Source organism: Nothobranchius furzeri, chromosome 11 (genome assembly GCF_043380555.1).
Source record: "Nothobranchius furzeri strain GRZ-AD chromosome 11, NfurGRZ-RIMD1, whole genome shotgun sequence".
Taxonomy (NCBI): domain Eukaryota; kingdom Metazoa; phylum Chordata; class Actinopteri; order Cyprinodontiformes; family Nothobranchiidae; genus Nothobranchius; species Nothobranchius furzeri.
This window is the reverse complement of record NC_091751.1, coordinates 45335286-45405517: the sequence shown is the minus strand read 5'-3', so window position 1 is coordinate 45405517 and position 70232 is coordinate 45335286. Positions and strand designations below refer to the sequence as shown.

General features: G+C 40.3%; 5 protein-coding genes and 1 long non-coding RNA gene across 10 annotated transcripts; 4 read left to right on the top strand and 2 right to left on the bottom strand.

Annotated features, from left to right (window-relative positions):
* Nucleotides 1-16951: 16951 nt before the first annotated feature.
* LOC107383594 (excitatory amino acid transporter 1) lies at nt 16952-27395 on the top strand. Its single transcript, XM_070541879.1, has 10 exons — nt 16952-17085; nt 17243-17380; nt 18716-18923; nt 19002-19053; nt 19174-19234; nt 19323-19488; nt 25990-26223; nt 26306-26500; nt 26723-26857; nt 27113-27395. The coding sequence occupies exons 1-10, from the start codon at nt 17010-17012 to the stop codon at nt 27249-27251; spliced, it is 1404 nt and encodes a 467-aa protein (XP_070397980.1). The 5' UTR covers nt 16952-17009; the 3' UTR covers nt 27252-27395.
* A 949-nt stretch (nt 27396-28344) lies between these two features.
* Nucleotides 28345-36931, top strand: atcayb (ATCAY kinesin light chain interacting caytaxin b). The gene is made up of 13 exons (XM_015956349.3): nt 28345-28511; nt 31154-31260; nt 33070-33125; nt 33197-33424; nt 33638-33796; nt 34045-34147; nt 34387-34518; nt 34594-34680; nt 34797-34895; nt 35458-35493; nt 35577-35624; nt 35753-35798; nt 36765-36931. The coding sequence occupies exons 2-12, from the start codon at nt 31184-31186 to the stop codon at nt 35796-35798; spliced, it is 1071 nt and encodes a 356-aa protein (XP_015811835.1). The 5' UTR covers nt 28345-28511; nt 31154-31183; the 3' UTR covers nt 36765-36931.
* Nucleotides 36932-39921: 2990 nt separating this feature from the next.
* nmrk2 (nicotinamide riboside kinase 2) lies at nt 39922-42310 on the top strand. Of its 4 annotated transcripts, none has more exons than XM_015956352.3 (8): nt 39922-40101; nt 40196-40286; nt 40939-40987; nt 41220-41397; nt 41475-41546; nt 41633-41739; nt 41843-41928; nt 42018-42310. In XM_015956352.3, exons 1-7 carry the CDS (start codon nt 40076-40078, stop codon nt 41926-41928), a joined length of 609 nt encoding a protein of 202 aa, XP_015811838.1. In that variant the 5' UTR covers nt 39922-40075; the 3' UTR covers nt 42018-42310. The 4 variants fall into 4 exon arrangements, with proteins under 4 accessions (XP_015811838.1, XP_015811837.1, XP_070397721.1 ...); XM_015956351.3 differs by having other exon boundaries at nt 42015-42310; XM_070541620.1 differs by lacking the exon at nt 40939-40987 and having other exon boundaries at nt 39945-40101.
* A 2879-nt stretch (nt 42311-45189) lies between these two features.
* Nucleotides 45190-45866, bottom strand: LOC107383599 (uncharacterized). The gene is made up of 2 exons (XR_001572758.3): nt 45661-45866; nt 45190-45462 (listed from the first exon to the last, which is right to left on the bottom strand). It is a non-coding gene; the product is annotated as an uncharacterized lncRNA (long non-coding RNA).
* An 877-nt stretch (nt 45867-46743) lies between these two features.
* On the top strand, nt 46744-53243 carry loxl5b (lysyl oxidase-like 5b). Its single transcript, XM_015956347.3, has 7 exons — nt 46744-47877; nt 49955-50063; nt 50438-50575; nt 50733-50889; nt 52533-52628; nt 52736-52851; nt 53058-53243. The coding sequence occupies exons 1-7, from the start codon at nt 47133-47135 to the stop codon at nt 53062-53064; spliced, it is 1368 nt and encodes a 455-aa protein (XP_015811833.1). The 5' UTR covers nt 46744-47132; the 3' UTR covers nt 53065-53243.
* Nucleotides 53244-57587: 4344 nt separating this feature from the next.
* Nucleotides 57588-67565, bottom strand: LOC107383592 (uncharacterized). Of its 2 annotated transcripts, none has more exons than XM_054742152.2 (3): nt 66091-67565; nt 62263-62893; nt 57588-59152 (listed from the first exon to the last, which is right to left on the bottom strand). In XM_054742152.2, the coding sequence occupies exons 1-2, from the start codon at nt 67087-67089 to the stop codon at nt 62351-62353; spliced, it is 1542 nt and encodes a 513-aa protein (XP_054598127.1). In that variant the 5' UTR covers nt 67090-67565; the 3' UTR covers nt 57588-59152; nt 62263-62350. The 2 variants fall into 2 exon arrangements, with proteins under 2 accessions (XP_054598127.1, XP_054598130.1); XM_054742155.2 differs by having other exon boundaries at nt 57588-59149.
* Nucleotides 67566-70232: the final 2667 nt, after the last annotated feature.

The window sequence follows — 70232 nt, the reverse complement described above, 5'->3', positions numbered from 1 at the left end:
TCGTGTGGATGACAGGCCAAAACGTAGAAAAATATCTACGTTTTGGCAGATCCCCGGCTACGTGTGGACAAGGCCTAAGCCAAAGGAGGCTGTTGAAACAAACTTCCTGATTTAGCTCCATTCTAAGGCCAAGAATAAAGGAAACCACTTTGGCTGACTTGATTAGTGATATTTAAATCTAATTTAACACACACACACACACACACACACACACACACACACACACACACACACACACACACACACACACACACACACACACACACACACACACACACACACACACACACACACCTAACCCAAATTTTTTACTTTGCTCCCTAAGTTAAACATTAGTCTTTTCACACTTGTTGTGATCTGTTTTCCCTGTACTCATTGTCAGCTTTTCTCTCAGAAACATTGTTCAGTAAAGTAAGTGTAAAGATGGTATTGCCCCTTTGCACCTTCTTCACCTGATCACGTGGGTGGGTCCACCATAAACGATGGCAACAGTGGATTACGAGAGAATTGAGCAGAGAAAAACAGTAGCGACTAGTTCAAGCCCAGGTCACTTGTGGGAGGATTTAGCACACCTAGGTGGGGCTCAGAGAGAGCAATATTTTTATATTAAGAGTTAACAAGCTTACAAGCTGACTCTTATGTTTTCCCTGCTGCTGTTCACCGATGTAAACAAGTAGCAGATTTTGCCAGAATTCACCTCACTGGATTAATAAACAGCGTTTACTTTGCAACAGGTTTAAAAAACCTCGAAAAGTCTGGATCCCTATCAGTTTTTTCACGCTGGTTGGGTGACCAGAACCAGCTGCTATTCTTACGTCGGGGCACATGGATATCTCATAATGACACTCATAATGCTGTATAAAACCATAATTTTCACACACATAATCCTACATTGGAACAATATTGTATAATAGACGATAACGCACATCCTCCATAGTGAAATAGGATTATCAACACCAAATAACTAATATGAACGTATCACGTTTATCATTTCAGGTCCATAAAATCCTGTCAGTCCCTGTCTTCCTCATGAGATATATGAATGTTAATATTACCTGGTAAAATGTGTTTGCTGCAGATCTGAAAATACTTTGAGAACTGCTAGTTTGTTGCAGCTGTTCATCCTCCTCTTCTGTCTCCATCAAAGTTATTAGACAAAAAGACGAGCTGAGTTTATATCTTTTTCTGTTACTGCAGCCAATCATGCAGCAAACTGTTTTCATTTTACTCTGAAAACAACAAAAGAAAAACAAAAAAAGGCTACAAACGGGCTTGTTTAGGACAAGCTTAACATAGTTTGATGTAGATGTGTAGTTCTTCTGACTTCCATTATGGCGAAAGAGACATTACTATGAGTACAATGATGTCAGGTGCAAAGGATCAATATTACTGCCATTTTATATGAATCTGTTAGAAAGAAATTCTGCTTACTGCAACTGATTAGTCTGAAACTGGGCATGAATATTTAAATGTGCAGGAGATTTATAAACTTCATTTAATTGAACTAAACTAAATTTTTTGCCTCGCAGCAAGAAGGTTGCTATGAATCTTGTCTGTGCTGCCTTTCTGAATGGAGTTAGTATGTTGTCTCAATGCATGTGTGGGTTTTCCCTGGGACCCCTGGCTTCCCCCCACAGACTAAAATTATGCATATCAGGTTAAAGGTTGAAAATGAAACACAATCCCTATAGCGACACCTGTTTGTGGAGGTTGTAGTTGCAACAGTAAAACATGTCCATGTCCAGTGACTTATTGTTCATTACTTTTACTTTTTAAATTGTGTATATGTTTGTTAAATTACATATGTAAGCGAGTTACAACCCGCTAGCCACCGAAGATGCAACTACTAAGCAACTAACCAACCACAGATAACTTCTTTGGATCTAAAAAAATAATTTTTTAATTAGTTGACTTACTTTTAAACTTGAAATTTGCTCCCGAAGTAGCTGCCGGCTTCTGATACAGGGGCGGATTAAAGACGGAAGAAGATCCGGGGCTTAACACACACGCGCGCACGCACACACACTCACACGTGACACGCACTAGTCAACATCATATATGTCTTGTACCACATAATTTTTAATCTGAAGCTACATATTAAGCATATTCAGGGCAGAGTGTTGTTCCTGTTAGTGTTTAGTGTGAGATGATAGTAAATATTCCCTTTCTTTCTCCATCAACGTTACCTGATAGTAAGCTAACTTTAGGCAAACCAGCAGCACAACAAATATTTTCAAATAAGACTCACAAACCTGAGTCAACACCAGTATCATCAAAGCTGGGGTTCTGTTGCCGTACTTTTGGTCTAAAAAACATCCTTATGTCCATCTTCACTCATGCATTTCAGGGAGAGTGTAGAAGAAACCAGGCACTGCAGAAGAAGCCAGCTGCTGAAGGGCTTCTTCTTCAGTGGTGGAGGCTCAGGCAGGCTGTATACAAACTACTGCTAGCTGCTCCCTCTCTGTTGGACTTTGGTACTGCATGTTACTTCCACGTTTGAGATCCGGGGCTTTTCATTAAAGATTCGGGGCTTGAGCCCAAGTAGCCGGGCCTAACACCGCCCCTGTTCTGATCTGCCATCCTTTTGAAAATACTGTGGTGTATTCTGGGTAATTTTTGACCAAGGATAGGCTACAAGACACCTCCCGTGTATCCTTCCTCATCTAGCTAAACGGCTAACAAACGGAGAACACACGCCGCGGTAGAACATGAACATTGGAACACGTCTTGGCAGTTCCTGATGATGTATCTCCTAGGCAACCGGGACAGGGCCAAGACATCAAGGCGAGGTTCCTTGGCACTGAGAAACACCCACTCTCCGCTCTCTCTCCTCTGTACAAAAAAAGAAAGCCTTATGTGGGCGGGAGTGAGCCAAGATGGGCGAGGCCATGAATGCAAATTCACAGTGTGACATACTTTTGGGAGCATTTCACCATCTATTTTCTATCAGAAGCTAACGCACAAGATAGGGAGACTTTTTTCATGTTCAGCCTCCATGCAAAATTCAGAGTGGCCAATTATAATCAGAAATAATCATTAAAATTGTTTTTTCAGTTAACCGCACCTTTAATGGATTTAAATTTGATCTTCTTTTGAAAAGGTGACTTATTGGTGGCAGTGTTTATTTAAAAAATACATGAATTGTGTTTTGGATATCTATAAAAACACCTTTTATGTCACAGCAAACCAGTGTTTTGATCTAAACGTACACAGTCACGTGAAAGGGTTTTCATGAGTAAACAAAATAATATCAATGAGCCAGACAACCACATTAAACTCTGCCTGACTAACTTAATTTTATTATTATTATTGCAGTCTAATCGGATGTTCTAAAAGTAAAATGTAGGGCTGACAGAGGCATATTGCCCAGCGCAGACCCGATCTATTTATCCATCTACATCCCTGTTAATGTTGGTCATGTTTGTTTTTCAATCATCAGGGACACCCATTCCATCTTGTTAAATTGACAAACACAATATTTATTATAATAATTGTAGGCAGACAGGAGACAGAACTGGATGGTGATTCTCAGTCATCGAAGGATGGCTGAAGGCTTTCCAGGAACAGGAGATATGGTGTTGTCTCTTCTCTCTCTATTCTGCCAGATAAACTGATAGGTTACAGGTGTGTGAGGACATCCTCATGCTGTCATAACCAGATGACAGGAGTTATCAGGTAATCAGCCAGGCTAATGATGAGATGGAGAAAGAAAACAAATCCAGAACAGTGTACAATAATAAGAACAATAATAATCTGTGGTGTTGCTCACCTTATGTGCTCTTATAGAGTATTAACGTGTGCCTGCCTCATGGTGTAGAGTCCATATTTTGCTGAGTGTCATGCAATAATGCAGGTTATTAGTTAATTTACTTTTGATAGCAAAGAACAAAACATTTAATGTAAAAGTTGTTTACCGTTTGAATCAGCTCACACCTCTCCACCAAGTGCCACATGACCAGAATCAGTCGCCTCCTTCATGATGTCATGATGTAATCTAGCTCCAAGCTCAAAGCAGCAAGACATGTGTAGCAATAAGCTATGAAACAAAAACATAGATGATGTTGTAGGGTTTAGGAAATTGAGTGCTTTAAGAGCTCAATCTATATGTTACCTCTACTTATGACCAATAAGCTACGATACTCTATCTGCATATAGAACATCAACCCTGCTTGGTCTTTACTGTGTTTATCAGAAGATTCTAGGATTCTTTGTATATTAAGGGATTGTACACACTTCGTTTTGATTCAGAAAAGAGTCAGGTTTATAAATGTAAGAATTTATTTTACCAACAATTAAAACATGACATGTTAACTGACATTTTACTGTGATGGATGGAACTAGATATGATGTATGAAACCTATGTAACCTTCTGGATGTAAAAGAATTTGGTTTACGTTAAGCTATGAAGTTGATTATTATCAAAAGCACATCAGATGCTATCTGTGTGTCTACTTCACCTGTTTCGGAGACCCTCTTGGTGGATCTTAAGGTCAGAGAGGTCGGATGACCTCTGGCACCGGAGGGCTGTAGAATACCGTGGCACCGACTCTTCAGTCCAGAGATGTCTCGGGTCACGACAGATGGATGGAACCGCACATCTCTGGTGGACTCTTAAGGAGTCTAAACAATATCAGCTCGTTCTGCAGGAACTGTTTGCTGTATCAGCTTTTATTTAGCAATTACTGAAATGACTTATTATGCTTGGGTATAATAATAATTATTGGTGATAATCCTAATGTGTGTTCAGCAAACCAGAAGGTCATCTTGCACGTTAACCAGCCTCATTCAGAGGGTATCCAGGGTAAAGGGTAAAATCATCTCACATGTCGTTACCTCATGACCAAGCTTTCTGACGCTGAGAGGGCGTGTTCTGAGGGATTTGTTAAAACCGAATCCCGCAGCAAAAAGACCAATTCTTGAACCTGTTACAACCCTTGAGAAATTAGCAGTCCAGGAGGTTAGGGTGTAACACAAAAAATAATGGACGTACCAGAACCCACCAGAGGAAGAGGGTCGGCCGCCCCAGCCTCACTAATCCTTCTGTCACGCCGATAGAATTGCTTCGAATAAACGCACATGTTTCCAGCTGACGCAAAACTCCTTCAGAGTTATTGATTTTGAGATGCTAATAGTTCCACCAGTCGAGTGACCCACGGAGACATCTCAGGACCGATGTGGTCGCACTAAGGTCCTTCTACCAACCTCGTGCCTGGAGGAAACCATCTCCACCTGACATCTCGGATCCAGAAGAAGGTCTCCTGATCTGGGTGAGGTAGACACTTTTGACAGATTGCGTCTGCATGCTGTTTCTTCTAACAAACATCAGTTAGCTGCAAAACAACTTTCCACCCAGAACGATTCTCTTGCTGAAAGAAACCTTCTGATTAATTCACGCATCCAAAAACTTGCATTTTCATTTTAGCTTCCATTCAGTCACAGGTTTGCTTTTTAAAACAAGTTTTAATATCAAATTATCTGTTCAAAAATTGTCATTTCAAATTGTCATTTTCAAAAGTGTTAGTAATAAATTCTTAACTTTAAAAACCTGACTCTTCATTGAAATTAAACACAGAATGGTGTATATTTTTGGTTATTGAAAATGCAAAGATTCCTTTAAACTTCTGATTAAATAAATAAACTTTGTCGTCGTCGTCGTCTTCCTCCGCTTATCCGGGTCTGGGTCGCGGGGACAGCATCCCAACTAGGGAGCTCCAGACTGTCCTCTCCCCGGCCTTCTCCACCAGCTCCTCCAGCAGGACCCCAAGGCGTTCCCGGACCAGATTGGAGATGTAACCTCTCCAACATGTCCTGGGTCGACCCGGGGGCCTCCTGCCGGCAGGACATGCCCGAAACACCTCCCTGGGGAGTTGTCGAGGAGGCATCCTGACCAGATGCCCAAACCACCTCAACTGGCTCCTTTCGATCTGGAGGAGCAGCAGGTTCTACTCCGAGTCCCTCCCGAATGTCCGAGCTCCTCACCCTATCTCTAAGGCTGAGCCCGGCCACCCTACGGAGGAAACTCATTTCGGCCGCTTGTATCCGCAATCTCGTTCTTTCGGTCATTATCCAAAGCTCATGACCATAGGTGAGGATTGGGACGTAGATCGACCGGTAAATTGAGAGCCTGGCTTTCTGGCTCAGCTCCATCTTCACCACGACAGATCGGCTCAGCGTCCGCATCACTGCAGATGCTGAACCAATCCGCCTGTCGATCTCCTGATCCCTCCTACCCTCACTCGTGAACAAGGCCCTGAGATAAACTTTTGCTATTAAATTGAATTTTCTTAAATTAAACATTAATCTTTGGATTAAAAATAGACCAAGCTCGTTGGCATATGAACTTCTATCGAATATATAATATCCTATATATTTATGTGTGATAGAAGCTTCATTGTCAACTTGTTTGATATTTTCTCAGAATCTAACAAAGTTTATAGCAAACAGTGTTGATTCTAGTATGTAGTTAACTACGCTACACTGGTAACACCAAGAACACCTCTGGGAAGCTGGCTAAGAAACTTTTGCCGAAGTGGTCAGGCCCATACCTGATAACTGATAAGCTCTCTCCAGTCATGTATCAGATCAAGATTACCCAAACAAACAAGGAGCCCGTCTATAAATGGGTCCACAGGGACCAAATCAAACCGCACAAGGGTTCCACTAATTTGGTCAATGCTACCACCAACAACTTACCGACTTCGAAAGGGGGGTGATTTCGCGCATCTTCATTTCCATAGCTCTCTATCTCTAGTTACACAAGTTTATCTATGTTTGTGTGTGTGCATGGTTGTTTTTCCTGTTTTTACATGACGTGCAGACTTGGGTGATTTGAGATTAACATGCTGTGGGTTCCTGAAGTCAGGTAATCAGTTAGTTAACAGTGGATGGGTTTAGTCCACATATTACTGTTATCCCAAAATTTTTTTTTAAATTATTTTCACTAATCGTAATTCCTTATGGGTACATTCACATGTAGGTTGATTACTAACTTCACTGATTTACATTTTAGTGCTCTTTGGCACTCATATATCTATCTTTTTATAGAACTTTACTACAGTGATTAAGTTTTGAAAACTTTATGATTAACTGTTAATTTACCATAACGGGCTACAACCATTTTTGCCCTTCAGTTTGAAGATATTTTTACTTAGTGCAGTGATTTTTCCCATACGCAGTAAAGGGTTTTATTAATTTTATTCTTTTTGCACCACTATTTCCAGTACACGTAGTGTATTGCATCCATTTCTTCACTTAAAATGCTAATTCACATAATTGCTTCACATAGTACATGCAGGTACTCACAGTGCTAGGTTTCTTTTTGTTTATTAATTTGCATTAGACGCCATTTTGTTGTGTCTACATTGAAGTGCCCTGTGCTGTGCTCTCTCTCCTCTGCTGAGTTTCGTCGATGATCCTCGCTTCTTGGGGGTGGACCTATGATTCGTCATCGGATTCTGCTCCTCCTGATGGGTGTTCCGGCTCGTAGGACCTGGACGTTCGTGGATTCCGGCATGGGATACTTTGCTCGCTGGGACCTGACCTACCTGCTGCTCTTTCCTGCACTGGATCACGATAAGTGCAATTACAAAGATCAATGTACTATTTTGGAAGTATTCCCTACCCGTGGATATATAAAGTAGCTCCTGCTTCAAATTATTACCTCCACGTGGATATCTTAATAATATGCTGACTTGTGTGCTTCCAAAGGGATCATGCAAGACTGTTGAAACCATGTACTGTTCTTCGGAGTGGGGTTCGTAACTCACCCCTTTTGGCCTCTTCCGGGGGAACTGCACCTTCCCCTGTCATCGGAGTCCCTTTAGGACTCTGGTTTGTTCAACGCCAGGTGGTCTCTGTACGGACCACCGTACCATTGAAAAGGGGGGATATGTAACGGAATGACTGTTTTCCACCTAAAAGTCATTCCCCCCTCTCCTCAGCAAGAACTAATCTGCATGAGATATTGCCTCAAGGTCTCATGCATCTGCTCCTAAACTGTTTTGCTTTCCAGCCCAAGAGAAGAATGAAGACAAAGGACTCTTCCTCTTTAATAAATCAAAGAACTCTATTTTAATAAGCTAATCAAGCAAAGTGTTAGTCAATAATAAAATATGAACCAATTTGTGAAATGAAAATATTAATTACTTTATTATAATCCTATTCAATATAAGTAATATAACTTTAAAGGTTTCCACTAGAGACTGATCTCACGTAGCATTAAGACATGACACATTGCTTTTACTGATCCAATCAGAATCTGCCAGATCTGACGGAGGCGTGGTTTTGGTGGTCCTTGGTAAATCTGTCATCTTTTCATTCGACCATAAACCAAAACATCCAAAGTATAAAATTATGCCCACGTCATCTTTAACACCAGTTCAAAGCGTTCTAGAGAAGTTGACGGAGTGGCCAATCCGTAACTTTCCTCTTCAGCCGAAAGAACCAACGACAAGCTGGATAACACCTGTTGCCGTTCCACCTGCTGCAACAGTTCCTTTCAGAATAACAGCTGAACCATCACGACCCTGTTTTGGGTCTTGTTAGATGCCGATAATCTGTTGTGACCCGGAAGTATCTCAAAGACTGGACTGGTTGGCTGCCGCGGCAGTTCTACAAGCTTCGGCTCCAGAAAGGTCCAAGCTGGACCCCTACACCACCTGATCTAGACGGGGACTTCCGCCAAGGGTACGTAGACCGACAGACTGGCGTCTTATGTGTTTATGAATCTCAGAATCAAAGCTTAGCGTGAAGACATCATCTTCACTCCTGTCAGAACTAATCGTTTCATCGGATTTGCTGGTTCTGAACAACATTCCACACTACACCATTCTTTGTCTCACTTCACCTTAGTTACACAATACATTGTGTTTAAAGTTAGTCTAGTTTTAATTTGTTTAGTAATAAATCTTTAAACTTTTAAAACCTTACTCTCTCTTCTGTTGTCTCTGAGTTAATACGAAGTTGTTACATAATCCCTGCAATAAAAAGTTCCAATCTTCTGGTTAAAAATACCCAAAGATCCATAAGACTGATTCCTATTGGATTAGATTTGTGTCAATAGGATCAAGAAAAACACTTTGAAGATAAAACAAATATTAAGACATTGAGAGAAAAAAAATCGTTTCAAACGAAAAACCTTACGATCTGAATCAGATTCTTTAAATGATCAAGAAAAACACTTTGATGGTCAAACAAAAATTAAGAAATCGACAGAACAAAAATATTGACTAAAGGAAAAAAAAGTTTCAAAAGTAAAACTTAACTATCTGAATCAACTTCTTAAAATGAGTAACAAAGTATGTTTCCTTTTTCTGTTTGCCTCTATGTGTTTTTGTTATCAGTTTCCTTAGTTTCGTTCTCGCTGCTCACAGCTTTGCTCTCACTATCAGATTTGCACTTACACTGTCTGGCTTTCTCCTTTGCAATCCTTGAGTTTTTGGTTGCAATTCTGACACAACCCTTTCAGGTGGGTGGGACTTCTGAGAAGTCCTCTCCCATAGGACAGTGGTTTCTCTTGAGTGACAGTTCAGTGACCCAGAAGTGATGTAGCCTCCAAGACTTTTTTTTTCCACTTCGGTCAACAACATGAACTTTGAGCCCCAAACACGTTATTTCTGCTGTCTGTGGTATCTACTAAGGATCTAAAGTGAGTATTGATAATATATTTTATCTTTTCTTAGTTAATCTGTAAGTTAAGTCACTTTTTAAGTTGGTTGTAACCAGACATTAGCTCACTAGCTAGCTGCTAAGCAAGCCATTGTGCTAGCCTCAGGACAATGGTCTATTGTTCCAGAAAGACGTATTTATTGGGATCTTTTATTTATTCATTTATTGGGGATTGGGATCAGGATACATTTTTTGCGTAGCGGGAAGAGGACTCGGCGCCGATCCAGGATTTCCTTGGAAAACTGGTCATTCACGCTGTAAGATTTTCCTTTGAGCTCTCTTCCGTGGCTTTTAACAAGATCCTTCTGCTTAAAATGTTCATATTTAGCCACAGTGAGACGAGGTATTCTGCTGTCCACTCTTTTAGCTCCAAGGCGATGCACCCGGTGAAAGGCGATGTTTTTTACCGTTTCTTCGGGTATCTTAATTTCGGTCTAGAGAAAGTTCTTGATTGTTTGCTCGCAGTTCTTCCCCCCTCCCGTCCGCTCCGACAGGCCTGCGAACAACAAATTATCCCTCATGCTACGGGCTTGAAGGTCCAAAACCGTCTCCTTCAGAATCTTGTTGTCCTGGGTGATCCGCTTCACTCCCTCTTCCATGGAAAAAATGGACTACGGCAGAGACGTGTTCTCAGCAGCGAGCCGCTCAACCTGCTCCTGGCTGAACTCCAGCAATGTTTTGAGGTTCTGGAACTCCTGATGTAGAACCTCAACAGGTTGAGTCACCCCTCAAATCCCAGAAGCCGTTTTATCTACAGAATCCAATAGTTCTAATATGTCCTTACAGGGAGATGAGGCCTCAGGTGAGTCCTGAAGAAGGCTCCTCTTGGTCCCAGGTGTTTCAGTCTCAGCTGCTGATTTATTCGGACCCATAACAAAAATACTAAAAAACTTTGTCAATATAATTTTGTAAACTTTCTAAATTTTCTCCACTTACCTCCAGGTCGAGTGAGGTACAGTATACTTACCAGATTATATTTTGCATTGTCAGTAAATAAATTAGGCGAAAATGCATCTTAATTGTTGGTGGATGTTTGTTAACGAGCTGCCATCAGCTTCAAACGCTGCTGTGTCCAGTGATCGGCCGTCAGCGCCTACGCATCTCACCCTCTCTCTCAGCCTCAGCCAATATTACCAGTAACATTGTTTTTCAATGTAAACATCAAAAGGAAGCAGAAAGGAAAGACTATGAAAAATGTTTAAAGGGAGGAAAACATGGACCAAAATGGAAAATAGAGAACAAAAAAAAAGAAAGGCAAAAGCGCAGGAGCACTCAAAGGGAGAGAAAGACAGGAAAAAAGAGGAGGACTAATAAAAAGGGAAATAACTCATCTCAGAACAGGGGAGTTTCTAAAATCCAGTTAAAGGAAAGATTGTTGAAAATTTAGTGTAAGGGGGCCCCATGTCTGTGATTGCCTTGGGCCCCCAAATAGCTAAATCCGCCACTGGGTGTCTACACTCATTTATACAGGTTATCAGCCAACAGATAAAGATTTCTGGGTCACTTGGTTTTATGAAGAAACCTGGCTACTCACTACCTAGCTTCACATATTTATTTTAACAGCTTACCAAACCCAAGACCTTCGCCTTGCTGTCACTAGAACCAATGATTGATTGTTCACACATTAAGTAACTGTGTCAGCACAAAATGCATATGCTGAAAACAAAATTTGAACCAGATCCAATTTTGTAGAATTTTTGCTGTGTTGTTTGCTGAACTAGATTCTTGTGAGTTCAAAGAACAAAAATGTAAAATAAAAAGTAAAATATTTGTAATTTCTTTTTATTGCTGGTGAAAAATATTTTGTTTTCTCCTAATCAAAACAAGAAAGATGTTGCAAAAATCTCTAAATTGATCACATGATGAAATAAATTCTTATTCTGGGTTGAAATAAAATGATAAAATCCACATTAAGGCCCCTTTATTTTCTATCTTCAATTTCTCACATAATATAGTTTCCTCTTCCTGTTTTTGAGGTGAATGGACACGTTTTCTTCTCTCCAACTCTGTCCTGCCTGTCGCCTTCTGTCATGTCCTGTTTATCTGGAGCACCTCTCTGCTTTCTTTTGTGGATTTTTTTAATTCATGGACCTGGTTAGCTGGTCTCTGAATGCAATTGATAAAATTTGTTCCACATTATGAACAGAGAAGGGAGCTCCTTCCTGCCCTGGTGGAACGCACTTGGTTGGATATGTAATGGATTCCTGGAAGGAGTGGAAGATTATGCATCTGTTGCTGTTGTCTACTGAGGACGTTGAAGATATTCATATCATTGGATTCATTTCATTGGATTCATGATAACCAGGTTCCTGCTGTTTGCAGGGGTGCCACTAGAAAATTTTGGTGGCGAATTTTGGAGGTGAAAAGGGTGGCAAGATGGGGCCAAAGGAAATTTTGGGTTGGCACAGGTAACTGGTCCTTGTGGTAACTCTGGGAAAATTCAGCCTGTGGAATGCCTTCCGTTACTCCGTTACTAATTTCTATTATTAAAAAAAAACTATGAATCTAAAACACTTTACTCAAATTTGAGAAACACAAACATTTCAGAAATATGCTTTTCAGTTATTTGAAATGTAATTTCAAAAATTATTTTTTAGAATTTTATTTTTTAGTTAAAATCATCTGTTGCTGTCTTCCCCAAAAACTCTGGAGATAGAAACTTTTTTTTTAATGGGAGTCAGCAATTTTCTAGGGGTGGCCATGGCCACCCATAACCACCACTTGGGGGCGCCACTGGCTATTTGGAGCTGGTGGGTTCCAGGTATATTGGAAAATTTGGCGGCTGACGCAAGCAATTGGCATGCTTCTTTAGCTTAGAGAAGGGCTGTGCCGTGCTGCAAGCTCTCAGACTCATGCATTACACCAGATGACCTGAAAACTGGATTCTCTGAGCAGCAGTCTGCTTTGGAACTTGCATGTGAAATGGGAAACAGCATGGAGAAGATCTCAGCTTGGCTCAGTGGAAACTTACATCCTTTAGAGGGTTGTTTGGCCTTACAACCGCAGAAGGACCGAAGACAGAGAGGACAATTAATCTATCCATTGCAAAACAATTACTGTTAACTGATTTTGGCTGATTCCCTCAGAGACGGACACAGATGGCATCCCCCACTTCCCGTTCCTCATAGTCTTGTGAACTCCTTGGATCAGCTCACAAGGAATTACGTCCTAGATTAGAGACACTGATTGATCTGGGAGATAAGTCACAGACTCACTTACTACTGACACAACAAACATGCACAATCAACTTCACAGAAATGCAAACATCGTCCCAAGGATTCAGTCTTCTTTTCCTCTCTTGACTCTTCTTTCCTCCCCCTTGTAACATTTTTCTCTTATCACATAGGAGTGCTGTGCATGGACGTAATTTGGGGGGGGGGGGGCACATGTCCCCCCCACTTTTTCCAAAGTCAAGTTTTGACCGCTGCACTTTTTACCATCCAAAAACAATATTACGCTATATTAAATTGACACTGGTTGAGCTCTAGGACTAAGCGAAAAACAACCATTTGTGTTGAAATCTGTTTCCCATTAAAGCATACTGTAAAGATACCCCCACCCCCACCCCCCGTGTCCCCCCACTTCTAAAGCAAAAATGACGTCCATGGTGCTGTGAATGGCTGCATGCCCACAGACAGCCTGTTCCTGTCCACATACTGTACTTTTTGTTCCAAATACCTGCCCTTGGAAAGGCTGTACTAAAATTGACACTGTTGTACCGAGATGCTGGTTCAATGACAAATAAAGTGAGAAAAATATTTCCCATGAACAGGGGAATAGCTGAATTGCTGTGAATCCTGGCTTTAGAGATGTAGCATCGCGCAAAGATACACTCAATCTGCTGCAACATATATACAGAACATTAAACAGTTGCTGGTTGTGATGCTCATCAGTTTTCCTTAATTGAAAGAAATATTATATCAAGTTGACTTTACATAATTAAAACCTTTCTCAGAGCTTTTAGCTCTGCTCATTTATCACTTTCTCAACTTAAAGTTTTGGTGCCAAATCCAGGGGAACCAACCTATTTTAGAGGTTTTCTGCGTCAACACACCTTTTTTTAATTAACCAACTTCCTCATTATATATTGTTTAAGCTCAGCAGAAGCTCATTAACAGCTCGTTAATTCAAATCTCATTCAGAAATTCACCATATTAAAGTAATTCATACAAAAATTTTCATGTTGGCATTTTAAAAGAGCTATGTCATGAAAAATTAACACGTAAAATTACAACTTAAAAATTCTGAAGATGCTTTCATAAAGTCAGGACTTTTAGGTTGAAAAGAATATTTTAACTATTAACTTTATTTAGCTGAAAAGGATTTTTTAAATGTGATCTTTGAACTTTGTAATAATTCCTGCTGATCTGATATTAGCTGGTATTTTTGAGTCAAGTGTGTTTGACCAGTTCAAACGATCATGAATTAGTCATGGCCTGTCACACTTTGTTTAGTTTCACCTCGTTTTCTGTCTCTACCTCACAGATCAAACGCAGCTGGGGTCTCATTTATCAAACATTGCGTAGAATCCTTACTAAAACCGTACTTAAGCTCAGCAAAAAAAAGTACTTACGCCAAGTAGGTTTGTGATCTATCAAACATGGAGTACGCACAGCTGCACGCAATCTCCGCTTCATAAGTCGGAAACTAACGAGAATGTTTCTCATCTGCATTTTAGTCACATCCCACCCTCACCATGCTCACTTACTGCCATAAATAGTCAATGCAAAGTGCCTTGTGGATCTCATGCATATACATGAGTCGGCTGTTTCAGCGCTCCGCCAATGACGATGGCGACCGTAAATCAAGGCAGATCAAGGAAGCGCAATTTCACAGAAGCAGAAATTGAGGTACCTGTGGGTGAGGTGGAGAAATGAAAGGAAGTGCTTTTGAAAAAAAATAAGAGAAAATCCACGGAGTGGCACAGCGTTGCTGAAGCCATCAATGTTGTGAATTCTTCAGAGAGATCTGTGGCAGATATAAAATAAATGGTCCAATTCGGATTTGATCCCCAGACTCCCAGGTGAAAGTCACACGCACTAACCAATCAGCCAAACAGAAATCTCCCTGTCCAAGTAGCCAGGGCACATGATCAATTGGGTCACAGTGACAGGACACACACTGTCACAGATGCATGACATTCTGTCTCAATCTGTCCCCCTGCTGATATTCTGCATTCCGTATTCTGCGCTTCAGGCTGTGTGTGTGTGTGTGTGTGTGTGTGTGTGTGTGTTTGTGTGTGTGTGTGAGAGAGAGTGTGCACGCATGTGTGTGTACATGCGCGTGTGCGTGTGAGGGGTCTTGTTCTGTGTGAAAACGAAGCAGTACAAGTGATAATGCTGCAGGATTTCATAATTTTATTCTCAGCAGCAGCACTGCAGGTGCTCTCCATGTCCAAAGTGTGTGTAAGCCAGGTCCTTAGTCAACTTAAAGTTGTGCACATTTTCCCACAAAGTTTTCTTTCATAAATCGCAAAGTTTGCGTGGAAAGTTGCTTACGCAGTTTTACGACCCCGTTTTGTGCGTAAGCAAGCTTGATAAATGAGGCCCCTGGACATTAGCAAACAACTGGGACAGCAGAATCTCAGGAGGGTTGTCCAGTAATCGGAAGGTTGCAGGTTCGATCTCGGCTTTGACCAGAGAATGCTGCTGTTGTGTCCTGGAGCAAAACACTTTACCCACCTTGCCTGCTGGTGGTGATCAGAGAGACCGGTGGCGCCAGTATTTGGCAAGCCTCACCTCTGTCAGTGCGCACCAGGGCAGTGGTGGCTGCAGCTCATCATCACCAGCATGTGAATAGGGGGATGAATGACTGTGTTGTGAAGCGCCTTGGGGGTTGTAGAATCCTAACAGGGATTTGAACACAAAAACAGGATCTTAAACTCTATCCAGAGATAGATGGGGGAGCCAGTGGAGATTTTCCAAAACCGGTGTGATGTGTTCTCGCTGCCTGGTGACAGTCAGGAATCGAGCTGCTGCGTTCTGCACAAGCTGAAGGCAGGCGAGAGTGGAGGAGGAGATACCATATAGCACTGAGTTAGAGTAGTCGAGACGGGAGGTAATGAAGGCATGGACAACTGAATGGAGATGACGCCTTTTTAAAATGGGCTTAACTTAGGAGAGACGCCTCAGGTGGTAAAAACAGGTTTTAACTACCTGGTTGACATGAATGTCCATTTTTAGGTTGGCATCCATCACGACCCCTAAGTTTGTGACACGGGTTTTCAACCCACTTGAAATAAAAGGAAGGGTCAGTTGGGGGCTTGGAGAAGTCTTAGGGCTGAAAATGATAGCCTCTGTCTTGGCATCATTCTGCAGGAGAAAGTTTTCAGACAGCCAGCTCTCAATCACCTTTCCCTGACTCATATATGGACAAGTTGCCCCAGCAACGCAGCATTTTATTGTCTCACAGCTGTTTGCCTGCTTCCTGACTGCCTCAGCCTTCTTGGTGTTGTTGTTTAACTTTTTTCTTTTTATTATCGACTCTTCTGAGACTTTAACCTGGATTATTATTTGGAGGATGCACAAATACATTAGAGATATGTTAACTTCGTCACTAACCGGCTAAAGGGAATTAAACTGAACTAAGACCAAAACCAAAACAAAGCAGCTGTTTAAATGTTTCAAATCTTCCTGATCTGTTCCACTGTTTACGGAGATTAACATTTAAGGTTTTCACATGAGTGACAGTTTGATTCAAGCACTTCATTTGTCTCCAACATCTGCACTGAACAAGAAACTAATGCAGAGAAAATTATCCATAAATGACACAAGGAATTTGTAGTAGAAAATAATTTCTGTGTTTAACAGCCAAACTCTTGGTTATAGTTTCTGTTAACAGCATCATAATAACAAAAATGTGTCTTTTTATGTTTTCCATGTTAGAAAATAAAAATGTAATTTGATCACATTGTTTTAGCACAGTGATCAGTATCGGTATCAGTACATGTAAATATAAAAAATAATGTGGTGCATATCACATTTTTGTGGGGTTTATGTCTGTTCATTCAAAGAAATGCGAATGTGAAGCTAATTATTAATGCTGTGAAGTTATTGGGTTGCAAAACATGTCAATCTGTCAAGAATAATGTACTGAATGTTCAACCAAGTACACATTATATTCTTTTATATTTGAAGATCAGAAGTAGCTGACAAGACTGTTAACAAAATTGCTTTTGGAAGGGATTTTACATCTCACTGGGGATGTCTTTCATACCAAGTCTGGGAGTATTTATAAACGAGGAACCACAGAGTTCTCAGAACGTGTCTGAGATGGAGTCCGGAGAGGCTGTCCAAGCTGTAGGGACAGGATATTCTGAACCTTCAGGTGAAGCAACTTCCATCATGAAGAGATCTAAGATCTGGGATTTTACCAAGAAACACGCATTTGTCATCCTAACAATGATCGGCGTTGGGATAGGTATGAGACCTTAAGAAAAAAAGTTTTTATACCGTTTAAAAAAATTGCTCTCATCTGTCTAGCTTACGGCCTTTGTTAGCCTGTCTCAGAATGTGCGTGCATGCGTGCATTTTCCTCTACAAACTTACTGATTATTGTTTTGTTTCTTGATTCCGAGGACTTGGCCTGGGTTTCGTTCTGCGACACCTTAACATGTCACCCAGAGAAATCCAATATTTAACTTTTCCTGGTGAGCTGCTGTTAAGGATTCTGCAGATGTTGGTGCTTCCCCTCATCATTTCCAGTCTGATTTCAGGTCAGCTCCAAATTTAGGCTTTTGAAATCTTGATTATGGTTTGTTAACAATTAGTATAGTATTAATATGACTGACCACCTGATACAGCTTGCCAATGTGCTGCAACCACTGAACAGCTGCAGAAATGCGCTGTGTAATATTTATTACATCTTTCTGGTTTCCAAAGGAAGGGTTTAAACAGCTCTTGAAACCCAACCTTAACAGTCAAGTAAAGTAAAAGTGCCAAGAATGTCAGCTCCAATTTAAGTGTAAAAATGATTTTGCAAGGCACTGAGAAACAAAGGAGAAACAACTGAACCCATTGTAAGTATCAAAAATGGCTACCCTTTAAAGATTCTACTTCCTACATCAACAAGTTACAGCTGTGGCCAAAACGTTCGAAAAGGGCAAAAATATTCATTGCCAAACTTTTCTGCTTCAGTTGTAATGCAACGTCCTTTGTAACTAGGAAATATCGCTTTCATCCACAAAGACTCTTACAGAGCTTGCTTTAGAAAAGCAACCAAACTTTACACACAGCAAAGAAGGAAACTTCTAGAGGTTGGTCTCGGGTCAAGAAGGGCTGCAAAGAAGCCGTATTTCTTCAAGAAAGCCATCAGAAAGCTGATATTCTGCTAGAATTCCAGGGATTTCATAATTTCTTTGATCCTGATTGATTCCATTTCCCATTGTTTTAGACATCTGAAAAAAATGTTTGTCTGGAGACATTCCTGAGTCCTGTCAACAGTGAAACACATTGGGACAATGTATCTCTTTGTTATGCTAATTCTCAGCAAAGGGAGTAGACTCTCAAAGTTTAGCATCAGATCACAGCCCTGAACAATAAATGGCACCTAAACATCCTCCCTGAGGAACTTCTCTCTCCCATCCAAGAACAGTTTGATGGTGAGCATCATTTTTTTTCCAGCATGCTGAAGAGCCATGCCGTCAAAGGTGAGACTAAAGTGATAGTGAATTTGAACTTGACACAATAACATTTGGAGTTCATGTCAATTTGCCAGAGTTCAATCTTTTTAATCACTGTTCAGGATTTGCTCCAAAGGTTGATTGACAGCTTGTTAAGATGAAAGGAAAAAAGGCCAATCATGCAAATGTGGACTCCTTGCATAAAGTTAATGCATTCACCAATAAAATCTTTTGAAACCAAAGAAAAGTTAGTTATTATATTGCCGTATGCCATAGAAAATGTGGGAAAAAATGATCAAATTTGAACGATAAAATGTGATCAGACCAAATTATGTCATTCTCAAATCTTTTGGCCATAGATAAAAGCCAGGTAAGAGAATTGTGGAATTTAAATTTTTATTTATTTACCACAAATACTTTAAATTCCAGGCATGGCAAATACAGATCCAAGAGCATATGGGAAAATTGGGTTTCGAGCCTTCGCCTATTACATGGTGACCACTGTTGTTGCTGTGTTCACCGGCATTGTCGTGGCTGTGTTGATCCAACCAGGAAAATCCTCCAAGCACACCTTAGAGACCTCTAGTGGTGAAGCAGAGCCTTTGAAGAGTTTGGATGCTTTTCTGGATCTGATCAGGTATAACCACCGTTCCAGAATGATGAGAGTTCATTTTTATGCTCTTGTTTCGTACTGAACTACAGCTGTGTTTCATAGAAACATGCTCCCCTTGAACCTGGTGGAGGCTTGTTTCAGAAAAGTAAGATCAGTATTGTTGCATCTGCATCTGTTACAAAACAACAAAGATACTTTATTAATCCCAGAGGGATTGCATTGTGTTATCATTTATTCTTCCACTAACTACTCACTTTTTATCTTTTTATTTCAGTATATAACAGTTTATTCTAGTAATGATTCCTCAGGAATAAAACTGAATGCATCCGCTGACAGTAAGTTTTATGAGTAAATATAGTCTTATAGTTGTGGCATTTTCTATTTTGAAACTAATTCTAGTTTTTTTTCATAATCACTTGCCAGTACCAATGCCAGGAACTGCAGATGGCATCAACGTGTTGGGTCTGTTGGTCTACTCCATCGCCTTTGGCCTCATCTTGAGCAGTATGGGTCCACAGGGAGAACCTCTGAAGGATTTCTTTGACTGCCTGAACAAAGCAGTAATGCGTCTGGTTAGCATTGTCATCTGGTAAGAAAAGAAGGCTGAGGATAATGATAGAGTAACAAAACTGATGGAGATCTTATCGCAGAGTTTAAGGATTTGTCATACTTGCCGTTCCATTTCTCACCCAGATGGCTTCCTGGATGCTCTCTGTTTGGAGTTAGAGTGTATCCTACAGGACTAGTGAGGAAATGGCTACCCTTAACAAAACAGAGACTTATTTTCATAGCATAGATGTATAAGCTTTAAATCCGCTGACAGATTTCCATCACATGGAATTACGTGATTTTATACAATGTCAGGTGCATTCAAGGGTCAGGTTCAGCTGTTATTTCTTAAAGGCCATATTCACTGTGAAACAGTTTTTTTACTTGTTATTTTTTAAATATGATCAGTCCCTGAGTTACACATGCAGGCTAAACATGAAAATAATCTATCCGCATTAGCCACAGATAGAAAATAGATGGGGAAAATGCTCAGATTAGATAAGTCACACAGATCTACGTCACTCTGAAAATTAGCATTCATGGACTCACCCATCTTGGCTCGCAACACGGTTGTTGTTGGTTTAGCATTCAGGAAACAGCAGAGCTTGTCTCGATTAATAGAAGCTAACTGGTGTAATTACCAACTCCATGACATGGCAGAACTCCTTCAGGCTTGAATTATTTGTAGAGATAAAACATCTGTAAGTCACACTGAGCAGGAGGTTTGGACCCAAAAACACAGAACACACGAGACAGGAGCAGATGTTAATAAGTAAATCCTTTATTTAAAGGAGGAGGCTTGATCCAGCGGTCCAAAAACAAAACAGAAGCTCACAACTGAGCACGGACTCGGGCAAAACTCAGGAGGGAACAGAACAACATAGACACAACAATGGACCGACAAACACTGAAGGACAAGACAGGGTTTTTAAACACAGAGGGAGGTGATCAGGGGAACAGGTGACAGGTGTGAGGAGTGAGATCTGGAGGGAAGGCAGGTGCATACAATAACCTAAATGAGGGGAAAGAAACAAGCAGGATGGCAGATAAACCTTAACCTATAAAACACGGCTAAAACTAAACCTAAAGACTGAGGGCAAAAATAAACAACTAATAATTAGATGGATGAGGAGGACTAAAATAAGATTGCCTAGGAATTATCAGGGAGTGATTAGGAGGACACCTGAGGGAAGTCTAGAGAGGGCTGGGGATAATAATGGGACACAAGAGGAGAACCTGGAATGAGAACAGGAGGAGGCTGGGGACAGAGGGACACAGAACATGACATTGTAGCGGAAATCCACATTTTATATCCTCAGGTTAACTTTGTTTGGATTTGCACAGAGAAGAACAATAACATTTTCACACAAAGGTTTCTTTCACACTTAGCAGAAAAAAGGGGGAATTTGAAACTGACCTACAATCGTATAAATTCCAAGGTACCATTTTCGAACATCTGGCTAACTCCTACATTTTCTCCCAGGAACGTAAATTTTACCAAGTGACTTGTTAAGCCAGACATTATCAGGACTTGGTCTGTCTTACCTCAACCTGTAAAGGTTAGTTATGTGTCATGACTCCCCCCAAGGCTGGGTGCACATAAAATTTCTCAAGGGTCATTCTGGAAGATTCCAGGATCTCGCCTTTATCAAAACCCTGGTATTTTTCTGTTTATCTGTAATCAAAGAAGGAATTTAGGTTGTTTACCCTTAAAATAGAAATCAAGGTGCTCTAAGTTAAAATCTTTTCAGCCACAGAACTAAACTGTTTGTTTGTGTTTTCTTTCATGTTAAACTTCTGCCATTGTGTTTCACCAGTTCAAAACCACGCTAAAAGTGATACAGTCAAGCTTAAGATCTGAAGTTAATTCTTTCCCATTTAAAGTAATACTTTGATGCTAAAGTAATACTTTTTGAGGCTTTATATGAATAACTGTGTTAAATTGTGATCATGGACATTCCATCTTTGAGTAGGTAGTTTATTTGAAAGAGCCATGGAGCCATCAAGTGGTTAATGAGTGAAATGCGTGTGAGTGTGACCAAGAAGTTATAAAAACCAGGGTTCAGACCTCGTGTGGGAGAAGAAAAGAACAAAGGATGCCTTAAGCATACATCTCTGCGGGCTGTTTCCATCTGGGCCCAGCAGAACCCAGCGCTTTACAGTTGTCAAGTAATTCGCTCTCAAAAGTTACGGTAAAACTTAGAAGCAACTCCGTTTGTTTTGTTTTGACTTCCTACGTGAAACCGGAAGTCTGCGTTTTCGTCGAGTTCTCACGTTAAGAGTAAAAGCAATTTGGAACAGTTTGATGATCCGGCTCCATTTGGAATAATTTGGGCCCTCGATCTGAATTCCACGTTTCGAGGCCGCTGAAGTGAAGGAAACTTGAGTCAAGCCACTGCAGGAGAACACCTCCTTCTATACACCACAGACTCTGATGACCTAAGTTGAGGTGCCAAAAAGTCCTACGGCACCTGAAGGCCGCATTCTAGCTTCTGCACCGACTGAACCAGCCCACAGGACACCTCCTTGGCGACGAAAAACAGGTCTGTAAAACAACTCATCCGGCTGACTTTTGTGCTAAGCCCGATTAGTGAATTACGATTAGTCCATTTCTTTTATGGCTTCTTTATTTCGATCCCACATTTAGCTCTCAAGACCCCCTTTCTTCTTCTGACACACACACACACACACACACACACACACACACACACACACACACACACACACACACACACACACACACACACACACACACACACACACACACACTCCCATGGTTCTCCTTTCAGAAATTATTCCTAACAGTTACTATAATCCTGGTGTCACAGAATTTCCACTTTTATTACGGATCAGTTATTTCCTGTCACTGCCATAAAACTTTGGGTTAACAATTTTCTTAATTCTATGCATGAAACTATAAGCTGTGTTTGGTCCATTTGTCAATGGATTAACTGATGTTGTAATAAATTCACAAAACATAAATAACGCCTTTTCATTGTCTAGCAATTCTCGGGAATAATCGGTGCATTCAGTAAAGGATTCAACCTTTAGATTAATTAGTGGTGTTAACTCTGAGACTGATTACATTGCAAAGATATAGATATTAAATCCAACAGTCCAGTTCCAGAAACTGGTGGTGCCCCGATTAATTAAGACAAGATTATAAACAAGCTAAATCTACGCCACATTTGAAATATAGATATAAATCTATAATTATCGCTACACATCAGTGGTAGAGTTGTGTTGCTGTTAGCCAATCAGGGGTGAGATGTCTGAATATCAGGAAATTTGTCTTCTGCTCCCTACTTGTCTGAGTAACTTCTACTTCCTGAAACAGTAGAGGTACAGCTGTTTTCCCTACAGAAATCAACTCACAAGGCAGTCGTTTATTCTTGAGACCACTGCAAATGTGTTGAAAAAAAAAAAGTGAACTTGGTCTTTAATGTTTCTGTCAAAAATAAAAAATAGTGCAGTTGTAATGGAAAATAGTAGAGTAATGTGGGCTAAATAAATTGCTTTACAAGCTATTTATTTCTATTTTCATTACCAGTGTTGGGCAAGTTACTTAAAAACTGTAATGCGTTATTTATTACTTGCTACCCTCATTTTAAAGTAATTCATCACATTACAATATTACTGATTTTAAAATGTAAGGCATTACACTACTTTTGGATTACTTTAAGTTACTTTCACCAAAACAACTTCAATATGAATCTGGTAATGTGACGCTCAGTGAGCTCATGACATATATGTGGAAGGTGATGTGGTATCAGAGCTAGGATTGCTGTTAAAACAGTCAGATATAAAAACAGTGCTTTAAAATGATTGTTTATTAAATAAAAGCAACAACAATCTGTACTCTCAGCACGCTGCCATCTTATATTAACTGAGCAGGGAGTGGGGTGGTGGGGGCTCCAAGCCTATATTTGCCTTGGTCCCCAAATGCCTTGATACGGCCCTGGATGTGGGACTGACTTCTGGGGTGATCTGATTCTATCACATGCATAAATATTAAATGCTTACATATTATTGCTTTTGACTGGTAAAAATGTGTATTGGGGATAAATCTACCTACTTTTTTTTCTTGATTTTATTTGAATAATTTCCGGCCCTTTCTCTCTCTAACCTTCCTGCATGCTGCATGTTTTCTCCGTCTTCCAGAAAAACTGTTTCCTAGATTTCCTACTTTGTAACTAATCAGCCAAAGGGATCTACCGAACGCAAAAAAGAAAAAAAGCTCAATAGGCACTGCGCTCCAGCAGCAATGAGTTAAAATCACCGGGGCACAGATTATGAACTCAGCTGAAAAGTGTGTGAAGTACCAGAGAATATGGGCTGATATAAACGATAACAAACAAATTACTTTGTTTTGGTGGAACAATTTTGTGACGCAGCTGGAGTATTTGAGCCATTACCGCTGCGTCCTCTCTGCTCATAGAATGCCCGCAAAGCTGAGTCCATAAATCAAGGTTCAAGATAACTTTATTAATACCCACAGGTAAATTTGATTCGCCATGTGACACGAGAATTAGCGCCCAGGTTACACACACAGTCACAAAACACACACATCAATGAAAAATGACTTCATATATGTGGATACTGAATTTCTTTTCAGGCGTCCCGCAATTTGAATTTTTAGGAAGCCCACATCTTGATTCTGGGTTTAAAAATGCATTGTAATTACCGCGTTACTGACAATTGTACCGAGTAAATATTACCATTTTCTTTCCCTGTAATGCCTTACATTACCACATTACAGCAAAAAGCAATGCATTACAGTAATTAATTACTTTTGTACCGCGTTATTCCCAACACTGCTTATTACTTGTGACCAATAGTGGTAATACTCCATTAATTATAGAATATCACCTTGCTTGGTCTGAGGATGATAAATTAATTAGAAGGTTCTAGGATTCTTTTAATTATTAAGGGATCGTTCACACTTCGTTTATGATTCAAGAACCAGTCAGTGTTTGCAAACAAATAAGAATTTATTTTACAAACAATTAAGACTTGACAAATGGTTTAAACTTTTATCCTGTGAGTGGATGGAACTAAAAGATGGGTGTCTGAAAACTATGTGTGAATATGAGATGATGAATTAGAATCTCCTTATCTTCAGAGAGGTGCATTCTGGATAAAAGAATTTGGTTGGCAGATAAGCTATAAGCTGTTATTATCAGAACCACATGCAGACGCTATCTCGTTGTGTCTACCTCACCCATTTGGAGACCCCGATTGGATCCGAGATGTCCAGGAGCCGACGACCCCACTGCACCTGGTTCGTAGAGAAACCTCGATGCGACCAAATCAGTCCTCAGATGCCTGCGGGTCACAACGATAGATGAATGGAACCAAGCATCTTAAAATCAACTCTGAAGGAGTTGGAGTCAGCTTTTTTCTGCAGGAAAGCTATCTTGTTGTTCAGCTTCGCAGGTGCAAAAAGCTTTAAGGTTTTAGCAGCGTGTCAAAATCTTTCTGAGCTAGAGATATGCTAAGAGATGGCCAGTCTCCAGCTTTCTCTCTCGACTTGCGAGAAAGCAGAGCGGCTGGTTTATATACCGGCTGTTATCTATTACCAAACTTACCAAGAATCTCAGAAACACACGCTCTGAGACACAGAGTCTCTGAGTCTAGGGACAAGGTTAGTTATGTGTCATGCATTCTTAATTTTAACCTTACTGTTGTCTGGTGTGTGAGCAAATGGTGATGACCTCACCTAGTAAACACTACTAAACCTTGAACACAGATTCATGACATTTCATTGCTTATAATAACAAAAGTTCATAATGACTATTTTGAATTATAAGATCATTTTTTCTTTTGGAGAATAAAAAGTTTATCTAAAGAGTTCTCTTGTGAGGAACCTTGGGGAAAGGAATGCTACTGTTCATCTTTATTATCTGATGAAGCTGCGCTCAGCTGATGAAGTCATCTGATTAAAATGCTGAGTTGTGCAGACTCACAGACTCCTGACAAGGGAAGATACAGCAGAACATGTAGCCCCCAGGGTTATTTGCTCTGGCTGCAAATGACCTGTGGGATCTTTAAAATCAGTCAATTTTGTGACGTTACACATTATGAGTATTAGATTGCTGGGACGTTTGCGAGATTAAAGCCACTTTAAGATGGCAGCACTACACTGTTTCAACAGCCAAAGATTCATAGCAATTTGTGTGTTATAATGTTATTGTGCCAGGACTGTCCCTGTTTTCCCCCGTTTGCACCAGGAAAGCTACATTTTGCTATTGCGGATGATTCATGCCAGTCAGTAATGACAGTTACAAAAATGTTGCATATGTGAAGAGTTATAAAATAACAAACTGCTATGAAAATTCTGATGTAAGAGCTTTTAAAAAGGCAGCAGTGCGTATGGGTCCGTGCTGATCTTGCTAGCTCAACTTTCCTGTATGTTGCAAGTATTTCCATGAAAAAGGGCAATTCAATAAGCCATCTACTTGGGATATGTACATTTTCTATTTTTACAGAGAAGCAGGGTTATTGCATCTGTGTTAAAGTTTCTCACCTTTGTGTTCGGCAGGTATTCTCCAGTGGGAATCATCTTCCTGCTAGCTGGTCAGGTTGTCAAGATGGCAAACACTTTAGATATTGGTCGAGAAATTGCCATGTATGTTCTCTGTGTGATCACTGGCATGGCTGTCCACAGCTTCCTCACCCTCCCACTCATCTACTTCATAGTGACACGTAAGAATCCTATAAGGTTCTTCAGAGGTATTCTTCAGGCTCTCGTCACGGCTTTCGGAACGTCGTCCAGGTAGACAATCTGGTATTTTTGCAGATATATTAATGAAAAGGAAACTTGAACCTAAAACTAAACCTGATGTGTTTTGTGACAGTTCTGCAACTTTGCCTGTTACCGTCTACTGTATGGAGAAAAATCACAACATGGACCGTCGAGTGACGCGCTTAATGCTCCCCATAGGCGCCACTGTAAACATGGATGGTTCAGCGCTTTATGAAGCAATAGCTGCCTTTTTCATTGCTCAGCGTCATAATATAGATCTGAGTGCTGGACAAATCATTGTTCTCAGGTACTTCGTGTTCATAATCATTATTTTTATTACCATTTTTAAATGCACACAACTTTTGGTTCATAAATTAAATTTGTACAGAAACAGATTTTCATGCAGCTCTTGAATTTATTTTTTGGTTTCTATTAAACTTAATAAAATGTTGTAATTTATCAAAGTGTTTTGTAAATAGAAAGATGATTTGCGTGCTACGCTCAACTGTAACATCTCTGCATTTTGCAGTTGTGTTGCCACAGCTGCCAGCATTGGTGCAGCAGGCATCCCATCAGCTGGCCTGGTAACCGTGGTGATCGTTCTGTCAGCAGTCGGACTCCCCACTGAGGACATTTCACTGGTCCTGATTTTTGATTGGTTCCTGTAAGTGCACACATTTGTTTTTTTTGACATTTTATTGTGTTTTTTGTGTGAAAATCCTGTGGAAAATGCAGTTTCATCTGAGCAAATAACAAAATAAATCATAAATATTTCTATTCTTCTGCTTAAAATGTATAGAAATAAAAGAATAGAAAATTGTGAGAAAACTGATAGTACTCAGAGATTTGAATGGGTTATTTTTCACCCTGTGATATAAAAGCTGCATGTCTGTGGATTTACCATGTCTGTATTCATCAGGGATCGTCTGCGGACCGTCGCCAATGTGCTGGGTGACTGCATCGGTGTTGGCGTGGTTCAACATTTGTCTAGACATGAGCTGGAAACTTCTAGTCCTGCAGAAAAAGACTTGGTGGTAGAAATGGCCCACCCCTTCTGAGCTGCATCCAGCATTTGTGAAAAAATATAACATGTTATTGTAATTCTTTGATATAAACCAAGAAATCATTCATTTTCTGCTGTTCTTTAAACTTATGCAGTGTTTTTGCTTCATAAGGAACTCTCTAGCTCTATCTGCTGGAGGAATGGTTAAGAAACCGGTGACCCAAATAAACCCTGACAATGCTAAGAAGGCATGCTTTGCCTGAAGCTGCTAAACACAAAACAGTAAAATGCTTTTCTCAGCAAAAATAACAAACATGTACAAGTAATTAGTGCCAATAAAAACCTTGTTACACATTGTTGAGCAGCAAAAGATGCATTTATGAACTAAAATTTGCATACAAGCTTGAAAATGCCTAAAAGTTTAAGTTTATTTTGGAAAATAAAAAGATGAGGAATTACTTGGTCCTATTTAGATATTTCAGCAATCCCGGAACCTGTAAACACAGTGTTTCCAAAATAAGAAGCCGTGGCTGCTCCTGCTGGGAGATGAGCGCAGCATGAGAAAAAATACGTCTGTGTTTACTGACATCGCCCAGAGCTCAGTGCAGCTGTGAGGAGAGCGAGAGGGAGGGGAGGGATGGCGTCACAGCCAAAGGAGAGGAGGTGAGTTCATGTGGAGGAGGGGTTTCATCCAGAGAGAGGGAGAGAGGTTTCGTTGGATGGATAGAAAAAAACGGAGAGAGACAGAGATTCTGTGTGAGGCGGGAGGATGCTGTTGCCAGGGAACAAGGGTGAAATAAAGATGTTCATCTTTTACAGCTTGTGAAATGATGGAAAGTCATTTGGAAATGGGAGCGGGAAGAACTGAACATGAGGAAAACAGGTGATCGTGACTTTGAACATAATCTAGCAGAAGGTAAGTCAGTTGTGATTACATAATTGTCACATCACAGCTTTCATTTGGGTGACATCATCAGGGGGATTAGCGCCCGGGGTGGGGGCATTAGTGTTGGCGGAGGGAGGAGGAGGTGAAGGCAGAGAGAAAAGAGGGATCGCCATGAGTCCAGTTAAAAGCAGAGAGTGAGGATGCTAAAGTCATGACAGCAGAGTGATGTCAGCTCAGGGCTCTCCTCATCCTTCTCCTCTGCAGGGTGACATGATTTGCCTTCCTGCCTTCCTGCCTCCATCAACAAGCAACAGGAACTGCGTGGCAGAGTGCGACACCTGGATAAGGTCAGCAGTGATGATCGTCACGCAGCCACTTTAAAGTAAAGAATAATACAAAACAGCAAGGAGGAGAGCTCCGTTGTTATATGTGAGTATCCCACCCCGCTTGTGATTTTTCTAATGACAGCTGAACAAAATGTTCCTCTACATGGTGGATTTTTTTTGTGTGTGAAAACATTATGGATAAATATAATTTGTGCTACTAAATGTAATTTAAAGTCGATTACTTTCTCTAGATATCAAGTAGTTGCAGAAAAGGTCAATTTTTGTGTATATAGCACTATTACAGATAAAATCACAAAGTGGTTAACAAAAGCAGTAAAGTCATAAAGGCAGATACAATCAAAACTAATTCCAATGACAGATAAAAGGCAGGGGATAGAGGTAGGAGCCAGTCAGCTAAACCTAAAAATGAAAAGCTTGTCTAATAAAAAACCTCTTCAGCTGCCTTTTAAATGAATGGTGTCAGCCTCGCTGAGAGAGGTCAGCAGGGCATTCAAAAGCTGTCAGTAAATAATGACTGAACCACACAGCTTCATAATGGAAATTAGGTGTGATCGTAGAAGCCAATCCATCCATTTTTGCCCACTTATCTGGAGTCGGGTTGCGGGGCCAGCCACTTAAGAAGAGAAGCGTCAGCCTGAGGAAGTCTGCAGCCGCAGACGAAACGTAGTGACAAAACAGGTAACGAAACTGTTTCTGTGTTTTAAAAAAGAACGACTGCGTGGTAATAGAACCACAACACAGCATGAACACACCTAAGATGTTCTAAGACAAGCCCAGACTTCCCTCTCCCCAGCCACTTGGGCCAGCTCCTCCAGGCAAATCCCAAGAGACATAGTCCCTCTAGCATGTCCTGGGTCTTCCTTTAGGTCTTCTCCCGGTTGGACCCGGAAAACCTCACTAGGGATGCATCCTAACCAGATGCCTGAGCCACCTCAACTGGCTCCTCTTGATGTGGAGGAGCAGCAGATCTACTCCAAGCCCCTCCCGTATGACAGAGCTTCTCACCCTATCTCTAAGGGAGAGCCCAGGCACCCTGTGGAGAAAACTCATTTCAGTTGCTTGTATCTGCGATCTAGTTCTTTTGGTCACTACCCAAAGCTCGTGACCATGTAAAGGTGGGAACGTAGATCAACCGATAAACCGAGAGCCATTTCTTCTGGCTCAGCTCTCTCTTCACCATGAAAGACTGGTACAACTTCTGCATCACTGCAGACGCAGCACGAATTCGCCTATCGATCTCACATTCAATCTTTCCCTCACTCGAGAGCAAAACCCCGAGATGGTTTAACTCCTCCACTTGGGACAGGCCCTTATTCCTGACCTGAAAGTCTAATCTCCAATTATTAGATTCAGACAATGAATTATGGATGTTGTTATATTGTTAGGGGCTTCCCAAGTCATTCAGGATCAAACCAGGTCAACTTGAGGTCAGGAAGCGTTTTACTCATTGTGATATTTAAGTCACCTTTTATCTTCAGTGGATCTAATAACCTACAAGTAATCCAAGCACAGAAAAAAACTGAGTGTTGTCAAAGGTAATATTTTAAGACTTTCTTAGAAATCACAAACTTATGATTAAACTTGTGATCTCTGTCTCTTCAAACTGTTTGATTTCCATCTTTGAAACTGCCTTTCAAAGTCTGATTGGAACAAGACTCTTCACAGCACATGAGACAGACACAGGAAAATGAAGGAAGCCTTGCCATCTGGACACAAATCCCCACCAAACACGTGCAGCTCCATCATTACTTTGCATCTTAAATCTGATTCTTTTCTGAAACAAATCTTAGCAGAGCCTTGCACAGAGACATAATCAGTTGAATTCAATAATTAGATGAATGCTAATTTGTGTCAGAGCTTATCTTGACTGGTTTTAGGAGAAAATAATTCCTCATTAATTTCACATCTAACAATTCAAATCAAATCAACTTTATTTATTTAGCACTTTTCATACAAAAAAATGCAACTCAAAGTGATTCACAGATTAAAATGGCCCCATAGATCCCATACTCCCATCCCAGCCCCCCTCCCCAGGTATAAAACAATTGACAATTGCAGTTCATTGGATCGATGCACATAGCAGAACCGGAAGCTGGCGGCCTAAAGCCCTGTGCCTTTTAGCGCACAATAAGGGTTTTTTCAGTAAATGGGTTGGTTTTAGCAAATCAGTGCCACGCCAGTGGACAAATGGGCTGCAGCAGCGTCTGGGACAGTCACAGGGCACAATACTCATGATGTGCATGACCGATATCTGCAGTGAATTGCTCAAACACAAGAAACCCTGAAGCTAGACATCAAATCTCATAACTAAAGGCTTATTGCAAAAGACTGAGACTTCTGTTTTGGTTATAAGCAAAGAAGAAGCACTGATCTGCCTGACTTGATTGTGTGTTGTGGATGAGCAAATGATTGTTTTGTGTCTGTTTAATTCCCAGGGGATACGGGGAAAGAAAATCCCTTGCTGTCTTCTATTCACGCAATTCTTCTCACTGCCAGAAGTTACCTCCTTTTTTCATCTTTGTTCACTTATCTCACCTGGTTGCCACCCACTTCTTTGGTGTTCCACACCTTGGAGTTTAAAATTCTCCAGACAAAATGCCGATAATCCAGATCAAACCATCAGGTTGTGTAAACTGGGTGGGGTTCATCTGGAGTGCCGTGTTTTAACATGTAGACTCTGTCTGAAAAGGGAGATAAAAGATCATATGGTTTGGTTCTTTGCAGCGAGCTGCAGCCTGTCCTCCCCAGCAGAGGATGGGAACAGCAGAAGCCACTTTACGCATGGACAGCATGGAGGTCAAGGATGAGTGGCAGGACGAGGACTTTCCCAGGTATGTGAGAGTAGAATACAAGAAGACGTTTTGGAGTTTGAGTTGCGCACAGCTCGGGACAAACGGCCCAGGTTGGGATGGAAAGTCAGTCACGTGGGTGCCTGTCGGGCGCTAAGAGGAAGCAGGTGTGTGCTTGGCGTCATTACGTTGAGGAGATGTCGGGAACAAAATAGCAGCTGGCAGAAAAAATAAGTCATAGACGTCCGTGGAAAAGACAAATAAGCAACCTCCTCTCTTAATGGCTATTGCAATAGAAGGAAAATACAACAATGTATTGATTAAAAATAACGTCAGAGGACAGCTGCGTGCTCACCTTCTCTGCTTCTTTATCACAAAACACAACGAAATATGTAAGAGAATGTAAATATTGCTTTTAATTTCCATACTTTCTCCAACCACTAGCCCAAGGACTGGTTCTCTTTACTGGATTATCTGGGTAATCTACAAAGCGTGAATTAAAACATCTTTGTCTGCAACTTTTCATCGGAAGCATGGTCTGCATAAGAAATCCTATGGATATTTATATTGAAATGTCATTTTTTGCTCTTTTATGTATTTTGTAAGTGCATAAATACCTTCATTCTGATTAAATCCTTCCTCATCTCAGCTTTTAACAACATAACAGTTTTCCTCACATATCTTGCTAGTCCATACTTGTGGTTCTTTTTGTTATCCTTTATGGAGTGTGTTTGTGTCTTCTCTGCCTGAGTGTGTGGGTGTTTATAAGAGCTACTGTGATTTCTCTTCCACACTAAAGCTTAGTTTGTCCTCATGATAATCCACATTACTTCATTTTTAATAGAGTTTAATGTAAAAGACCAAAAATCAGACTTTAGATTGCATAAATAACTTTATTTTTTGGGGCTGATTTGACCAGATTATGGTTTGCAACATAGAAAACAACAGTTACCATGGCAGCATCAGAAACCACCAAACTAAAGAAAATACATGTTTTTATGTGAAACATGATGACTTAATAACTATAGTTTATTCAACTTCCTCAGCAAAGAAAAAGCAAAAATCGCATGCTTCTTTGTTCATTCAGCGCAACAATTTACACGTAACAATATTCAAATTAAAGTTATATAAATAAAATATAGTAATTCTCGCTTTTAATTCCAACATGTTCATATTTTCTAGAACCTTTTCAGACAAGTTGTTTTTACTTTTTTGTTTTGTTTTGTTTTAGTTTGATGCAAGTCTCAATAAGAAGTAAAGACTAAAATATGCTAAAGAAAGCAGTTGACCTGACAGTTAAAGGGAACAGAACATGTAATAGATATTATTGGGCTGACGGTGGCTCTGGGATTAGGAGTTAAGAGTTTGCCCTAATCGGTGGGTTGTTAGCAGTTGCTCGTGTCCTGCTGGTGGTGGTCAGAGGGACCAGTGGCACCAGTACGGCAGCCTTGGCAACATTGTAGCTCATCCTCATCAGTGTATGATCGTGTGTGTGTGTGTGTGTGTGTGTGTGTGTGTGTGTGTGTGTGTGTGTGTGTGTGTGTGTGTGTGTGTGTGTGTGTGTGTGTGTGTGTGTGTGCGCGCGCGCGCGTGTGTGTGTGTACATCACTGTGGAGTCCTCTGACTCAGAAAGACGCTATAGGCCCACAAGTACAGGTCATTTATCATCATTATAAGAATATTGTTATATAATAAGGTTATTTTCACTCTTTATGCAGCCAGTGGGTAGAAGTGTTGGGTTTTGTGCATGTATACTACCAACATCCAGCTTTTGTGCTGCTGTTCATTCAAAGATTTAGAATCTCAATGGATTTATTTAAATTTCATTTATGATCGTCTTTAATCACTCAGGCCTCTCCCAGAGGACGGAGATGCTGACTCCTGTGGTCTAACTGACACCAGAACCAGTAAGATGAAAACAATGATTTCTGTTTCTCGTCTAATATGTGACATATTTACACTTTCGTTCTGGTTTCAGATCCTCCCACCAGTTTGAATGTGGGGGACTCCATAAACCAGCGAAAACGTCGCACCCTGGTGGCGCCAGACATGAACTTGTCCCTAGATCAGAGTGAGGGCTCTGTCCTCTCCGAAGACTTCCTGGAGACGCCTGACGACCTTGACATCAACATTGATGATATCGAGACTCCAGATGAGACAGACTCACTTGAATTCATGAACAATGGCAACGAGCTGGAGTGGGAAGGTCAGGCGGTCATCTCTGGAAAAATTTAAATAATCTTATTGTTCTGTCATTTACAAATTAATGCATTTATTCTGGACCACTAGGCCTTTTCCTATCCAGTTATAATACTGGAATTGTTATTGCTGATTTAGTTGCTTCAAATTTTTGATGGACTCTGCCACTTTTTAAGAAAAGTGCTAAATATTGACTCGTGTCCTCTTATTCGTCTTATAGATGACACTCCGGTGGCCACCGCCAAGCGTCTTCCAGGTGAAGGTGAGGAGGAGAGAGACTCGTCAGGTCGTCTGTGGCGGACAGTGATAATCAGTGACCAGGAGCAGCGCATTGACATGCAGATCATCAGACCTTACCTGCGTGTGGTCACACATGGAGGTCAGCGTGTGAGAGCGTTACGATTCACCCAAAACCGTCTCTGAGAGACTCAGACATGTGGGGAAAGCTGTGAAAGAATGACAGCACATTATCCTGCAGGGGGATTAAAAATAATTTAGAGTATTTTTTTTAAAGAGAATAAAGTTGCATTTACTTTTTTAATGCAAAATTTGCATGCTAGTAATAATTCAGAATCCTAATCATTTGGAAACAAATAAGGCATTAAATGTTTGTTGCTGTTCTCTCAGGTTATTATGGCGAGGGCCTGAACGCCATCATCGTTTTTGCAGCCTGCTACCTCCCGGACAGCAGCTGTGACGACTACACCTACATCATGGAAAATCTCTTTCTGTACATTCTCTGATCGCTCACAGCAACATCATCTACTTTATCCATCAGTGTTTGATTTAATATTTTGCATTTAATTAATGAATTAGACAAGGAACAAACCAGTGCATTTCTCTTTCACTCTGACTTTACATCTGTTCAACACAATTAGTGATGTTTCTTATTTTGTAATTGACACTAATACTAATTTTTATCACGTGTTGTCTTTATGCAGATTTTTAGTTTGTTTGTTTTGTTGTCAGGTATGTGGTGAGCAGCCTGGAGCTGCTGGTGGCTGAAGATTACATGATTATTTACTTGAACGGAGCGACTCCTCGCAGGAAGATGCCAGGAATCAGCTGGCTGAAGAGATGCTACCAGATGATTGACAGGAAGTAAGAAAAATGCTGAATAAATTCAAATAAATGAGTCAGTTGCATGAGATTTGTGGTATTTGATTGTCTTTGCAGACTGAGAAAAAATCTGAAGTGTCTCATTATTGTGCACCCAACGTGGTTTATCCGGACCGTCCTGGCTATCTCAAGGCCATTCATCAGGTGAGATCATTATCAATTTATTCAAAACATTACAAAAATATGTAAAAAATTTACTGTACCCTAGTGGTTTGATTAAAAAGAAAGCATTTGTAGCAGTTATTGTTGTTTCCATCCAGTGTGAAGTTCATGGATAAAATCCGATATGTTCACACCCTGGAGGAGCTTAGCCACATAATCCCTATGGAGCATGTGCAGATCCCTGAATGTGTGCTGCAGTAAGTACTAAAGACCACCAGGGGTCACTGCTGAGACAACATCCATGTTTAAACTCATCAGTGTGCAGCTAAATACCAGGAAGGAACAGGAAAGTGTCTTTTCTTGTGACTCGCGGTGTGAGAAGTTAGCTTCAGGCTTTGGTTTGAAGGTTTGCATGGGTGTGAAACAATCAAGCATCATGAAACAGAAGAGCAGTGAAGATCTTTAACCTAATTTTGCCTTTTTTTCTGTAGACATAAAGTTCAGAATTAACAGTTAATTTGAGGATGATGGGATGCAGAAATCAGCATTCTTTTACCTTCTCTGTCTTTTAGACTTTTAGTATGACTGAAAATAAAATATGTTACAAAAGTTTTTAAAAAGGTCACAAATAAAGCAGCCAACCTTATTGATCCTGTACAGAATTAATATTTGCAATGATTGAGATTTTACATCTGCATCTAATTGAAGGCACCACAATTCAAAACGTAACTTTTGCAAATGATGAACTTTCTGTTTAGCTGTGCTACATTCCTGCTAAAGGCGATTTGGGTCTAAAAGTTTTGTTGTAATTTGTTGAAGGTACGATGATGATAAATTAAAAGCACAAAAAGACAGGTAAGTCATTTATTTCAGTGTGATGTTTTATAAAGTGGAAATATCTCTTCCCAAAAATTGTATTGATGTTTCTCTTTTTGCAGACTGGAACACGAACAGAAGCAGACTAACGCCATACTTCCTAAAGAAAGGTGACCTACTTTCAGTGTGCTCTATGAAAAACACTTGCATCTTTTTATATTAGGTAATTGATCAAAAAATGTTCAATACAGCTAAGATCAACATTTGTATGTAATTATTGTAAATCTGTTGTTTCCAGACCAAAGTCGATGATAGCAGAGGTCAGACGCGACGTGTTACCTTAGGTGAGTTTGTGCTCGGTTGACTGCCTCTGCATGACCTCTGCATGCTGGTTTGTAATGTCAGCTCACAGTGACTTATCTCTGACACACAGGGACATTTACTTTTCAGATCAGACCGATTTGCATATGCGTGCAAAAGAAACGCAATATCGTTAATTAAAAGGTTGGACGATGAACTGGCTGGAATCCTGGGTCACAATCCAAACTCCCAGCTGGTCAGCCCTCAGCTCGGGGTCACTAAGGAGTAAATTAGTCTACCGACTGACCCCCAAAACCCAACCTCTGTGCACTATCAATCACTTTTAATTAACAGTTTGAATCCCAGAGGACAACACAAGAACACGACTGGTTCTTCGGTTACATCTTAACACGTTTTGATGTAAATGCCAAGCGTTGCACCCAATTAGTGGAGCGATTGTGCTTGTGAGTCAGAACCAGCAACACGTTGCTCTCTGGTTACTGTCGAACACCAATCCTGGTCCGTTTTTGCCAAGTCATGTTTGAGGTGTGGAAACCAGAGTCTGATTCCAACAAACGCAAGTTAATCCTCAAACAGCACCCCGTGTTACATAAAGCACAGCTGCTCGCCTCTTCAAACCTGCCTCTGCAGAACCGATCAGTTCTAGTTTGTAGGAATTATGGGGGGTGGGGGGGGGTGGGGGTGCCCATCGGAGCAGCTCAGGGTAAAGTGGAGAGGGAAGATTATTTTAGAAGTCTGCATGCCCCGTCGTGTGGGGCTGATCATTCCTTGCTGCCTTCATATATCAAAAGAACCTTCAGCCAGAGGACTGGCTGACATCCCAGGAATGGACACAGGCACCAGTATGATCCACAGCAGGATGGGTTTAGTTTAGATTTAGTGCCCGTACACTCAACACGCTGCAGCATCTAAACACTGCATCTGTGCAGTTGCATTAGTTTCAGAGCAAGTTTAACTCTGAAGATAAACTCTCTGTATTTGCATTGCAGAACTTGGAGGTTGAAGAACTGAAACGTGTCCATTCCTTAAAAAATGAACCAGCATCACAAGCTTCTTGAAGGAGTAAATCCCATGAATGAGTCTATTTTTTGCAGGACAATCTTTCCTCAGTATTTTTCATCTTTTACACATCTAACAGTTTAAAATCTGCAACAAGACATTACAGCTTCAGTCAAAACCTGAATGAATCTGCCTCATGCATGTACCGCTAAGTGGAATCATAAGAGCATGAACTTAAATATTTTAAACGAAAAGAAAATACAGAAAACCTAATTCTTCTAGGAGACTTTGACACATTGTATTTGTAAGATATTTTTAAAGAAACACGATTGCACATGAACAGTTTTGTTCAGTTTTAAGGATATTTCATGAAAAAAATGGATGTTCTTCTTCTTAAACCTATGTTAAATGTCACTGATGCAAAATGTGTTGCAGTTTTGAAGATTTTCACAGATGAATATGCAGTTGGCATGCTTCCTGGTGTCCTTCCCTTCTTTGGAATGTGTTTTAGTCATTTTTTAAAGTTCTGCAAAAGACATTTTTATGAAACAAAAGAGGGTATATTGTCATATGAGATGTTGTATATTTATTTAAAGAAAGAACTTGAATAATTTGTTAAATGTTCATGACAGTGTGCCATTTACTGTTTGTAAAAATAAATAAATGAAAGAGCCAATCAAAACGAATCTCGTCATCACTCTGTCTTGGCTCCTGAAACAGAACAGGTGGTTCTGGTTGTGCGTACTTAAGAGTGTATTTTTACCCTTTTATTACTTCTTATTGTGATGAGAAAGTTTCTGACTGTCCAGGGGTGTAATTACGATCTGTGAGTGTGCTGGCTGAGTCAGTTGATGCTCTTTGAATCAGCTGACTGCTCTAAACAGGTGTCAAACGTTACACCCTTGATGTGACCCTCCTTCCCTGTATTTCAGTAAGCAGCATTATGTAAAACATTTTATCACAACACGCTTAACACTTTCACTTCCACACCAAGCAAAAAGCAAGATGTTTTTCATTTTCAGCCTTTTTTTATTCATTTGGGAACAATGAGGGTTCAAATAGAAAAAAACAATTTTCAATAAAAAATAATAACAATCATTTTAATTCAGTGCTAATATGTTGTGTAGCTTGTATTCACATATGTCCATGTTTTTTAGTTTTTTTAGAAAATGCCAGTTTTATTTTTTATTTTTTGCAGTTATTTTTTATTCAGGTTTAATCAATAAGATTTACGAAATAAAATGTGGTCAAGATGTTTATCTTCCATGGGTTATTACACAGAACAGTTTCCAGCTCTTAAAAGTGGAATTACAACTAAACAACCCTGTTGCAGCCAAGCTAGCACTAACAAAGATCTAACACTAATATGAGCCAACTAATACTAAAATAAACCACAAAGTAAAAAGATCCACATAAAGTCCAGTAGCAACAACGCTAGGTCACTATCAGTCGTGATTTTGTAGCCTCCTTTAGCCCCCGCAAACTAGTGTAGGCCAAGCCACTCTAGTTTTAGCTTTTTGTTTCACCTCTCTTACTTTTACTTCCAGGCTCTGCCATGATGCCAAGACAAAAAGCTAACTTCTTCTTTTTCTTCTTCTTGTGTTTTTTATTTTCAACTTACTGAAAATTCTAACTATTAGCATTATAGCTAACAGTCATAAAGCAGGTAAAGAGCCCCCCAGGAGACGTACCCACTCAATAATTTTCAGTTGTTTATTTTTTATTTTTTTGCAATTATTTTTTATTCAGGTTTAATCAATAAATTTTAGGAAATAAAATGTGGCCAAGATGTTAATCTTCCATGGGTTGTTTAGAATAATACAGAACAGTTTCCAGCTCTTAAAAGTGGAATTACAACTAAACAACCTGGTTGCAGCCTAGCTAGCACTAACAAAGAGCTAACACTAATATGAGCCAACTAATACTAAAATAAACCACAAAGTAAATAGGTCCACAAAAATATTATTACTTACAAGTCCAGTAGCAACAAAGCTAGGTCACCAGTGATTTTGGTCAGCAGTGCGGTGCAGAGACGTGTTAAATATGAAACTGGTCACTGAGATCAATGTTAAAGCTGTAGCTTAGTTTTTTTTAAACTATCTGTTGTTACTTTAAGCCAAAAATATCCAGAATTGTATGCCTTCTATACAAATGAAATGCTTAACTCCCAACAATATTAAGAAATGTGACATTATATTATATTTTATTGAAGTTTTTATGCTTTATGTTTAAAGAAAATGTAAAAAAAACAAAAGAATTTGTTGTGATCCTTTGTTGCATTTGCAGCCTTGTGATAATCTGACTAACTCAATGTATGATAGTTTTCAGTTGTGAACCCCCACTGCAGCATTGGAATTAAAGCTTTTTATCACTTCTTGTCACCAAGCATCTCTTTAACTCTGAGTTTGTCCCGACCGTGAAACGTGACGCCGTGTGCTCCAACGGCCCTGACTCAACGTTCGCCTTGCTCACACCAGGATTCCAGAGATAAGGGCGGCTGAAAATGAATTCCCTCAAATTCTAGTTGAATGAAAAAAAACTTGAAAGGTCTCTCGATAATAAGCTGCAGGTTTCAGAGAAATGTTTTATTATAGCTTAAGCTGTGACTCGAGACACGGTGCTCGCATGGCGGCCAGCCATGTGCTCTGGTTGCATCAGAAATATGCGTGATGCTTCCGCCAGACGCAGCCGACTAAATATAGTCCTCTTGGTTCATACTTGCCCAAGGCTGTCTGAGCAAAGTGCTGCTTTCATGTCTCGGAATATGTCGAAAACTGTTTTGTATTGATTTAAAATTCTCAATAACAAAACATGCTTGTAATAAAACAAAAACATAATATGAAACAAACATCTACAAGGTCCAGATAATAAGAAAGTGCATTTCATACTTAAAATAACACCATGTGACCATTATTGTGTTTCACGGCTCAGAACCTAGCTTTTTCCCCCCATGTGGTTTGCCTCTGTTCGAATGACCCCTGGCAGCAGGTGCAACATTTCAGGATCTACTTTCGTGCCACTGTGAAGCTCCTGAGAGTCAGCTTGTTTCATTGGTGCACCTGATTCTGAAGCAGCAGCTCACTGGCTGCTGGGAAATTAATCCAATTGGTTGGAGAGATTGTGACGCTGCAGCCGCATCCTTTATATGCCCAACAAACAGATAGTCTATCAATGAAGTAGTAAAAGGAGGGAACGTCCGTGGTGGAGAAGAAGGTTTTGGTGCGAGGTTGTTGCTTTGGTTGGGTTCCCTGCTTTTGCTTACTGAATTCCAGAGGTGACCAATACACAGAAGGCTAAGAAGATGAAGTTTATCATCGGCATTGGAGGGTACGTTTTATTTAACTTCCTTATCTAGCTGACGGTCAATAAAAGTGAACAAGAATTTGAGCTGTAACTCATTTTGATGTGACATTAAATTCAGAGTGACCAACGGTGGGAAGACCACTTTGACAAATAGACTGCTAAAGACATTACCTAACTGTTGTGTGGTACATCAGGATGACTTTTTCAAGGTAAGATCAAGTGTTTCTTATTTATTTATTTTTATTTCCTAATACACTAGTACTTTAATCCATTTAAATGTATTTAAATTTACCAGTTTAGCTTTTTTGTAAATGCTAAGAAATAAGAGATCACCAGTCTGACCTGCAGATGTCCTGTCATCGCAGCTGCCTTGTAATCACCTGGCTGATTGTCTCCTGGACAGCCAATGAAAGGGCTGAGCGTCCCCACTCAAAGTCAGACTTTTCCATCATGTTGCAAATTGTGCAACCAGTATTTATTTTTCTTTTCTATCAACGTAACTAACTGTTGGTTAAAAGAAGCTTGAAGATGGCTTCCTCTCGTGCTGCAGTTGTGCTTTCTTGTGCCGTAGCTTTGAGAAGACAAGAAGTGCCGCGTTTTTAATTTTTATTTTTTACAATAAAAAACAAGCATCAGGAACCTGCCTGCAAAGTTTAATAAAAGCTAAAGGAAGCTACAGCGAAAAATGAACAAATTCTAAAGTTTCACACATGGAAGGAAACCGTGCTGCTCCATTTAAAAAAAAATGCCACCGCGCCTACTTTTGGTGGAGACGGGTCCCTGACTTGTCCTGTCCAGGTGTGATCAGCTCACATTGGTTACAGGGTTGCAGCAATGTTTTGTTGGTGACTGTTATTTCAGAAACCCGATCAAATAGAAGTCGGGGAGGACGGCTTTAGACAGTGGGATGGTAAGAGTGGATTTCCTTTAGGAAAACACTGCAGTAATGTACTTTTTTCCTTTCCTGCACATTTTTAGTTTGGTAACCATCCAATCCAAACTTTTGAGATATTCTATCACATATTTTGTGAATGCTACAATCATTCACTAACAGAGACTGGTGTGTGACAGCGCATTGGTGAGGAGAGTTCGCACCACATGTGGTGAAAGTCCTTTTCTTTTCTCTTACTGTCCTGCAACAGTGATCAGTGCTCTGGACATGGAGGCGATGGTCAACACGGTGAAAGGCTGGCAGGAGAACCCAGTCAAGTTCGCCCGTTCACACGGCGTCAGCCTGTCGCCTGAAGCTGAGGAATCCAACTCGGAGGAGAATGGGATCCATATTCTTATCGTAGAAGGGTTCCTCATCTACAACTACAAGTAGGCCGCCCTATTTAACCTCTTCCTCTTGACTTTTAAAGACTGTCCCTCATCTGAGCTCCGGTTTCCTTTTTCAGGCCACTCATCGAGATCTACGACAAGTGTTTCTACGTTTCCATCCCCTACGAGGAATGCAAACGGAGGAGGAGGTAACAAATGGTTAGAGTAGCTTCCACAGGTTGAAGTTTCCAGCAGGATGTGCTGCATTAACACCTGACTGAATCTGTCCCTGCAGTACAAGAACATACACAGTCCCCGATCCCCCAGGCCTGTTCGACGGCCACGTCTGGCCCATGTACCTGAAACACAGGAAGGAGATGGACAACAACTGCAGCAGGATAGGTCTGCAAAGCCAACATTTGTTTGCAGATTACTCTCCCTCCTCCTGCTCAGACATAAAGCCAAAGTTTTCATTTCTGACTGTAATTTGCGTTTTCTCGTCCAGAGTACCTTGATGGGACGACGACGAAGGACGACATCTACAACAAAGTATTTGAAAGTGTCCAAAACTCTCTGCTGAACAGCTTATAGGTAAAAAATCTCTCTTCAGTATCAAACAGTGACATTTTATTTATAACTCACATGAGTAATGTTGCTCCCCTCTTCTGTCTCTCCAGCAGGATGGGCTGATGGGTTGTGAATAGACTTGTAAATATAATTTTGTGTAACACCAGATCTGTACTTCGAGCCTGATGTGTAAATAGACAATTATGAAACTTAGGGATGAACAGCAGACGTGTTGTGTTTTGTATAATCCTGTGTAACTTTTTCTTTTGTAAAATCATAAGACACCTCTGGAGCGGCCAGTGTTTAACACCAGGAACTAATGTGAAAGTGAAAAAAATGCCCTTTGAGAAGGAAAAAATACAAAAAAGACATGTGTCTCGCAACTCAAAGAAACAACTGAATCCACCTTCTGCTTCCTGTATTTTTTTTTTCATTCATTAAACACTCAGACATTTTCTTTAAAGGGTCATAAATCTGAGGTTTTACTGCAGAAATCTGATTAAAGATGGCCGATAACATCCTGCGGTGCCTCAGGTCTTCAGATTTAGTGCTCTGCAGTAATATTTCTCAGCAAAGGAGACAACAGATGAAAGACAGCAGAAAGAAAGACAGAGAACAGTTCATTTTAAAGTTGTTTTATCAGCCATTGTCCAAGATTTGAACATGTGAAACTCCTTAAACCTTTAACTCCCTCACCTAGAAATAAGCAATGAAAACGCTCCACTTTTGCATTTTTGATGTGGGGGGAGGATGGGCTTTAGTTTAATGTAAACTAATAATGTTAAAAATAAACTAATTGTAATAATAATGAGGTAAAATTATGCAATGTAATGTTACGATTTTTCCTCTAAACAAATTCCATATTTTTAAGATTTTCTTGTTTTACTATATTTTTTTCTTGTTAAGTTCATTCAATGCTTCAGTGTGATGTAGGAACTTTAGAAATGCTCTACCAACTGGTTGGGGAGCTCCCATTAGCTCCAGAGGAAGTTCAGTGAATGCACAAGAGGAAATAACACATTAATCAAAAAGAAATAGCAAAGAAAAGACATGAGGATGAACCATTTTTTATGTCCAAATGTGGACATGAGAATTCACAGAGAGATTAATTCATTCTGAGTCTGTGATAATTATTATTTTTCTATATCAGGTTTATCAGCAACATCTAATATGCTGACATCAGAATATGATTTTAATATTTAATGATTGTTATTTTTCATATTTATATTTAATCATTAAATTAAATATTATTAAAATATAAATTGATGTTACTCTAATATTTTAATTTAATGATTATAATATTTAATATACTAATAACAATTAGCAGCACCTCCTCTCTTAACAAAAGTTAGTTCTTACTGAGTCAGGAATGATGCCCTTTATGATGCTGGTCTCTGAACTAAGCTGAAAGCACATTCTCTTCTTTAGAGTCATAATTGACACAACCTCTCTATATATTAATATTTTATTCTCTAAACTGAAAACGTGTTTTGTTTTGCCATAGCTGTCTCTGAAAGTCTATAACATACAAACACTCTTTAAATTTTTATTTTATGAGCAATTAATGGTAAATATGAGATTATTGGTTATGTAAAATAAAAATTAATATATTCTCAGACATCAAGTCTTGTGCAGTGACTGTCCACAGAAACGAGTCATGGCCTACCAGAATTAGATTTTTTCATGTTTTAATATTTAGAAAAAAAACATTCAAGAAAATGTCAGCAAACTGTTGATAATTGAAAAAGAAAGAAAAACACTAAAGAAAACAAATAAAGAAATATCAAAACTATAAAAGAATGATAAATAAGATAGAAAATAAAACACATCAAACTCAATTAAATACAGATTGTCATAACAAACATGTTCACACTTCTTATTCACCTCATTCTTATTTAGCCTGGGAAATTCCCTGGTCTTTCTTACAAGCAGGGCTAGCAGCACTAGTCACAAGATAAAGTACCCATTTAAATTAAAGTAATAGTTTACAGACACATTTCCCTGCCTGTATTTGATTATATAATTCACATTGACCAAAGAAAATTGGGGAGAGAGTGGACTGCCCAGCCAGGGGGCCATGCCGGGATTTGTCATGGGGTTCCAGGGTCTTGTGATGCATCTCTGGGAGTCTTTAGATACCAAACGTTGGCGTGGAGCAGAGAGCTGTTGCTGTGTCGGACTAAATTTAGGCTAAGTGCTTGTGGTGTCACATACTTAACAAATGTACAGCCAATTACTGAATGCAGCACTTGAAGCTCCGAGTCCCGGTCTGACTCAGACTCCCTCCCCAACCCCGCCCAGTAAGGTGAGAGGCCATCATGGAAACCCCCCTCTTGCTCAGCCAGGACATCCATATAAGGACACAGGAGATAAGAGTGTGTCACATGCTCCAGCGTGGGTGGACGAGGACCTCGGACCATGTGAGCAGTCGTCACACCGAGTGGGCTCTAACTGTGACTGTAAACAGTAGTTTTTATCATTTTGCTAGAACAGTCACAGTACGTTCCTGACTCTGTGGGATCCAACAAAGCCATTAAAACAAAAATAAATAAATAAATCATGATAAAATAACAACTATTCATGTCTGTTACTTAAGGATTTATATAAAAAATGCGCATTCATCCATTTTCACTAACCATGGAAATTTTTACCATATTTTTTGGTACTATAGGAAAATGTTTTTTTCCTACTATATCAGATAAACTTGCAAAACAAATTTGAAAGACACTTGTATTGAAAACAGGTTTTTAGGAATATGAGATTATATTTAAAGAGCATATAAAATCTCAGGAGCATTCGATATGAAATATTCAAATTCACCACTCCGTATGTCCATTTCTGCTCCAATCTCCATGTGTGATTTTGGTCCAGAGCTAAATCACAAAATGTGTGAGGTAATTTCTGATCGTGTCTCATTCTGGTTTATAAACCTTCACAGTATCAACCATGACAAGATGTATAACTTAAACATCAAAACAAATTAGAATATTCTCTAGGATTGTAGAAAATAGCTGTGCCAGTCGCTTGATGTCTTTAGTTTAAATTTTACTGAAAGGAAATTAAAATCTTTGTTATCCATGACAAGCTCAACAAAATTACTTCATTATGAACTTGTTGTGACACAAACCTGTGTCTGTGAAGGCAAACGTGAAGCAGCATCATGTCGCTATGAGCCGAAATGTGATCGATCTGATAATGCCAAAGGTTAGTCAGAGATGAGTGATACGTCATGAGAAACCCCTGCGATATGCTGTCAAATTGCTATTAATTGATATTAAACTCAGGTTAGAGATCAAAACACATCTGCTTTATTTACATTGTTGGCTGAAATGGTGCTGAAGCATCTGAGTTTCTTACTATGAGTCACAGTCTTGCAGCATCTCACCTGACTTGTCTCCCACTGGATTTATAATTTTGCTCCTCAGAAAGGCAGCTTGAGGCCTCAGAGAAACACAACAGGTATATTCCATGTGGGGGTAAGGGGACGCTTCTTCTAGTAAAACCATTTGAAGACCATCGTCTTCGTTAAATCTCAGAGTTGTGAGCAGCCCTGGGTACCTAGATTCATTCAAAGCGTAAAAGAATTAGTGCCTCACTCAGGGAACGAGCTGCTGCTTCTGCTGCAGGTGTACCATCAAAATATCTGATTTTTACTTTATTTCTCCTAATTTACAGTAAAAGTCATTTTTGTGGCAACATTTGTTGTGATTTCTTCTTACTTTCAGGTCACACATCAAATAAAGACGTAATACTTACTGGTTCTATTATGGGAGTTAAATGTCCTGCTCAGGAAGTCTTGTGCCAAACCAGTGCTGAGGCTCTGCGATTCTTATAAATCAGGACCGACAACAGAAGAGGCGGAGCTGCTCCTTGGAACAAGAGAAGGTTTCTGTCTAAGAATAGAGCAGCTCACCATCCTGATGCCCTATTTGGCAGAGGGAGCACACTCAGAGATATTTCTTCTGAGGGGAGATGAATCCTCTTCTGAATGCTACCATGTGCTTGAACTATTTATGACCCATATCAAGCTTGTTCCCTAACAGAAAACTGACCTGCATTAAACTGGTTTTATTATGTTTGTCAAAAATATAACTTAATATAAATAAAGTTAGTACTAATCTAGAGCACAAATCTTGCGAAACAGAATGCAAGAAGCACAGAGACATTGAGTGTTATCAGAAAGTTGTTGGGAGAAAAATAAAAAAATGAAATAAAAAATAATAAAATCTAATTTTAGGAAAAGTTATCTTATTTTTAAAATGTTATCAAAACATCAAAAAGTCTCACCACTCTATTAAAACCGGAAATGACTGAAAGGAAAATATTACATGATTTCAGAAATCTTTAGTGAACTTTAAAAACTGAGCTGTGCATGTGCAGGGTGGGTGAGACACACACACACACACACACACACACACACACACATATATATATATATATATATATATATATATATATATATATATATATATATATATATATATACACACACACACACACACACACACACATACACACACACACACACACACACACACACACACACACACACACACACACACACACACACACACACACACACACACACACACACACACGCACACACACCATCGACATAAATACCCACACACACACACATACCGCCCTCTGGTGGTAAATCTTTCTAAACTGTAAGAGGCCAACCAGGTTTTTTGGGTAATTTCAATCATAATCAGAGCAGATGCTTGGATGTTTATTTATTTATTTAGTTATTTGTTTGTTAGGAAAATATATATTTATTTAAGTTTTCAAAACCAATAAAATAAACTTCATGTTTCAGTTTATAGAGCAATTAAACAATTATTAATTATTTTTCTTCTAATTTTTTTAAATCTGGGAATTGTTCATTCAAAAACTTTTTAACGGCGATTTTTAAGACTCGTTGGTAACGTTCGGCTGTCTTCAGTTCACACCTGTGCGTAAAGTTTACTGAGCAAACGCTCCCTTGTGAATGGGATGGACCACGGCAAGGCATGGGTTAAAATTTACTCCAAGAACTTCAGCTTTATTAAAGTGACTGAAGAATTAGACAGAAAAGAGCTCCGACCTTCCCCTCTCTCCCATCCGTGAGTCTGTTTGACAATTGGCACGTTCCACGTTGGATGTGAGCGCGCATCATCCTTTTTCATCCGCCTTCATCCACCGCTGTGCGCATTTCTTAATAATTGTTGAGTAAAGGGTTTATTGTCATGGAAAAACGGTCTCTTCTATTTTATTTTCTCCAAGGACTTCTACCCTTCATCTATGGGCAGCAGCGCACAGCTGGCCCCTGGAGGCACCGCGTTCAGTGGGAGAACAACGGCCAAGTCTACAGCTTATTGAGCACTGGTTCACAGTACCACACTCCGGTTCAGTCAAATTTCCATGTGAGCGGTAGTAGGGATGGCACGACCAACAAAGAACTGGGGGCGCACAGGAGAGCCGGGCAGGCTGAAGGGAGATATTTCAGGGCCGATCAGCCAAGTAATGGTGCACCAGGACGCGATGTTACACAGCAAGCACCCGTTAATGGTGGTGCGTCGGGGAGCAGACAGCAGAATGTGCGCCCTCATGGAACAGGATCTGTGCGCTCCAGTTCTGAAGACACAAACTCCTCTTCTTCAGGGGGTTTAACAAGCGTATTGGGCGCGAGGGAAGCTGCGTATCGCGTTGTTTTAAACAGAGATTATGAATCTGGACTTGGTGCGCAAAACCAGCCTTTACGCGCGGTGGCGGCGCGGATGTTGGTCTCCAGGCAACGCGCTCAAGCTCCCTTTCCTGCATTTAATCTGGATGCTTCTACAGATGATGAGAACATGGTTAATGACGACCCTCGAATTCCGTTTAAGAGCCACGGGAACTCTCTTTTTTACAACATGAATCCCGGAGGAAGATCGGTGACGCGCTCACACCGCCTGCCTGCTGCAGGGTTTGGCACAAGTTATTTCCAAAACGGTAATTCAAGTTTACTCACTTAATTAATTTAGCCAGAATAAATGATGAGCTCATGAGTTCATCAGTCTCATCAGCCAGGTTAAGTTAGAAAATTGTAACTGCTGACTAAAGGGATTTACGCACCTGGAAATGATTATGCAGATTTTAATCAGATCCACTAATTATATTTTCTTCTTAACCTTTTTTCTTTCTTGGTGAGAAGATAACAAAATGATCTTTTATTTTTTTTTTACTGTTAAGTAGCAATAAGTAGTTCAGGAATGTTTGAAGGGCTTCACTCTGCTCCTTCTGCATGGAACAGGCTGCAGGAAAACTGGAAATTAACTGATTTTTCTCCTTGAATACATTTAAAACCAGACTGAGTGTCCTTGAGATGGATTCCCTGGGTTGTAACTGCCTTTTGTAATTTTGTACATGTCTGAGCAACAGAAAAAATTGTAACTGTAACTTTTGCTGCCTCTTTGCCAGGATTCCCTTGACTATTAGGTTTTCAATCTCAATGGGACCTTCCTGGTTAAATAAATAAATAGACATTTATGTTAATTCTACTGCTGGCTAGGGGGTGAGTAAAAATCAAAGCAGAGCAAAAAGTCACACCAATCACAGTGAAACTTAAGTACAAGAGAAGAAAGTAAACGTGACTGTAGTTTTAAAAATGAGGACCATCCATGCAGGATGTGACTGCTGGATTACACACAGCTGGGCTAAATGGCTGATGAGGCTACTGGTGTCTAATGAACCAGGAAGCTAAGGGAAAGTATGTTACATAAAAGGCTAAATGTGGAAATGTCAAAAAAAATTAATTAATTTTGCATTTTGACTTTCCGCAGATATTTTATGGTCATTTTATTTATATTGACCATGGTGTTATGTCAGAAATGGGTAGAATGCCATCTCCAGGTCAGAGATGAGGTCCTGTCGAAAAGGGAGGAGTTTAGGTATCTTGAGGTCTTGTTCATGAGTGAAGGAAAGACGGAGAGATCAATAGATAGATTGGTGCTGCATCTGCAGTGATGCAGGCATCGTGCTGGTCTGTTATGGTGAAGAGAGAGCTGAGCTATAAGCTCAGGCGAAGCTCTTGAATTACCGGTTGATCTATGTTCCTATCCTCACATGGTCATGAGCTTTGGGTAGTAACCAAAAGAACGAGATCACGGATACAAGCAGCCGAAGGCTGTCTAAGCTCTCCCATAGAGATGGGGGAGAAGCTCTGTCATCTGGGAGGGGCTCGGAGTAGATCCGCTGCTCCTCTATGTCGAGAGGAGCCAGTTGAGGTGGATCGGGCATCTCGTCAGGATGCCTTTTGGACGCCTCCCTGGTGAGGGTTTTTGGGCACATCCAAACAGGAGGAGACCTGAAGGGAGACCCAGGACACGCTGGAGGGACTACGTCTCTCAGCTGGCCAGGGAATGCCTTAGGATTCCCCCGGAGGAGCTGGCCCAAGTGGCTGGGGAGAGGGAAGCCTGGGCCTCTCTGCTTAGGTTGCTGCCCCCACGACCCGACCCCAGATAAGTGGAAGAAAATGGATGGATGGAGGAATATCGTTTGTTTAAAATTAAATAAGCATTCTGTAAATGTCCAGGTTCTCAGAGTATTTTTCAGTTTTTCTTTGTAAAGTGTGTCAAATTTGGGCTCAAGGATGGAAGTGAACTATCTGAAAACACATTAAAAAAAACACAAAAAAAACTCCAGCAGCATCTATTAAGAAATACTTAGATCCCTAGGGTCCAGAAGGTTCATGAGTCGTATCCATTAATGTGGATTTAAATGGTTTCTATGGTAACACAATAGTCCAGTTGGTGCACATGTCAGAATAAAATTCATTTTCAGTAATCTGGTTGAATAATCTACTCTCCACAGCTTCTCACATGAGAACATTTTGGATTTATAACAATAGTTTAAAATGCTTGGATCCATAATTCAATGGCAGAATCATAAATTAGAGAATGTAAAGCACAGTAAGCTATGCCTAACTCAGTAAATTGTCAAGCTTAGTAAAATTATATTTGATTGCACTGGTTTCATCGTGGAAACCCTGAAATATCTCAGGTCAAACTGGATTGTTATTCTCCCTCAGGACTGCCAGACCTCCTCCCAGACCCGTATGCCATCCAGGCAGGTGCTTACATCCAACGCATGCAGATGTATGCCCTCCGCTGTGCTGCAGAAGAAAACTGTTTGGCCAGGTATGAATACATGCACCGCAGCACATAGGCCACACACACCTGTGCTCATACATGAGACTTTCCATTACTTTCCCTTCAGTGAGATTTGCTTTAGGTTATTTTAAGGTTTCTCCTATTTGTAGGAGTTAAAGTTGTCAAAGTGTTGAGATAATTATTTGGTTTTTACAGTTTGATCTTCCTATGGAGCAGTGACTTGCCAACATCTTGTCTTGCCAAGACATAAATGTTCTGGGTTGGGTTTCTCAAAAGCATTAAGCTTTAGTGGAATAAAACATTTTGTGCTTTGATACGTTTCATGAAAACTTGCCCTGGGAGTTTATCCAGCAACCCTTTCCAGCACTTTTTATCCCCGTTTCCCCTCTGATCCATCCAAGGTCAGCTTACGCACCCACCATACGGGACATTGATTTCAGAGTCCTCCTGCGATTCCCACAGAAAGTGAAGAACCAAGGAACCGCAGACTTCCTCCCTGTCAAGCCCAGATACCAGTGGGACTGGCACAGCTGTCACCAGTAAGCTTGTTCAATAATAAAATGAAAATAAATCACAACAATGTGTTTATACTTTCTTGGGGTTCGTACAGCTCAGGTCTGATCTTACCCTCAAAACAGAGGAAAAACAACAAATGAAGTCCTTCTTTAGGCTAAGCTGATCCATTTCACCCCTCAGGCACTACCACAGCATGGACGCCTTCAGTAACTACGATCTGCTGGACATCGTAACAGGACGTAAAGTAGCTGAGGGACATAAGGCCAGTTTCTGTCTCGAGGACACAGGCTGTGATCATGGATTCAGACGGCGCTATGCCTGCACATCTCATACTCAGGTGATTTTCAGAGATGTGTCCTTTAGTCTGTCAGCCACTAATGTCTGAATTGGAAGAATTGCTGCTCCTTTTAATCCTGTTATGAGAGTAAAAATGAAAACAAGGAAAAAGATTTGTTTATGAGTTTCTCGATGCATTATGATACAATGTGATACCTTCCCAGGTCAGGGATGAGGGCCTGCCTCAAGAGGACATGTTTAAGTATTATGGGGTCTTCTTCACGAGTGAGGGAAAGAAGGATCAGGAGATCGATAGGTGGATTGGTGCTGCGTCTGCAGTGATGTGGGCGTTGTACTGGTCTGTTGTGGTGAAGAAAGCTGAGCCGGAAGGCGAAGCTCTAGATTTACCAGTCGATCTACGTCCCTACCCTCATGTGGTCATGAGCTTAGAGATAGAGTGAGAAGCTCTGTCATCTGGGAGGGACTCAGAGTAGATCTGCTGCTCCTGCATATCAAGAGAAGCCAGTTGAGGTGGCTCGGGCATCTGGTCAGGATGCCTTCTGGATGCCTCCCTGGTCAGGTTTTTCAGATATGTCCAACCGAGAGGAGACCTAAAGGTAGACCCAGGACACGCTGGAGGGACTATGTCTCTCAGCTGGCCAGGGAACGCCTTGGGATTCCCCCGGAAGAGCTGGCCCAAGTGGCTGAGGAGAGGGAAGTCTGGACCTCTCTACTCAGACTGTTGCCACTGCGACCCAACCTCGGCGGAAATCGTTTAAAATTCCTGGATGTCTCACTTTAGGAATCGGTACAATTTCTACATCCTTCCATAGTTTAGGGACCTTTTGTAACCGTAAAGATTCATAAAAAATGTGGTGCAGTATGGCTGTCAGCTGGCATGCACAGAATTTAAGTACGCGGCCACAAATGTCATCTGGTCCTCGGCTCTTGTTTACACTAACTGTCCTGGTAGCCCTACCTATGTCCTCCATTTCAACTTTAAAATGCTCACTATCCTTACATTTCTCCCTCAGGAGAGTGCACAGCACAGTGCTCTATGGTCAACTTTCTTTGCAGGGTCACCCATGAAGACAGTGGGAGGGTTCAAATACAAACCTATGAATAAAAAGATTTAGCTCCATATCTGGTAGAAAATCTTAGTCATGTATTATCAGAGGACACAGTGAACTCAAATAAAAAACTGAATACGTTCAAAAAACACGAGGATACTTCAATACAATTTAACCCAAATATTATTTATACAGCAGAGTTGAAGATTGGGTCTTTTCAATCAAACTTGGTTTGATGTTCCAGTTTACCCAGTCACTCTGCCAGAAGCAGCAGCATCCAGTAATGCTAAGGCCATCACACAAAACATTCAAACTTTATTATCACATTGAATCAATTGAATGAATCAAATGAGCAGATCGTAGACCGAGGACTTTAATGTTATATCTTAGAAAGTGTTTTTCTAATTAAAACCTTGGATGTGCACCAGTGTAAAGGGAACATTTGCTGGAGGACTTTGTTGTATCAGGGCCATGTGAGTTGTGTTAATGCTGGTTTCTCACAACAATTTTCTTTCCAAGGACTGTTTGTACGATTTAAAACTAAATCCTTCATTTGAAACACATTTAGGAAAGTTGAAAGCGGTCCAAAAATCTTGTTTTACGGAAAACTGAGTGGATTGGTTTGTGTTTTTAGGGCCTGAGCCCTGGTTGCCATGACACTTATGCTGCCAACATCGACTGTCAGTGGATCGACATCACCGACGTTCCTCCAGGAAACTACATCTTAAAGGTGACTCGTGATTTGTTTGATTGCTGTGTTGATGGAATCTGTTTCATACTAAACTACCTGCAGAGGTGATGGGACCTTTTTGTTTTATTATGTTATCTTCATTTTAGATCACAGTTAATCCCAATTTCCTCATCCTGGAATCTGATTTCACAAACAACATTGTTAAATGTGAAATCACCTACACGGGGCTTTATGTTCAGACACGAAACTGTCGAATTTCAAGGTACTGTGAACATAATTTACATTTATTTATTATTTATTTAAAGTATTTTATGAATAAAACATGAGAATTAAGAAAATGATTTTATCTCTGTGATGGAAAAAGTAGTTAAATTGGAGAAAAATCTGCTAGAAGCAAGAAAACTGGCCATACATTCTAAGGTTTGAATTCACATACTTCAATTTATGTATTTTTCTGTTCATTTTCAGGGTCTAATACTTTCAACGGCTTGATTTTCACTTGTTGGAGTTTTGAATAAGGACAACTGGACTCATTTGGTTCCTTGAAGATGTTTCACTTCTTTTCTGAGGAATAGGTTTTTGGAATTTCAGATACATCAGAGAATATGGTGACCTTCAAATTCCTGACCTAAAACAATAAATTCTGGAAAAGATTTTCATTTTTTTGAGTTTTGCTAAATGTGTAACATTTGCATTAACATTGTTAGAAAATGGAAAAATCCAACAACTGAACTGAAAAAAATCCCAGTTTCCAACAACCTGAATGCAACATGAAGTGGGCTTGAATGACATCCTGGAAAACATGCAGCAGACGGTGTATATGCTGGTAAAGATACATGCTGTATATGCTGTACAGATGCTGTGTATTTATAACAAAAAGAGGCCTGATTTGGCATTGTAAACCAGCGAAGCAGGGCGTTTTAACACTACTGAAATAGTTTGGAAGTGGTCATTGTGCCTCCCTGCCAGAATAGATTGTGTATGTTTTTAAAAATGTCTGGAAAATTCCCCCTCGCTGGGATTTAGCAGACTTCGTTTCCATCTGTCTTGGACTTCTAGAGATAATATTTACAGACAGTGACTCTTTAAGCATCTGATTTTTTTAACTGAGGATCTACATCTATGGACAAATAAATAGTCTGCAGCCATGCTATCTTCTCTGTGAGGTCGACTTGGCGAGATAACAGCAGATTCACTAAAAAAATGTTCTTTTACTTATTATTTTTGAAAATAATCTATCCCTCTGAGTTTTTCATGCAGGCTGAACGTGAAAAAGTTTTCTACTCCTATCTCCTGCATTAGCTTCTGATTGAAAATAGATCCTGACAGATCTACATCACACTGTCACTTAACTTTCATACACTCACCCATCTTGGCTCATGACAGAAAAGGCTGTTGTTGTTTTAGTGTCCAAGAAACAGCGGAGATTGCCTCGGCTAGATGACGCTAACTGTTAGCATTAGAAACTCCACCACACAGCTGAACTCCTCCAGGCTTGAGTTATTTGTGGAGATCAAACATCAATGTTGAAAAGCAAATGGAGTCGGTGATAGTCGTGTTAGCCAATCAGAGGAGAAATGTCAGGATATCAGGAAATAAGACTCCAAATCCTGTCGTCTGAAGCTACCTTCTCCAGCTGACTTCTACATCCTCAAAAAGAGTGCACCGGAGCTTTGTTTCCCCAGGGGATAACTTACAGGGCATTTATTCCTTTACTAGAGACCACATGCATTTAAAATATGATTAAAGTTGACCTTTACCTTAAATTTCATGACCTTTTTGACACAAAGAGGCTAGAGTTAGAGGATGTTGGGCTCTGAAAAAGATTAAATACCTGGTGTTAAATTTGGTGGATCATATTGGTGACCATAGCTTACTAACATCTAAATGAACTTTAGATTCAGGCAGAAAATCTGCACACAATTGTTATTTTTTATCCTCAGGTTTCTCTCAAATTTAAATTAAACATATATTTTATCAGTATTTCTACCATCAGCTGAGTTGCCAAATGAAATTCTGGGACAAGCTTTTGCTTTTACACGAAAGAAAAATGTGCTCAAATATATTTTCCTAATGATGTAACTTTATCAGAAATACTGTCAGGCAAAAACTAGCAGCTTGTCTTTTTGTTTCAGGGATTCTAGAACATGAGAATAAAAGCCTTAATAGTGAGTACTAGTAGTAAATGATCATTTATCACTCATTTAAATGAAGTTTCTGTCTTCTTAATTCATGTTTCCTCTCACGATTTGCATAAATTAACACCTGAACTGAAATAATTATTACTCAAAGACAGAAACTACCACCTGGAGCCATATTGTTAGTATATAAAATGTTTATTTTTCTAATTATCTGGCATATTTTTGATGCTATACATCATGAATGTTCAAATACTGAAATAAATCTTTAGTGTAAGAAGGAAGCATCCTTCATACTCAGTTAGCCGTTTTAATGACAAAACCATAACAAGAATGATTAGATTAAATGGTTTTCTCCTTTTCAACCCGATATGTCATTTTGAACACGCTGCAGAGAAGAGAGTAAGTGTTTGCTCAGCTGTGGAGCTTCACATCAACATCTGGACAGTTCCTTTAGCCTTAAACAAGCACAGATAGGTGCAGACAAAGACAAATGGAAAACCGGCATGTTTTATTTAACAATGGAACATAAAAACTAGTAAGCACACAGGTGAGGTGAGGGTGGAGCAGGTTTGCTGAAATCTGGCAAGGAGACGCTTTTTTGTGTTTGGGTGTACGTGCTTGTCAGACAGCAGCATTTTGAGAGGTCACGAAGGGCAGGGTTTGGTATTTGTGGGTCGTATTTCAACAAAGCGGGGTGGGTTGGTGAAAACACGTTTGGACTAAGGAACACATCTTGGTAGGTTGGTTTAGGCACAAAGCAGAGACATTCCTCAGCGCTTCTGCCATCCTGCTGAGATCAGGGACAGATCTGGGGTCAGCTAAAAACCGGTGAAGATCTGAGGAGCTTCCTTGTGCGGGGTCAGCAGGAACACTAGATCCATCTCTGAGACAAAACATGGGAGTCATCTTTGACTGATGATGAATTCTGCTTCTGGGTGGCATGGTGATGTGGGTGGTATTGAGGTTTTATTATTCTTGACAGTACATGTTTAGGTTCCTCGTCTCCTTTTCAAACACTCGGTTTCATTTTATTTTCGGAAATGGAACAATCAAAATTTTAAGAAAGAAAGAAAACAATCTTTTATATAGCACCTCAAGATAAAAGTCAATCATCAAATTGAAATATAAAAAATATTTTTTTAATGATTAAAAAGATGTTTCAATGGGGGGGGGGGGGGGGGGGGGGGGGAGAATTGTGATTAAAAATGTAAGAAAAGTGAGAGAAAGAGGGGAAATCAGTGGATCCAGGGACAGACGGAGTTGGTAGAAAGAGCTGAATAAGGAGAGGGTGGTGATGAAAGTCATGCAAAAGCCAGCCTGAACAGGTGAGTTTTCAGCTGCTTTTTAAAGGAGACCACTGAGTTCACTGATCTCAGGCTCAGGGGGAGAGAGGTCCAGAGTCTGGGGGCCACAGCTGCAAATGTCTTTGGAGGTGAAGCAAAGAGCTAAAACCAGAATGAACATCGGAGCGGCTTACGCTAGTTTGAGGAGCTAAAACAGGCCACAAAATCACAGACTGGGTAACCTGGCTTTGTTGCTGCTGGAGTTGTAAGTAATATTTTTTGTCAAACAGTGTGGATCTTTTTACTCTGTGGTTGATTTTAGCGTTTGTTGGCTCGTGTTAGTGTTAGCTTGTTGTTTGTGTGGCTACAGCAGGCTGCAGCAGGGTTGTTTATGACAGCTGTTTTCCACTTTTCCACAAAATTCCACGAAACTGCTCTGTGTTACTTTAACATTCAGAATGAACGTGAAAAAGTCTCCTAACCCTATTTCCTTCATTAGCTGCAGATAAAAAATTGATAGTGAAATGCTTCAGTCAACTGCACGTCACATTGTGGGGCTTGCAGTACTCTGAGAAGACTGCATGGAGGAGGCCAACGAGAGGAAGCGTGCCAAGTACCAGGAGTGTACTGTGAACCTCTGGAGGTGGGCTAGCAAGCAACTGCAGAACAGTCACTCTGTAAAGTGTTGACACTGCTGGGCCTCACCAGGGAGGCAAGGAAAGCTGTTAGATCTGCATCTGAAGTCAGAAAATGCCATGAGATGGATAAAGAGTGCTGATTCATGGACGTGAGCTGGGTTCTGGTCAACCCAGGTCGGGTCACCTGGGCGATGGTGTCTGATGTCTGAAATGGCCCGAATTACCCAATGACCCCAGGTCACATCACTGATCATGTGTTCCAGTGCATCTGCATACAGTGGTGTTTTTCAAGCATAATGAAGTCTCAAAACAAGGAGTTCTTATGCTATTTTACTCATCATCTTACATTTAAAGGGAAACTTAGCAACGTTTCACATGTTTCATATTTTTTAATTATTTTCTTGAGCCAGTATGTGCTAAAATGACCCTTTACAGGGTTAATGAATGGCCACCCAGCCCCAATCGCCCCCTGTGGCCAGAAGATTCCACTTGCAACTTCAAACTGGTGGGCTGCTCTGTTGGAAAAATAATTGAGCTGACATACCTGGCGCTGCAGTCTGGTTCCAGCACCTTTCCTGCTTGTTTCGTGAACACAGCTGATTTGCTTAATTTAGTGGTTAATCACTCTTGTAGACACTAAGGAAGGCTGAGGAGACATTTCAGCTGTTAGAATAAAGTGTTAAAAATGCACAGTAAGGAGATATTTTGTTCTACAAACAGACACTAGGGGGTGCTAAAAGCAAGCCTAAACTGCCCAGTTCCCCTTTAACCCTCCCGCATTGTTAATAGGGTCAGATGGAACTCTGGCGTATTTTAATTTTTTATTTTAATAATTTTTAAGGGGTGCACCACTTCACCCCTGCCAAGGCATAAACTTTAAACCCTGTTTAGCCACCCCCTGTCCTGGCGGAGTCACCTGATAGGAAAGTGGAAGGGGAAACTTCATGCATCTTTATTTCAAATTGTGACACAAACATGAACAGTAGGTTTGTCTTGAAAACTCTTTCTTTATCACCATCAGAAAAGAACCAGACTGAAATGGAAGAGATCCACAGATATAGTGACCACCTGCAACTTCTGTTTTCATCACATAATACATGCTAACCCACAAAGTGCTGCCATCAGATGATTTCATCGCCTAATTCATCATGTGAAATTTGCAAATGTCTCTTTCTCTACTTGCCTCCATGTTTTCTTAGGCCTCTTGACCCAATTAGCACCTAACTGTTATGGCCACATCTCAGACAAAGACTGCTAGAGTTGTTTATCTTTGAGAAATTTTCCCATCTGGAGCCTAAAACGCAAAGAAAAATCAAACTGAAGAATCACTGATTCATCTAGCAATGAAAATATCCATGCGCTTGTTCTTTTCTTTCCTTTTTTAATGAAAGAAATGTTTACAAGTGTTGATCTTGGTTTGAATTTCTAATATATTATCTGACATATGATCATAAAGCTTTGAAGCTTTAAACAAGATGAAGTGCACAAAAATAATTGTAATAGTTATGCACATAAAACAAATGTAACTGATGAGCACTTTATTTCTATTTCTATTAGGGATTTATGAAATAAAATATTCTGCAGATCAATTCAGTTTTCTATGTTTTAAAAGTCATTTTTTTCTTTACTCAACCTGGTAACAATATAATGCATTTGCTTGTTCATCAACCAGCTGTAACATCTTTCACACAGTTAACCACAAATCTCAACTGCAGAGAGATTGTGTCTATTAGACTCATTTCAAAAAGGAAGGAAGGGATTCTTTGCAACAACAAAAAAAAATAGTGATTTTGGCTCCGACAGCTGCAGATGTTGATGAGAAGAAAGTGGTGAAATTCTCAGACAAGATTTAAACAAACAGTGAGGCAGACTCTGGTCTGGCTGGCCTTGGACACAACAGCAGAGGGAGACCACACACCATTGCCTCCAGATCAGCTGAGGAAGCCTTGCATCTAATAACGCTCCAGACTCAAGTGTGATGAAATGCTGGTGGGATTTCTTTATTCTGTTTCACGCAAGTTATTCAATAATCCATGAAGCATTTCATGGATTGGATCACTGAGAAGCCAGCTGGACTTACCGGTATGTGAGAAAGTGCAACAGCATTCATGATAATGCAATTATTTATTGGAACAACATTGTTATAAAGGAATATAAACAGTTTATATAAAAATATATTACAGCTGTTAGGATAAAATCTTAGATTTTTTTAAATGCCTACAAATATATAATTTAGATGAAAACAGGAAAAAATAAATAAATTTGGCATGAAAATACGTCTTTAGGTTGTTGGTTGCTGAGTAACAGTTTGCGGTTTATTATTTCTTTATAAATTACTAAAGTATCCAGCTTTGAATTCTTCTTCACACGTCCGCGTTCCTGTGAGAAAGCAGCTGCAGGTCAACGCTTGGGGGAGTTTTTTCTCTTTGGAAATATCCCCACCTTCAGGCCGTGATCTGTTTCCACCAGCTGAGCGCTCGTCTCAGTGGCATCAGCTCCTGCTGGAAACATGACAGGGGGAAATAAAAGGAGAATGAATCATTTAAATCAGGATCTCAACAGCAGCTCAGACTCCTTAATGGAAAAAGTGCAGACAAGCTGCTTCTTTTTAAGTTTTGTCTCACTAACCCTGTACTGAAGGTGAGACATTGTGTGTCCTTGTGAGTCATGTTGTCTGGCTTATGAGTCAGTATTGTAAGGTTGTCGAAAGGGTTTATTTTTTTCTTTGTATCTGCAGTTTCTGTTTTTCTTCCGACCACAGGAAGTTTTATACCTTTATCACTGCAAAACTGACTTTTAAGGAAGTGAAAAAGTCTTCTCTAGAAAAATAGCATTACTTAAAATAAGGGAAACATTCTTAAATGTGACACAAATGTTCTTGTTTTGAGTAGAAAAAAAATCTGCCAATGGATAAGCAAAATTTGCTTGGCTAGAAATCTCAAAACTGTCAAATAAATCAAAATTGAGGTTATTTTGCTAATTTTATTTGTATCTAGCCAAGCAACTTTTGTTTACCCCATTGGCAGATTATTTACTGAAAACAATAAAAATTGGATCACATTCAAGAATTTTTATCTTATTTTAAATAATGCTATTTTTCTAGAGAAGATATATTTTCTTTTAGACTAAAAATATAATAAAATGTCTAAAAATGAAAGCTTTTTACTTTCTTAAACTGGTTTTTCTAAGACTTTATGTCATGGAGGTGGCATGGAAACAAAACTACACTCAGATGGGCCAACTTAAACCACGCTGTACAGAGCTGTTTCAGGCTGAGTAGAGCTCTTCAAAAACTACCTTTACAAATCAGTTTTTGCAGTGTAGTTCCAGAGCACTCATCTCAAAGTCAGGCTTGGAGAGATCCAACAGGGAGTTTCTAACATGTCAAAAAAAAAACATAGGGTTTTGATAGCAGTGTGAATGTTTGTGTTCACTATCTGGTATTTATTTATTATTACTACACAAAAGTGCATTCCAAAAATGGCAAAAATCTTACTTTAATTGCACAGTAGCTTTTCTCTTCTTCCTTTCTTTTAAAGTAACAATATATAGTTTAATCTGGAGCTTTAACATTGATCTCAGATTGTTTGATAACAAACTTGACTAGTTTCATATTTGACATCACTCTGCAGCCCTTTGCTGACCAAAAACTGCACTAGATGGTTTTATGGATCAGGTAGGTGTGCTGTATGGGGTGCTCTTTACCTGCTTTATGGCTGTTAGCTGTAATGCTAGCGGTTATTATTTCCAGTTCACCAATAGTCAATAAAATGCACAAGTAAAAGAAGTTTGCTTTTTCTGTTTGCATCATGGCGGAGCCTGGAAGTAAAAGCAAGAGAGTGATGTCTTGGGAGGCAAAGCAAAGTGCTAAAACCAGAATCCGCGAGGCCTACGCTAGCGTGAGGGAGCTAAAGGAGGCTACAAATCCACAGACTGATGGTGACCTGTCTTTATTGCTACTGAAATTGTAAGTATTAATATTTTTTGTCCATCAGCGTGGATCTTTTAACTTGGTGGTTTATTTCAGTATTAGTTGGCTCATGTTAGTGTTAGCTTGTTGTCAGAGCAGCAGGATTGTTTATGATGGTTGTAATTCCACTTTCAACCAGTAGGGTGAAGGAGCAGGAAACTGTTCACTTTTACCTTAAATGTAAAGCAGCATCAAAGAAAATAGTCCACACTGGCCCACAGCTCTGCTGTTCCTGTGATTCTACATCTATAATGTTAAAAGGTGCATCACATCCTCATTTATTTTTGTCTTATTTCTCTTTGATGTAATTTACATTACAGTCGCCCCATAAAGACTTGTAACCATTGAAAAGGCTCTAATGGAAATTCTTTTTTAAGCCCAACAAAAGGACTGAGACAACTCACTGTGTGTGGCCAGGTTGCTTAGCAATATCTTCTGCCATCATTCTAACATTGAACCCGCTCTAGGTGACTAATTCGGATGATTCAGTCTTTTAAAAATGCCAGCAGCATGAAAGCTTTAAAGATTCTGAAAGGACGACATAAAATAAAAGCACTTACTCTTATGTCATTCAATTTAATTTTTTTCCCCAAGTGCACAGCCACTTTGTCGACCTGAGTCTCGACTTGAAGCCGCAACCTTGAAGGTGTGAAAATCTTTTCTGAGCAGCACTAATCGTGTTTTTATGGGCATCCCAAATAAAACAGGAGCTTGACTTTGCTCTGGTCTGGCACATGTGGTAAAGGAGTTTTGTGATTGAAGCCAGGCTTGGCTCACAAATTTGAAGAAGACAGAAAAACAGATTGCAGTTACAGACGTTCTTCACAAGAGGGAAGTACAGAAACATGCACCTCTGACTCTGCAGCATCAAAGAAGGTGGACTCGTCCAATTATGTTAAAATTTTCATCCCTGCAGTTGTTAAAGCTACATTTTTTAATTCTTGAGCAAATACCGTTCCCTCCGTGTCAGCGTTCTGGTAATCATCTTAATCTGCTGAGGCTTATTTTGGTGTCACATGATTTGAGTTTTGCAACTGTGGGGGTCTCCCTTTGCCAAAAACAACTAACTTCCTGCCAAGTCCGAGTCTCCTCAAAATTACACTGGAAAAGAGCGTTTTCGAAGCTTTCTGCCTTTCTGATTCAACAGGTTGAACTAATTTAAAAAATGTTTTAAAAAAGCTAAAATGTGTGGAATTTAAAGCTGCTTCTCCTGATCTGTCATAACATGTAATAACTAGCAGCGCCTTTTTCTTTTTTCAGAAATTCCTCTAACTATTTAATGATAGAAAAACAGGGATTTTCTATCAGTGGGTGAAAAAGTCCCACTCTCCTGGCTGATTGTTACCACATGTGTACCAAAACTGAGAAATACATTTATCTCCACTTACTAAGTCTGCCACTTTTTGCAGTGTGGTGAAGATAGGGAAGTCATGTGACATCAACAAAAGCAGACATTACGCTTTTCCCCTCCCCTGCCGCCCACTTACACACACACAAACTTCAAACATCCATTTTGTCACAGAGAGGAACGCTGCTACTCATTTACTGACTTTGAACCCCTCTCTGCCAGTAAACAGAGCAAACGTCATCGGCTGCAAGCCCAGACAGAAACATCAACACTGTAAAGGAGGAGGAACTTACTGTGAGTTGCTCCCCTGCCTGGTCGCTCTCTCCGCTCTGCTCTCTGCAGCAGGGCCTTGTCACTGGGTACGACACCCCCCCACCTCCTTCACACCATGCTGGTACTCTGGCGTCCTCTCACAGGGTAGGCAGGGGTTCTCACAGGTTTGTGCGGCAGGTTTTGGCCCTTCCCACACCGGCCATTTTGGGGGTAAGGTGGAGGTTTTTGAGTTCTTGAACTGGAAGTGCTGTTCCCTATGATGACTTTTGGGTCCAGGGTTCGTGGACGAATATAACTGGTGTGGTCCGGCTCTCCTGTGGAGCAAAGATGAGGCGGGTGGCCATTCACACTCGGTTTCTTGTGGTTGACGTCATTATGGAGACCGGATGGGGTGACACGGCTGGTTTTGACAACAGAAGCCATGTGGACCGGGGAGACAGAGTTGGTCCTGAGGATGATGCAGCCTTCTTCAGCAAGCTGGGAGCCTTTAAATGAAGCAGGGTTGTGATAGACGAAAGGGGCCACCCTGAAGTCCCCTTGATGACTCCAGCTCCAGTCATGAACGTCATTGGTTGACCCATTGGTGATGCATGCCGCCTCCTCCTTGCTGAGGTCGATATTTGCTGTGAGGCGATCAATCTGCTCAACCACCTGAATGATAATAGAGAGGGTGAATGCTACAAACTGCAGTACAGCTAGAGGTCACGTTTAAATCTACTTTCAGTAGGTTTTTACACCAGGGTCAAATCGATCAATCAAACCGGAGCACATATCCTTTACTGCATTCATGTAGTGGGCCACAAAGGGCTGTGACATCACGCTAAACTAAAAGCATTTGTCCAAGCACTAAATCCAAGTGTTTCCTTGGTGAGTAAAATCAGTAATTAATAGGGTTGTTCGATATTATCAGTCTACTGTTGATATCGGCCGATTTGGGCATGAAATTTAATATTGAAAATTAAAGTTTTCAGTCTTTTAATGACACAAGTTTTATATACGATACACATATTATACACCAAACTCTTCAGCTACTTCTCTTTTTGAAATGTTTTTGTTTTTTTGGCACAAATTGTGAAGTAGAAATTTGCCCTGTGTAGTGAATGTACGTTGTTTTAGTCGTCTATCTGCAAACTACACGCTGCCAGGATGGCGTACGTTCATACGGTATTAAATATTAAGAGTCTGCAATATCAGCATATTGGATAACGGTAAAAAAAACATCAAGCATCCCTAATAATTAATAAAACCATTAGGTGAGTTTTGTTAATATGCAATGTCTTTCTGAAGTTAAACAGTTAAATGTAGCTAAAACCGCGTGCAAAGGGTTATGGAAGAGACAGAGCATTTAGTTGTACACTCAAATGAAAATGTGAAGAATTTTCTCATTCTTTTAAATTTTGCATGTAATCATTCATCCATATTTAATTGAAATTTTCCTTAAAATAAAAAAGCAAAGTTACTCTTATTACAAAATGTAATGCTGATTTTAAATCTATTTTGCTTCTTTTTCTTTTTTACACATTTTCTAAGCAACTTAATAAGAATTTACTGTAAATTTCCTTTGAAGATGATATTACATTCTTTTAGTCTAATAATGAACTTGGATACATTAACCTAGCCTAGCCAGCCATGCCAAAGATTCCTTATTGGAAGCAAAGGGTCTGGTAACAGTCCCATTCAAGTAACTCCACCCCAATAAGAATTCTAACCATACGTCACACACCGCAACGCTCAGTTTCTCATGAACAACAAAGATGGTGTCTGAAGTGGAGTTTGGGGTAGTTCTTTCCTCTGTTCTAAATTACTTGGACATGTCTTAAAAACTGCAAGGAGAAGTGGTAAAGCCTTTCTTCTAAAGAAAGATGTTTGCGCCATCGACAGACGCCATCTTAGACTACAGCCTAAAAACTACAGCTTTGTGCGATACAGTCATCAGTTCTGCCTTTTTTGTTATTGCTTATTTTTGAGCTGGCTAGTCCCACCCCTCTTGGTGCTCTTTGCCTTTGAGTATCCAAACTCATTTATCTGTGTAGAACAGACAAAGGGCGGGTCTGGCAGCTAGCATTAACCTGCTTGACCCTGCTTGAAATCATATTCACAATTTATTTTTTATACGTGACAAAAATTAATACAGAATTCTAGTGTTTTCCTGCTCCTGACCCATATATATTTACCAGTTGACCTTTATTTTCCAGCTAGATAACCACTGTACAAAACAACAACAAACATCCAGCTCATCTAGTCTAAAATGAAAAAAATAATTCTTATTATCTTTCTGAAAACTTGTTGGCTTCTTGTGATGCAAAATTTTAATTTGTTCAATTTAGATTTATTATTCGCAGACCTGATTTTTCTGATTTATAATCCGTCACTTTGAGATTTTCATGCAGGCTGAACATGAAAATAGTCTCCTACACCTATCTCCTGTATTAGCTTCTGATAGAAAATAGACGGTGAAATTCTAGGATTTGAAAAGCCTGACAGATCTACTTCACACTGTCAATTAACTTTCATGGACTCACCCACCTTGACTAGGGACAGGGAAGGCTGTTGTTGGTTTAGCATCCAGGAAACGGCAGAGAATGTCTCGACTAGTAGAAGCTAACTATTAGCATTAGCAACTCTTCCATGCTTGTGTTATTTGTGGAGATGTCCAAATATAAATTACTCCATATCCTGCCGTCTGAAGCTCAGCTGTGATGTGGCTCACTTCTAGTTCCTGGAAAGGGCGCGTCAGTGTTTTTTGTCCCCCAAGTATGACTTACAAGGCATTTGTTCCTACTAGAGACCATTGCAAATGTATTGATTAAACAAGAGTCCCACACCTTTAAGAAAAAACATAATTTTCTTACTTTTTACCCACTGATTGTTTATGTATATCTTACTTATCCTAAGCTCAGTGGCCTAGTGGTCGAGTGTCCACTCTGAGACTGGGGGATCAAGGTTTGATTCCTTATCAGGTCATACCAAAGTCTTTGAAAAATGGGACCCAATGCCTCCCTGGTTGACACTCAGCATTAAGGGGTTGGATTGGGGGGTTAAACCACCAAATGGTTCCCGAGCGCGGCTGTGTCTGCAGCTCACTGCTCCCCCAGGGGATGGGTCAAAGGCGGAGAACAAATTTTGCACACACATCAGTGTCTTTGACAACTAATGGGGCTTTAATTAAATAAACTGAAAAAAATAAGAAATGTACACCAAATAAAATATTTGAAGGTTAAATGCTACGATTCATAATCCTATTTAATTGTAGGAGTTTTTTCTGTCTTCATTTTCTGTTTGCGATGACATATTAATGTACTTTCACTGTTGTCAAAGTTAATTTTTAACTAGATTTCACTAATGGCTGAACCAACCAGGCACTTAAATTAAATCTCCACTGTTTCAGCTACCAACCACTGAGACTTTTAATCATAACGGTGCATCACTATCCAGAGAGGCACTCATCCGTGAAACAATGGTCATTTTCATCTGCATTCAAAGTGAATGCTGTAATGGTGACACACAATTTGGTAACAGTGTGATGCTTTATAACTTGTTGGTCACAGCGCTGCCAGCTAAAGCAGCACCCTGCAAAAGGTCAGAGCAAATCATCCTCTATCACTTCTCCCATTGCAAACAATGCAGTCATCGTGTGGACACACACACACACACACACACACGCACGTCCTCCAATCAACAGATAAATGAGCCGTGCGAAGCTGCTCTGCATAGCAGAGTTTTGTGATAACCGTTTCAAATGTCACAACCTCCTGGTGGAAACTGATAACAGGCTGAGGCATCTGGTGCAGACTCCACACCTGATGTGCGCCTTAGAATCAAATATCTTTAATTATTGATCCTCCTACCTCTTTCATCTCCACGTGAACTTGCTTCAAACCCCCCAACACTTCCTCCAGATTCGTTACGACTTGCCGGATTTGATCTCTCACTGTGTCCTGCTTCCTCCCCTGCGTCGTCACCTTCGAGCCCTGGTGCTGATGCTCGCTGCTGGTCGTTGACTTGGAGGTTTCCGAACAGGTGTTGTTGGACAGAGGAATGCAGGATTCTTTTCGTCGTGTTCGACTCAAGTGCTTTTGTGGGACTTCGGTTGAGAAGAAGCTTTTATCAGACCCACTGCAGTGATTAAGATCATCCTCTGATCCACCCTTCAGCTTGCCCTGGTCCTGATAGTCATCTCCTTCCTCCTCTTCCTCAAAGACCACACCCCTCGGACCACAGTGGCCATTTGTCATGGGAAAATAACCTGGTGGAGAGTTGATGTGTGGCTCTAAATGATAGCTGTCCAAAGTGCATCTGCAGCCTTCCTCGTCATCTACCGAGATATACCTGACAATCTTTTCCCTCCTGTACCCTTGACCTTTGACCTGAAGATGAGGGAGAGGGTGTGGTATCCCAGAGTGTACGGGGTGTGTCCTGTTGCCGTGCATCACACAGCCACACTGTTCTTTCACGCTTGAATAGCATCTCACCCCAGGCTCCGTCAGGTCGCTCCACTGGGCAGGGTTCAATTCCCAGGGGCAGACTTGGTTTAAGTCATCAGAGTGGCTGTGAAGGCCCGGCCCAGCAAACACAGGCCTCCTCTGTGGGCTGAGATGACCGCTTCTCTCAACTCGGTCCACTAGGAAAGCCCTGCCTCCTGCGTCTTTGACCCGAGGAGCCTGGATGTCTCTCCAGCAGTCTGCAGATGAGTGGTCCGTCTGTCTGGCTGATGCAGGGTGGTATCCGGACCCTCGCTGGTACTTGTTTGGCTGCTCATGGTAGATGCAGGGCTGGCAGGAGCAGGGGGTGTGGGTGTTGTGAAGGAATCGGTGGTGTCCCGTTGTTTGTGAACCTTCTGTGTACATATCCAAAGATGCCTGGAGACTTGTGCAGAAAACGCCTCAGAAAACAACTTGTTTCCACCTCTCCGAGTGCTCTCCAGCCCAGTCATCCACTCGCTGCTTTCCTCATCTGCGTCTTCCCACAAGAAAACTTTTCTCTGGCTTTTTGGTACTTTCTACTCAAGACTTCTCCCTCCCCTTCCTTCCTGTCTGTTGTTCCCCCTTTTCTTCTCTGCTGTAGCTGTTAATCTTACATGCGTACTTTCCTCAGACCCTCTTTCCCTTACTTTGTCTAACTTTTTCTCCCCCCTTCTTCTCCTTCTTCCTCACCCTGTAGCCCTCTCTCCAACACAGGGCCCCTCTCCACCTCCCTCCCTCTCTGTCTCTCTTTCTACCTCTCCCGCCTCGTTGTTCTGTCTCATTTGCTGCTGCAGGCGTCCAGTCTCTCCCTTTGCTCTGGCTCTCTGGCAGTGGGTTTCCCGTCTCCTCCCCTCTCCTCCCCTCTCCTCCCCTCTCCTCCCCTCTCCCGCTCTCCTCTCTTTCTCCACCTCTTACGTCTTCTGCCTCTGGTAGATTCTCTCAAATAGTCGACTGTACCTGGATTTGAGGATTCCTGCCTTTGCCACCACCTGAAATCCAGCCGCTTTGTGAGGCTCTTTGGGTAAGGGACTCCATGTGGTATTCTGTTTTTTCAGAGGGTGCGTGGAGGAGTCCGAGCGCCAGTGCTGAGCTCATTAGCCTAACTCAAGTCTTTGCATTCTGCAATTAAACGCTGCCTGGGATTCCTCAGCCAGAGACTGAGCGAAAAGTAGAAGGGAGGGGTCTGAAGAGAAACTCTGAGGGAGGTGGGGTTTCCAGCATACACAGACAGGGGAGTAGAGAGCCACTACCTTAGCACAAACCATTTTTTTACTGTTCCTAAATTTTCCTCTTTATCTTTTCTGACTAAACTTTTCTCAGATTTTTATCTGAAATCAAGCAAAATAAGAAAAAATGCTTCGTTTTATTTTATGTTCTCATAAAATTCTCAATTCTTTTTCTTTAAATTCAAAGAAAGCAAAACATATGATCACAAAATCAGGTGGGAAGAGAGAAACGCTGTCGTTTCCTCTCTGTCTAAAACTGCTTGAGCTGCAGATGTCTGTCCACTGTGACTGAAAGCAGCCAGGCGTTTGTTTTGAAAGAAAACATTTGGAGCCTTGAAAACAATGAGTAGTAAAAAAAAAACTACATCTACAATTAAGATAACAGCAGAGGAAGATGAAGGAGATCCTTCCATCCCAGCAGGAGGATGAACAGCCAAGCCTCAGCTGCAGGGGAGGATTGTTGTTCCAGTTGAAACACAGCTGGGAAGACTTTATCTTACATATTTATATGAATTACAAGATCTCACTTGGAGGACAGAGAGAGTCAGAACAACAATTAAACCAAACCTAAAAGCATCAGTTCTGTTTTCAACAGTTAGGTAATCATTTTACCTTTCATTATTTAAAGAGAAGTAAACCTAAACTTGGTTGAACTCATGACACAAGAATGTTAGTGCCCTAATGGATATTTATGGCCTCCAGAGTGCATGTGACCCAGTTCATTCCCAGACAGGGATAATTGACCACATATTTTTTTTTACAAAAATGTGTTTTTATTGTGATAATCAAGACCCAATTAACTGTAAATAGCTCAAATTAAGTAAACAAGTTGGTGTGATTGTTTTAGGAACCCTTCGTTTCAAATTTTGAGCTCTAAAAGCACCAAAAACAGGACAAAGTCATTGTTCACACTCTAAATCGCCAACAGTAAGAAAATTACAACTAAAATGAGGCTATAACATGCACAAAACTTTAGATTGTACCTTTAGGAAAATAAATGCATGATCTCATTCATGCTGAGACACAGTGGTGAGCATTTGGCGTCTCATCCCATGAAATTTTCAGGACTCTTTAGGCAGATCTTTGTATGCACAACTAAAAATAAAAAAGAAAAGATTGCAGCCTTCAAAAGAGTTGCATCTCTCTACATGCCTGTACATAATCACACACGTCTGTATATGGATGTGTGTGTTAGAAATGTCAGCCTGTGCAGCACTTAGGCCACAGTGTTTTGTTGGCTTGTGCACCTTTCGCTTGGCTGCGTGTCTGGAGGGCAACAGCGAAGGAAAGAATAGGAGCCACGTTATTACTTAAACCTCCTGTCCTGATGCGGTGAAGATGACCTGATTAGCACATGCAGACTAAAGATCAAGATGGGGGCGGTTTGGCCCGTTTTTGTGCCTGCAGATGCAAGATCATGCCTTAGATCACCTCTCATCAAAGTTTAGTCTTTAAAATAAACATTAGCATGATCCTGCAGCCCTTCCTAACTGAAATCATCATTTTTTTAGGCGTTGCTCTGCTATTATCCTGTTTGTCACTCATTAACAACTACATACTACGCACTAAAGATAAATATCCTTTAATTTATTATTTGGAAGGATAAATATGCTGTCAGACGGTAATTTAGGAAATTAGGTCACTTCCCCTCTTGGAGCACAACTGGCATTCATCACATCAAAATGCTTCTATATTTTTCTAATACACATGTCTGTGTCAGAGTAAAATGTCTTCTTACCACAAGATCTGTTTTAGCTGCAGCACGTCACATGATCATCACGTGCAGGGTTGCGTTTCCAGTTGGTGTAAATGTAAAAATTACCGGAAAAAGAAACAGTTTTATGAGAAGTGATCTAAATCAGTTTTAGAAGTTTACAAGAAACTTGGGCTCAAAATGGACTGGAGTTTCTTGAACTTAAGAAAAATATATAACGCTCATCTTAAAGGGATATTCCACCCAAAGTGAAATTTTGTCTGCTAACATATTTCCCAGAGTTAAATAGCATTGGAAAAAGCTATTTGTAACCAGCCCAGTCATTCTCTTGACCAGGCTTTACTCCTTTACTCCTTTAACTTAACTTATTATGTGAAGTGCCTTGAGATGACTCTTGTCGTGATTTGGCGCTATATAAATAAACTTGAATTGAATAAACTTGAATAAAACACAGTGAGTGAATGGGACCAACAAGCACTGTGAGAAAAGAAAATCACTAGTGATACAAATTCTGCTTGGTGACCTAAATAATCATACTGACTGCATGTGAAATTAAAAAGCAACACAAAGAAATTACAGGTGTTATT

What these genes read in the sequence shown, in the direction of transcription:
- LOC107383594 (XM_070541879.1), top strand. Translation starts at nt 17,010, where the DNA reads ATGAAGAGATCTAAGATCTGGGATTTTACCAAGAAACACGCATTTGTC. An exon ending in CTGGTTAGCATTGTCATCTG is followed by an intron (nt 19,489 to 25,989) that starts GTAAGAAAAGAA and finishes TGTGTTCGGCAG; the next exon opens with GTATTCTCCAGTGGGAATCA. An exon ending in GGACAAATCATTGTTCTCAG is followed by an intron (nt 26,501 to 26,722) that starts GTACTTCGTGTT and finishes TGCATTTTGCAG; the next exon opens with TTGTGTTGCCACAGCTGCCA.
- atcayb (XM_015956349.3), top strand. Translation starts at nt 31,184, where the DNA reads ATGGGAACAGCAGAAGCCACTTTACGCATGGACAGCATGGAGGTCAAG. An exon ending in ATCATGGAAAATCTCTTTCT is followed by an intron (nt 34,148 to 34,386) that starts GTACATTCTCTG and finishes TTTTGTTGTCAG; the next exon opens with GTATGTGGTGAGCAGCCTGG. An exon ending in TACCAGATGATTGACAGGAA is followed by an intron (nt 34,519 to 34,593) that starts GTAAGAAAAATG and finishes TTGTCTTTGCAG; the next exon opens with ACTGAGAAAAAATCTGAAGT.
- nmrk2 (XM_015956352.3), top strand. Translation starts at nt 40,076, where the DNA reads ATGAAGTTTATCATCGGCATTGGAGG. An exon ending in CGGCTTTAGACAGTGGGATG is followed by an intron (nt 40,988 to 41,219) that starts GTAAGAGTGGAT and finishes GTCCTGCAACAG; the next exon opens with TGATCAGTGCTCTGGACATG. An exon ending in TTCCTCATCTACAACTACAA is followed by an intron (nt 41,398 to 41,474) that starts GTAGGCCGCCCT and finishes TTCCTTTTTCAG; the next exon opens with GCCACTCATCGAGATCTACG.
- loxl5b (XM_015956347.3), top strand. Translation starts at nt 47,133, where the DNA reads ATGGAAAAACGGTCTCTTCTATTTTATTTTCTCCAAGGACTTCTACCC. An exon ending in GAAGAAAACTGTTTGGCCAG is followed by an intron (nt 50,064 to 50,437) that starts GTATGAATACAT and finishes GATCCATCCAAG; the next exon opens with GTCAGCTTACGCACCCACCA. An exon ending in GACTGGCACAGCTGTCACCA is followed by an intron (nt 50,576 to 50,732) that starts GTAAGCTTGTTC and finishes TTCACCCCTCAG; the next exon opens with GCACTACCACAGCATGGACG.
- LOC107383592 (XM_054742152.2), bottom strand. Translation starts at nt 67,089, where the DNA reads ATGTACACAGAAGGTTCACAAACAACGGGACACCACCGATTCCTTCAC. An exon ending in TTCACGTGGAGATGAAAGAG is followed by an intron (nt 62,894 to 66,090) that starts GTAGGAGGATCA and finishes ATTATCATTCAG; the next exon opens with GTGGTTGAGCAGATTGATCG.